The following is a 72,089-nucleotide window of genomic DNA, read 5'->3' on the forward strand; positions in this document are numbered from 1 at the left end:
ACAACGAGGACAACAGACTACTAACAGTGAGAGGTACGTTATGACAACAGACTATTAACAGTGTGAGGTACATTATGACAACGAGGACAACAGACTAACAGTGAGAGGTACGTTATGACAACGAGGACAACAGACTACTAACAGTGAGAGGTACGTTAAGACAGGGAGGACAACAGACTATTGCAGACTCTCTCCAAAATACTTGCGCCCCAAATGGCACCCTCTTCCCTATCTAGTGCACTACTTCTGACCAGATCCCTATTGGCCCTGATCAAAAGTAGTGCACTATAATGGGATTATAGGGCCCTGGTCTAAAGTAGTAGCACCCTGTTCCCTACAAAGGGAATAGGGTCCCATTTGGGACACTGATAACTTTCTCCAGGCCTACTCTACTAGCTCAATGTTTCTCTTTGAATAGTAGTTGTCCCTACACCAGGGGTGGCTGACATTATCCACAGAGAGCCAAACCAAGCAGAGATCAATTTATGCCGGGATTAAATCAAAGGCGTGATGTCGCCAAGCGCACTGCACTGTCGAAATGACCCTGTGGACCAGGTGGCCCTGAGTTGTCCCTTGACTATGGCTATGTCCTTTGTTTAGTGTGCCCGGGACGTATGACAATTCTAAAATAGAGTACAGTAGAGTAGTACTTGGGTTCTATAACAGACTACAGTAGGCCAGTGTTTGGGTTCTATAACAGACTACAGTAGGCCAGTATTTGGGTTCTATAACAGAGTACGGTAGGCCAGTATTTAGATTGTTTAACAGACTACAGTAGGCCAGTGTTTGGGATCTATAACAAATCAAATCAAAGTTTGTCTCGTGCGCCGAATACAACAGGTGTAGACCTTACAGTGAAATGCTTACTTACAAGCCCAAACCAACAGTGCAAATTTTAAGTAAAAAATAGGTATTAGGTAAACAATAGATATGTAAAGAATTATATATATTTTGAAACAGTAAAATGACAGTGAAAATAACAGTTGCGAGGCTATATACAGGTGGTACCGGTACAGAGTCAATGTTCGGGGGCACCGGTTAGTCGGGCTAATTGAGGTTATATGTACATGTAGGTATAGTTAATAAAGTGACTGTGCATAGATAATAAACAGAGAGTAGCAGCAGCGTAAAAGAGAAGAGTGGCGGGACACAATGCAAATAGCCAGGGAACCGCTTGCCATGCGGTAGTAGAGAGAACAGTCTATGACTGGGGTGGCTGGGGTCTTTGACAATTTTTAGGGCCTTCCTCTGACACCGCCTGGTGTAGAGGTCCTGGATGGCAGGCAGCTTAGCCCCAGTGATGTACTGGGCTGTACGCACTACCCTCTGTAGTGCCTTGCGGTCGGAAGCCGAGCAATTGCCGTACCAGGCAGTGATGCAACCAGTCAGGATGCTCTCGATGTTGCAGCTGTTGAACCTTTTCAGTCTCCTGAGGGGGAATAGGTTTTGTCATGCCCTCTTCACGACTGTCTTGGTGTGTTTGGACCATTCTAGTTTGTTGGTGATGTGGACACCAAGGAATTTGAAGCTCTCAACCTGCTTCACTACAGCCCCGTCGATGAGAATGGGGGCGTGCTCAGTCCTCCATTTCCTGTCTACAATCATCTCCTTTGTCTTGATTACGTTGAGGGAGAGGTTGTCATTCTGGCACCACCCGGCCAAGTCTCTGACCTCCTCCCTATAGGCTGTCTCATTGTTGTCAGTGATCAGGCCTACGACTGTTGTGTCGTCTACAAACTTCATGATGGGGTTGGAGTTGTGCCAGGCCATGCGGTCGTGGGTGAACAGGAAGGACAGGATGGGACTGAGCATGCACCCGAGGGGCTCCAGTGTTGAGGATCAGCGTGGCAGATGTGTTGCTGCCTACCCTTACCACCTGGGGGGGCGGCCCGTCAGGAAGTCCAGGATCCAGTTGCAGAGGGAGGTGTTTAGTCCCAGGATCCTTAGCTTAGTGACGAGCTTTGAGGGCACTATGGTGTTGAAGGCTGAGCTGTAGTCAATGAATAGCATTCTCACATAGGTGTTCCTTTTGTCCAGGTGGAAAGGGCAGTGTGGAGTGCAATATAGATTGAATCATCTGTGGATCTGTTTAAAGCGGTATGCAAATTGGAGTGGGTCTAGGGTTTCTGGGATAATGGTGTTAATGTGAGCCATTACCAGCCTTTCAAAGCACTTCATGGCTACGGATGTGAGTGCTATGGGTCTGTAACCATTTAGGCAGGTTACATTAGTGCTCTTGGGCACAGGGACTATGGTGGTCTGCTTGAAGCATGTTGGTATTACAGACTCAATCAGGGACATGTTGAAAATGTCAGTGCACCTGCCAGTTGGTCAGCACATGCCCGGAGCACACATCCTGGTAATCCGTCTGGCCCCGCTGCCTTGTGAATGTTGACCTGTTTAAAGGTCTTACTCACATCGGCTACGGAGAGCATGATCACACAGTCGTCCGGAACAGCTGATGCTCTCATGCATGCCTCAGTGTTGCTCGCATCGAAGCAAGCATAGAAGTTATTTAACTCATCTGGTAGGCTCGTGTCACTGGTCAGCTCGCGGCTGTGCGTTCCTTTGTAGTCTGTAATAGTTTGCAGGTCTGGTTGGCGTATGTACAGTGGCTTGTGAAAGTATTCACCCCCTTGGCATTTTTCCTATTTTGTTGCCTTACAACCTGGAATTAAAATCGTTTTTGGGGGGTTTGTATCATTTGATTTACACAACATGCCTACCCCTTTGAAGATGCAAAATATTTTTTCTTGTGAAACAAACAAGAAATAGGACAAAAAAACTGAAAACTTGAGCATGCATAACTACTCACCCCCCCCCCCCCCCCCCCCCCCCCCCCCCAAAGTCAATACTTTGTAGAGCCACCTTTTGCAGCAATTACAGCTGAAAGTCTCTTTGGGTATGTCTCTATAAGCTTGGCACATCTAGCCACTGGGACTTTTGCCCATTCTTCAAGGCAAAACTGCTCCAGCTCCTTCAAGTTGGATGGGTTCCACTGGTGTACAGCAATCTTTAAGTCATACCACAGATTCTCAATTTGATTGAGGTCTGGGCTTTGACTAGGCCATTCCAAGACATTTAAATGTTTCCCCTTAAACCACTGGAATGTTGCTTTAGCAGTATGCTTAGGGTTATTGTCCTGCTGGAAGGTGAACCTCCGTCCCAGTCTCAAATCTCTGGAAGACTGAAACAGGTTTCCCTCAAGAATTTCCATGGATTTAGCGCCATCCATCATTCCTTCAATTCTGACCAGTCCCTGCCGATGAAAAACATCCCCACAGCATGATGCTGCCACCACCATTCTTCGCTGTGGGGATGGTGTTCTCAGGGTGATGTGAGGTGTTGGGTTTGCGCCAGACGTTTTTGTTGAGGGCCAAAAAGCTCAATTTTAGTCTCATCTAACCAGAGTACCTTCTTCCATACAGTGGGGGAAAAAAGTATTTGATCCCCTGCTGATTTTGTACGTTTGCCCACTTACAAAGAAATGATCAGTCTATAATTTTAATGGTAGGTTTATTTGAACAGTGAGAGACAGAATAACAACAAAACAATCCAGAAAAACGCATGTCAAAAATGTTATAAAATTATTTGCATTTTAATAAGGGAAATAAGTATTGGACCCCTCTGCAAAACATGACTTAGTACTTGGTGGCAAAACCCTTGTTGGCAATCACAGAGGTCAGACGTTTCTTGTAGTTGGCCACCGGGTTTGCCCACATCTCATAATCCTCATAATCCTGGATTATCGGACCACCATTTTATTGCGTTTACAATTGCAACAAATAATCTGCTCAGACCCCAACCAAGGAGCATTAAAAATCAGTTAACCACCTAACCGAGGAACTCAATTTAACCTTGCGCAATACCCTAGATGCAGTTGCACCCCTAAAAATTAAAAATATCTGTCATAAGAAACTAGCTCCCTGGTATACAAAAAATACACGAGCTCTGAAGCAAGCTTCCAGAAAATTGGAACGGAAATGGCGCCACACCAAACTGGAAGTCTTCCGACTAGCTTGGAAAGACAGTACCGTGCAGTATCGAAGAGCCCTCACTGCTGCTCGATCATCCTATTTTTCCAACTTAATTGAGGAAAATAAGAACAATCCAAAATTTCTTTTTGATACTGTCGCAAAGCTAACTAAAAAGCAGCATTCGCAAATGGAGGATGGCCTTCACTTCAGCAGTAATAAATTTATGAACTTCTTTGAGGAAAAGATCATGATCATTAGAAAGCAAATTACGGACTCCTCTTTAAATCTGGGTATTCCTCCAAAGGCCCATTGTCCTGAGTCTGCACAACTCTGCCAGGACCTAGGATCAAGGGAGATACTAAAGTGTTTTAGTACTATATCTCTTGACACAATGATGAAAATAATCATGGCCTCCAAACCCTCAAGCTGCATACTGGACCCTATTCCAACTAAACTACTGAAAGAGCTGCTTCCTGTGCTTGGCCCTCCTATGTTGAACATAATAAATGGCTCTCTATCCACCGGATGTGTACCAAGCTCACTAAAAGTGGCAGTAATAAAGCCTCTCTTGAAAAAGCCAAATCTTGACCCAGAAATTATAAAAAACTATCGGCCTATATCGAATCTTCCATTCCTCTCAAAAATTTTAGAAAAAGCTGTTGCACAGCAACTCACTACCTTCCTGAAGACAAACAATGTATACGAAACGCTTCAGTCTGGTTTTAGACCCCATCATAGCACTGAGACTGCACTTGTGAAGGTGGTAAATGACCTTTTAATGACGTCAGACCGAGGCTCTGCATCTGTCCTCGTGCTCCTAGATCTTAGTGCCGCTTTTGATACCATCGATCACCACATTCTTTTGGAGAGATTGGAAACCCAAATTGGTCTACATGGACAAGTTCTGGCCTGGTTTAGATCTTATCTGTCGGAAAGATATCAGTTTGTCTCTGTGAATGGTTTGTCCTCTGACAAATCAATTGTAAATTTCGGTGTTCCTCAAGGCTCCGTTTTAGGACCACTATTGTTTTCACTATATATTTTACCTCTTGGGGATGTCATTTGAAAACATAATGTTAAATTTCACTGCTATGCGGACGACACACCGCTGTACATTTCAATGAAACATGGTGAAGCCCCAAAATTGCCCTCGCTAGAAGCCTGTGTTTCAGACATAAGGAAGTGGATGGCTGCAAACTTTCTCCTTTTAAACTCGGACAAAACAGAGATGCTTGTTCTAGGTCCCAAGAAACAAAGAGATCTTCTGTAGAATCTGACAATTAATCTGGATGGTTGTACAGTCGTCTCAAATAAAACTGTGAAGGACCTCGGCGTTAATCTGGACCCTGATCTCTCTTTTGAAGAACATATCAAGACTGTTTCAAGGACAGCTTTTTTCCATCTACGTAACATTGCAAAAATCAGAAACTTTCTGTCCAAAAATGACGCAGAAAAATTAATCCATGCTTTTGTTACTTCTAGGCTGGACTACTGCAATGCTCTACTTTCCGGCTACCCGGATAAAGCACTAAACAAACTTCAGTTAGTGCTAAATACGGCTGCTAGAATCCTGACTAGAACCAAAAAATGTGATCATATTACTCCAGTGCTAGCCTCCCTACACTGGCTTCCTGTTAAGGCAAGGGCTGATTTCAAGGTTTTACTGCTAACCTACAAAGCATTACATGGGCTTGCTCCTACCTATCTTTCCGATTTGGTCCTGCCGTACATACCTACACGTACGCTACGGTCACAAGACGCAGGCCTCCTAATTGTCCCTAGAATTTCTAAGCAAACGGCTGGAGGTAGGGCTTTCTCCTATAGAGCTCAATTTTTATGGAATGGTCTGCCTACCCATGTGAGAGACGCAGACTCAGTCTCAACCTTTAAGTCTTTACTGAAGACTGAGCTCTTCAGTAGGTCATATGATTAAGTATAGTCTGGCCCAGGAGTGTGAAGGTGAACGGCCTTGTCTTCGGACGGTAAGTTGGTGGTTGTAGACATCCCTCTAGTGGTGTGGGGGCTGTGCTTTGGCAAAGTGGGTGGGGTTATATCCTGCCTGTTTGGCCCTGTCCGGGGGTATCATCGGATGGGGCCACAGTGTCTTCTGATCCCTCCTGTCTCAGCCTCCAGTATTTATGCTGCAGTAGTTTATGTGTCGGGGGGCTAGGGTCAGTCTGTTACATCTGGAGTATTCTCTTGTCTTATCCGGTGTCCTGTGTGAATTTAAATATGCTCTCTCTAATTCTCTCATTCTCTCTTTCTTTCTTTCTCTCGGAGGACCTGAGCCCTAGGACCATGCCTCGGGACTACCTGGCATGATGACTCCTTGCTGTCCCCAGTCCACCTGGCCATGCTGCTGCTCCAGTTTCAACTGTTCTGCCTGCGGCTACGGAACCCTGACCTGTTCACCGGACGTGCTTGTTGCACCCTCGACAACTACTATGATTATTATTATTTGACCATGCTGGTCATTTATGAACATTTTAATATCTTGACCATGTTCTGTTATAATATCCACCCGGCACAGCCAGAAGAGGACTGGCCACCCCTCATAGCCTGGTTCCTCTCTAGGTTTCTTCCTAGGTTTTTGGCCTTTCTAGGGAGTTTTTCCGATGGAGTTTTTCCTAGCCACCGTGCTTCTTTCACATGCATTGCTTGCTGTTTGGGGTTTTAGGCTGGGTTTCTGTACAGCACTTTGAGATTTCAGCTGATATACGAAGGGCTATATAAATAAATTTGATTTGATCTCAGGAGGGATTTTGTCCCACTCCTCTTTGCAGATCTTCTCCAAGTCATTAAGGTTTCGAGGCTGACGTTTGGCAACTCGAACCTTCAGCTCCCTCCACAGATTTTCTATGGGATTAAGGTCTGGAGACTGGCTAGGCCACTCCAGGACCTTTAATGTGCTTCTTCTTGAGCAACTCCTTTGTTGCCTTGGCCGTGTGTTTTGGGTCATTGTCATGCTGGAATACCCATCCACGACCCATTTTCAATGCCCTGGCTGAGGGAAGGAGGTTCTCACCCAAGATTTGACAGTACATGGCCCCGTCAAATGATGCGGTGAAGTTGTCCTGTCCCCTTAGCAGAAAAACACCCCCAAAGCATAATGTTTCCACCTCCATGTTTGACGGTGGAGATGGTGTTCTTGGGGTCATAGGCAGCATTCCTCCTCCTCCAAACACGGCGAGTTGTGTTGATGTCAAAGACCTCAATTTTTGTCTCATCTGACCACAACACTTTCACCCAGTTGTCCTCTGAATCACTCAGATGTTCATTGGCAAACTTCAGACGGGCATGTATATGTATTCTTGAGCAGGGGGACCTTGCGGGCGCTGCAGGATTTCAGTCCTTCATGGCGTAGTGTGTTACCAATTGTTTTCTTGGTGACTATGTTCCCAGCTGCCTTGAGATCATTGACAAGATCTACCCGTGTAGTTCTGGGCTGATTCCTCACCGTTCTCATGATCATTGCAACTCCACAAGGTGAGATCTTGCATGGAGCCCCAGGCCGAGGGATATTGACAGTTCTTTTGTGTTTCTTCCATTTGCGAATAATCGTACCAAATGTTGTCACCTTCTCACCAAGCTGCTTGGCGATGGTCTTGTAGCCCATTCCAGCCTTGTGTAGGTCTACAATCTTGTCCCTGACATGCTTGGAGAGCTCTTTGGTCTTGGCCATGGTGGAGAGTTTGGAATCTGATTGATTGCTTCTGTGGACAGGTGTCTTTTATACAGGTAACAAGCTGTGGTTAGGAGCACTCACTTTAAGAGTGTGCTCCTAATCTCAGTTCATTACCTGTATAAAAGAGACCTGGGAGCCAGAAATCTTTCTGATTGAGAAGGGGTCAAATACTTATTTCCCTCATTAAAATGCAAATCAATTTATGACATTTTTGACATGCGTTTTTCAGGATATTTTTGTTATTCTGTATCTCACTGTTCAAATAAACCTACCATTAAAATTATAGACTGATCATTTCTTTGTCAGTGGGCAAACGTACAAAATCAGCAGGGGATCAAATACTTTTTTCCCCCACTGTATGTTTGGGGAGTCTCCCACATGCCTTTTGGCGAACACCAAACGTGATTGCTTATTTTTTTCTTTAAGCAATGGATTTTTCTGGCCACTCTTCCGTAAAGCCCAGCTCTGTGTAGTGTACGGCTTAAAGTGGTCCTATGGACAGATACTCCAATCTCCGCTGTGGAGCTTTGCAGCTCCTTCAGGGTTATCTTTGGTCCCTTTGTTGCCTCTCTGGTTAATGCCCTCCTTGCCTGGTCCATGAGTTTTGGTGGGCGGCCCTCTCTTGGTAGGTTTGTTGTGGTGCCATATTCTTTCAATTTTTTAATAATTGATTTACATGGTGCTCCATGGGATGTTCAAAGAGTGAAATATTTTTTTATAACCCAACCCTGATCTGTACTTCTCCACAACTTTGTCCCTGACCTGTTTGGAGAGCTCCTTGGTCTTCATGGTGGCGCTTGCTTGGTGGTGACGCTTGCTTAGTGGTGTTGCAGACTCTGGGGCCTTTCAGAACAGGTGTATACATACTGAGATCATGTCAGATCACACTTAAATTGCACACAGGTGGACTTTATTTAACTAATTATGTGACTTCTGAAGGTAATTGGTTGCATCAGATACAAATGCAAGCACCACTTTTACATTTTTTATTTTGTAGAATTTTTTTAAACAAGTTGTTTTTTTTCATTTCACTTCACCAATTTGGACTATTTTGTGTATGTCCATTACATGAAATCCAAATTAAAATCTACTTAAATTACAGGTTGTAATGCAACAAAATAGGAAAAATGCCAAGGGGGTGAATACTTTTGCAAGGCACTGTACGTACAGTCACTGTGGGGACGACGTCCTCAATGCACTTATTGATAAAGCCAGTGACTAATGTGGTGTACTCCTCAGTGCCATCGGAAGAATCCCGGAAAAGACTACAGTAGGCCAGTATTTGGGTTCTATAACAGACTACAGTAGACCAGTATTTGCGTTCTATAAGAGTACAGTAGGCCAGTATTTGGGTTCTATAACAGACTACAGTAGACCAGTATTTGGGTTCTATAACAGACTACAGTAGGACAGTATTTGGGTTCTATAACAGACTACAGTAGGACAGTATTTGGGTTCTATAACAGACTACAGTAGGCCAGTGTTTGGGTTCTATAACAGACTACAGTAGACCAGTATTTGGGTTCTATAACAGACTACAGTAGGACAGTATTTGGGTTCTATAACAGACTACAGTAGGCCAGTATTTGGGCTGAGTGAGTCAGTGAGTGGTGTAATATCACTAACAGTCCTGTGTTGTGCTTGGTGTAATGAAACACACTGGTGTGTTGAGTGGAGGTACTGTTACTGTAAGAGATTACACCTTTCTCTCTCTCTGTCTGTCTGCTCCCCGAGTGGCACTACAGAGGACAAAGGGCAGTCTGTGTGTGTGTGTGTGTGTGTGTGTGTGTGTGTGTGTGTGTGTGTGTGTGTGTGTGTGTGTGTGTGTGTGTGTGTGTGTGTGTGTGTGTGTGTGTGTGTGATGGCTACTACAAGAAGACAGGGACAAGTAACAAGGTGCAACATAATGATTGTTTAATGAGAGTAATGATCACATAAGTCAATGGCTGCACTTCAATAATCTATATTTAGTTAATAGATGGATCAAGTCATAAATCAATGGCTGCACTTCAATAATATTTATTTAGTTGACAGATGGATTTATTCCATTTGAAGTTTGGAAGAGGGGTATAGGGGATGAGCATTAGATTAGTGCTATTTACAATCATTTAGAAAATGCTTTTCAATATTATCACTGTACAGCTTGAAACCCTGATCACTGAGCAAGATAAACTATAATATTTGGCTACATCCCAAATGGCCTCCTATTTCCTTTCATAGTGAACTACCTTGGCCCAGAGCCTTATGGGTCCTGGTCAAATGTAGTACAACATATAGGGAATAGAGTGCCATTTGGGACAGAGCCTTTAAGACCTAGTGCTGTTACAAAGCAAAATAAAACACAAAGAAAAAAAATTACAGAAAATAAAAATACATTTAAAAAAATGTTTCAAATAGTTCTGTATGTCAATGATTAGGAGGATGGTTCTGTTTTGCTGCTTAAAGGACAACAAGTTGACTATGCCCTAAATGGCACACTATATAGTGCACTACTTTGGACCAGGGCCCTATTCCCTATATAGTGCACTACTTTGGACCAGGGCCCTTTCCCTATATAGTGCCCTACTTTGGACCAGGACCCTACATAAGTAAGTAGCCTTGTCTGAGCCAGAAAAGCCCATAAGGCAGGAGCCCATCTCCTGTTTCTTTAGCTTAAGGCAGCTTGATGTACAAGTACACCTCCCGCACTAGTCTTTCGCAGGTCCTATAGGCCTTGGTCAAAAGTATCACACTAGATCTGAAATAGGGTGTCATTTGGGACGTACTGTAGCGTCGTCAGCAAGGTGACAGTTTGAACTTCTGTCTAGGAAGCTAGCTAGTTAATGATGGTGCACACAGAGACACTAAAAACATCAATATACTGGCATCAACAGGATCTAGAGGCATCATCATGTTCTAGAGAATATTTATATTCAATATATTCTACACATATGTTACCTTAGTTTTTTTATATATATATTATTCCCATTGGAAAAATACTAAGTAAAATAAGAAACTCTTTTTACAGGTTGTTCGGTGGTGGTGGAGGGCTGGGGGGGGGCTGGTTAGGGCACATGCGTTCATTGTTGTGCAAAAAAATCTATGCCTTTATCTTTCTTTAAGTGAAGAAGAAAGAGATTTGGAAGAAAATAACACTTAATTCCAGATTGGTTATTTCCCTTGGCTTGGATTGGCAAGCAGACCCAACCCATCACAACACTAGAGGTATTCAACAGATCTGTCTGTCTTTTCATTCTTTCAGGGAAAAAGGTGGGATGAGGGAGGTGTATTCCATCTTTCTTTCTGGTGAGGAGGGACGGGGAATAAAGGAGATCTGTCTGTCTTTCTGGTGAGGAGGGACGGGGAATAAAGGAGATCTGTCTGTCTTTCTGGTGAGGAGGGACGGGGAATAAAGGAGATCTGTCTGTCTTTCTGGTGAGGAGGAAAGAGGAAGAAGGGAGATCTGTCTGTCTTTCTGGTGAGGAGGGACGGGGAATAAAGGAGATCTGTCTGTCTTTCTGGTGAGGAGGGACGGGGAATAAAGGAGATCTGTCTGTCTTTCTGGTGAGGAGGGACGGGGAATAAAGGAGATCTGTCTGTCTTTCTGGTGAGGAGGGACGGGGAATAAAGGAGATCTGTCTGTCTTTCTGGTGAGGAGGAAAGAGGAAGAAGGGAGATCTGTCTGTCTTTCTTCCCCTTGTTCAGTTTCTTTCTCGCCGTTCAGGGGAAAAGGGGGGGGGTGAGGGTTCTGACGGAGGAATGATCTAAAACACTGACCGGACAGAAAGGAGAAGAGGACCGACTGTCAAAACACAGTCAACAACATGATATTATGGCCAAATAACAACACTGTTTGTTAGTAATTGGCTAGAACCATCATGAGTGAATAATAGACTGGATCGGTCTGTCAATGCACTAGTGTAAGATTTAAGGGCATATACACAAGTGGTAGAGGGGGAGGTAAAAAGGACACAGGCATGTGTGTGTGTGTGTGTTCTAATCAGGCACGTCAATGCTTTGCTGCACTATGGGAGATACACAGCACATCTCGATAAGTGGGTGGTCAAAGGGTGTGTGGGGGGGGGGCAGGTGGGAGCGTGGGTTTATTTAGTGGTTAAGTCTGAGTGAGAGAGACCGGCCCACACACACAAACACAGTTTATGAGCAAGTGCACTGTATTGCTATGAGGAACACAGAATGTTTTGTGTGTGTGTGTGTGTGTGTGTGTGTGTGTGTGTGTGTGTGTGTGTGTGTGTGTGTGTGTGTGTGTGTGTGTGTGTGTGTGTGTGTGCAGCAGAATTCTAGAGAGTGTGTTGGTTGGATCCAAGATAGGGGTGTTGGGGATTGGGGGATGGAGGTGGGGGAGGGAGGTGGGTATTTACAGGATGACACAGCAGTTACTCTCTCCAGTTTTCTCTCTGTTCCTCTGACCTGAGAAGGAACACAACACACAGTCAAACACAGTAAGAATGTGGTCAGCACCCTGTCAAACAGTCAAACACAGTCAGGATACTGTCAGGACACGGTCAGGACACGGTCAGGACACGGTCAGGACACGGTGAGGACACGGTAAGGACACTGTTTAACTACATAGTAGCAATATTGTTGAGAAATCTACCTTTTTTCTAAAAAGAGTATCAGCTCAAATGTAGCATTGCAACAAAAACAACCATCTGTCATTATTTAAATAGTGTTGCATACGCTTACTGAAACACACGTCTTACTACACTGTATAGTACTGGTAATAGGTTAGAAATATTCATCATTGATCTTTACCTGTTCTTAAACAAACAGAAATAACTGTACTACCATCATCTACAGTAAAGGCATCATCTATTACTGTGTTTTAGTGTGAGGGGGAGGAACAAGGGATGAATTAAAAGTCTGGGAGGTGGGATAAATGAAAAGCGGGTTACCTTGGGAGTTTGGCTCAGGCAACGTCTCTCTGGCAACTAAATGCATCACTGTGGTTTTCCCCAGAGGCAGTTTGAGAGCTGAGAGAAGGGGAGGAGGAGGAGGGGAGGGAGGAGGAGGAGAGGAGGAGGGTGCGAGTGGCAGAGTAGAACAGAAAAAGAGGGAAATAAAAAGCGGTTAGTTAACGGACAAAGACTTGTTACAAAGACAATATATCATCATAACTATAATCATCTGACTGATCTAACATAGAATACACAACCAAGAGAGAGGAGAGACAGGAGCCAGACAGAGAGAGACCTGAGAGAAGAGAAAGAGAGAAAGAGAGAGAGAAAGTGGACAAAAGCAAGAGAAAGAGATCCTCAAAAAGTTCTACAGCTGCACCATCGAGAGCATCCTGACCGGTTGCATCACCGCCTGGTATGGCAACTGCTCGGCATCTGACCGTAAGGCGCTACAGAGGGTAGTGCGTACAGCCCAGTACATCACTGGGGCCAAGCTTCCTGCCATCCAGGACATATATACTAGGCAGTGTCAGAGGAAGGCCCAAAAAATTGTCAAAGACTTCAGTCACCCAAGTCATAAGACTGCTGAACAATTAATCAATTGGCAACCCGGACAATTTACATTGACACCCACCTTTGTTTTTACACTGCTGCTACTCACTGTTTATTATCTATGCATAGTCACATTACTCTTACCTACATGTACAAATGACCTCAGCTAACCTGTACCCCGCACATTGACTCGGTACCGGTACCACGTGTATATAGCCTCGTTATTGTTATTTTATTGTGTTACTTTTTTATTTTATTGTTTTTACTTTAGTTTATTTAGTAAATATTTTCTTAACTAAGCATTTTACGGTAAGGTGTATTCGGTGCATGTGACAAATACAATTTGATTTGAAAGAGGGAATGAGACGAGAGCAAGAGATACATAAACTGAGTAAACCAAACATTAAGAACACCTTCCTAATGTTGAGGTGCACCAGCCACCTTTTGCCCTCAGAACAGCCTCAATTAATCAGGGGCATGGACTCTACAAGGTGTCTAAAGCGTTCCACAGGGATGCTGGCCCATGTTGACTCCAATGCTTCCCACAGTTGTGTCAAGTTGGCTGGATGTCCTTTGGGTGGTGGACCATTCTTGATACACACAGGAAACTGCTGAGCGTGAAATATACTGCAGCGTTGCAGTTCTTGACACAAAACGGTGCGCCTGACACCTACCATACCCTATTCAAAAGCGCTAAAATCTTTTGTCTTGCCCGTTCACTCTCTGAATGGCACACATTCACAATCCATGTCTCAATTGTCTCAAGGCTTAAAAATCCTTATTTAACCTGTCTCCTCCCCTCCACTGATTTAAGTGGATTTCACAAGTGACATCAATAAGGGATCATATTTAAATTATATATTTACCAAAAGAAAAATATGGGGGATTGGAAATGATGCAGACAATTACGGAAGCCACAATCTGCAATATTAAAGCTGATCTACCTCCCCCCACCAAAAAGAAATGAAAAAGTATAATAATTATAATAATGAAGACATCATAACACATAGATTCATGTAGTAACCAAAAAAGTGGTAAAAAAAAATCTAAATATATTCTTATTTGAGATTCTTCAAAGTAGCCACCCTTTGCCTTAATGATAGCTTTGCACACTCTTGGCATTCTCTCAACCAGCTTCACCTGGAATGCTTTTCCAACAGTATTGAAGGAGTTCCCACATATGCTGAGTACTTGTTGGCTGCTTTTCCTTCACTTTGCAGTTAGGGCCTAACTAATTTATTTCAATTGATGTATTTCCTTATAAACTCAGCAAAAAAAGAAACCTCCTCTCACGTCCTCTCACAGCAAACTTAACCTGTTCTGGCTAGGGGGCAGTATTTACACGGCCGGATAAAAAACGTACCCGATTTAATCTGGTTACTAATCCTACCCAGTAACTAGAATATGCATATACTTATTATATATGGATAGAAAACACCCTAAAGTTTCTAAAACTGTTTGAATGGTGTCTGTGAGTATAACAGAACTCATTTGGCAGGCAAAAACCTGAGAGATTCCTTTACAGGAAGTGGCCTGTCTGACCATTTATTTGCTTTCTTTGACATCTCTTCCAAAAACTAAGGATCTCTGCTGTTACGTGACACTTCCCACGGCTCCAATGGGCTCTCAGAGCCCGGGAAAAACCTGAATGACGTAATTCAAAGCCCTGGCTGAAACACACGAGCGCTTTTGCTAAGTGGTCTATCAGAGGACAAAGGGCTTAGGCGTGGGCACTGGCTGCCCCCGCCTTTCTGTTTTTCCCTTTATTTACAGACAGGCAGATTCCCGGTCGGAATATTATCGCTTTTCTACGAGATAAATTGCATAAAAATTGATTTTAAACAGCGGTTGACATGCTTCGAAGTACGGTAATGGAATATTTAGATTTTTTTTGTCACGTTATGCGCCATGCGCACGACCGTGATTTACCATTGGGATAGTGTCTAGAACTCACGAACAAAACGTCGCTGATGGAACATAACGATGGATTATTTGGGACCAAACCTACATTTGTTATTGAAGTAGAAGTCCTGGGAGTGCATTCTGACGAAGAACAGGAAAGGTAAGCCCATTTTTCTTATAGAAAATATGATTTTGGTGAAGGCTAAACTTGCCGGGTGTCTAAATAGCTAGCCCGTGATGGCTGGGCTATGTACTTAGAATATTGCAAAATGTGCTTCATCCGAAAAGCTATTTTAAAATCGGACATATCGAGTGCATAGAGGAGTTCTGTATCTATAATTCTTAAAATAATTGTTATGCTTTTTGTGAACGTTTATCGTAAGTAATTTAGTAAATTGTTAGTAAATTCCCTGGAAGTTTGGGGGTATGCTTTTTCTGAACGTCACATGCTAATGTAAAAAGCTGTTTTTTGATAGAAATATGAACTTGATTGAACAGACATGCATGTATTGTATAACATAATGTCCTAGGTGTGTCATCTGATGAAGATCATCAAAGGTTAGTGCTGCATTTAGCTGTCTTCTGGGTTTTTGTGACATTATATGCTAGCTTGAAAAATGGGTGTCTGATTATTTCTGGCTGGGTACTCTGCTGACATAATCTAATGTTTTGCTTTTGTTGTAAAGCCTTTTTGAAATCGGACAGTGTGGTTAGATTAAAGAGAGTCTTGTCTTTAAATAGCTGTAAAATAGTCATATGTTTGAGAAATTGAAGTAATAGCATTTCAAAGGTTTTGAAAATCGCGCCACAGGATTCAACTGGCTGTTACGTAGGTGGGACGATTTGGTGCCACCTAGCCCAGAGAGGTTAACATGTGTAAATATTTGTATGAACATAAGATTCAACAACTGAGACATAAACTGAACAAGTTCCACAGACATGTGACTAACAGAAATTGAATAATGTGTCCCTGAACAAAGCGGGGGTCAAAATCAAAAGTAACAGTCAGTATCTGGTGTGGCCACCAGCTGCATTAAGTACTGCTGTACATCTCCTCCTCATGGACTGCACCAGATTTGCCAGTTCTTGCTATACCTCACTCTTCCACCAAGGCATATGCAAGTTCCCAGACATTTCTGTGGGGAATGGCCCTAGTCCTCACCCTCCGATCCAACAGGTCCCAGACATGCTCAATGGGATTGAGATCCAGGCTCTTTGCTGGCCATGGCAGAACACTGACATTCTTGTCTTGCAGGAAATCTGCCATACTGCTCGTTCTGTGCGTGGTGGCATTGTCATACTAGAGGGTCATGTCAGGATGAGCCTGCAGGAAGGATACCACATGAGGGAGGAGGATGTCTTCCCTGCAACGCACAGCGTTGAGATTGCCTGCAATGACAACAAGCTCAGTCCGATGGTGCTGTGACACACCGCCCCAGAACACGATGGACCCTCGACCTCCAAATCAATCCCGCTCCAGAGTACAGGCCACAGTGTAACACTTATTCCTCCGACGATAAACGTAAATCCGACCATCACCCCTGGTGAGACAAAACCGTGACTCGTCAGTGAAGAGCACTTTTTGCCAGTCCTGTCTGGTCCAGCAACGGTGGGTTTGTGCCACAGGCAACGTTGTTGCCGGTGATGTCTGGTGAGGACCTGCCTTACAGGCCTACAAGCCCTCAGTCCAGCCTCTCTCAGCCTATTGCGGACAGTGTTCCTGGTGTATCTCGGGCAGTTGCTGTTGCCATCCTGTACCGCAGGTGATGATGTTTGGATGTACCGATCCTGTGTAGGTGTTGTTACACGTGGTCTGCCACTGCGAGGATGATCAGCTGTCCGTCCTGTCTCCCTGTAGTGCTGACTTAGGCGTCTCACAGCACGGACATTGACATTTATTGCCCTGGTCACATCTACTGTCCTCATGCCTCCTTGCAGCATGCCTAAGGCACGTTCACGCAGATGAGCAGGGACCCTGGGCATCTTTCTTTTGGTGTTTTTCAGAGTCAGTAGAAAGGCCTCTTTAGTGTCCTAAGTTTTCATAACTGTGACCTTAATTGCCTACCGTCTGTAAGCTGTTAGTGTCTTAACGACCGTTCCACAGGTGCATCTTCATTAATTGTTTATGGTTCATTGAACAAGCATGGGAAACAGTGTGTCAACCCTTTACAATGAAGATCTGTTAAGTTATTTGGATTTTTACACATAATCTTTCAAAGACAGGGTCCTGAAAAGGGGACGTGAACTGTAAGGGGACGTGAACTGTCAAGGGGACGTGAACTGTAAGTCAATAAAATCGTTGAAATTTTTGCATGCTGCGTTCATATTTTTTTCAGTATATAAAAACATATGTAAAAAATAAGGGTTCATAGCTTTCACCTTGATTCCCCTGGTCAGTCTATGTCATGGAAAGAGTGTTCTTAATGTTTTGTAAACTCAATTTAATCACACATCATATATAGAAGAGGAGTGTACATAAAAGCTATAGTGATGTGATGTTAAACATTGATGGACCAGATCCCTGTCACTCTATCCATCTTAACTCCTGTTCCAATCTCTCTTCATATCCCAGGCTAGGTTAGTATTCTGTGGATTCCCAACATGGTCTCAGAGCATTTTGTATTATTCTGTACGTAAATCCGAGATGCTCCATTTAGTATGATAAGTTACATTTCGTATGGTATGTATTAATTTTCATCACCCATGTTGTATTATATGGTATGAATTACAATTCGTATTATATGTTACGAATTTGCAAAATGTTTGATATGTTACAAATTCTATCTAGGTGGCTAACGTTAGCTAGGCTAGGCGTTAGGGTTAAGTTTAAGAGTTAGGTTAAAGGGTTAAGGTTAGGGGTATGGGAAGGGTTCGCTGAAAGAGTTAAGGTTAGGGTTAGACTTAGCTAACATGCTAAGTAGATGCAAAGTAGCTAAAAAGTAGTAAGTATTTGAACATTTGCTAATTAGCTAACATGCTGAAGTTGTCTGTGATGAGATTCAAACTTGGATCCTTTGGGTTGCTGGATGCATATAACGTTTGTGTTATACCCCCACCCAAACACCCTACTTTCATTTTTGCCCTTAACTAACCATCTGGCTTACGTAACCATACCAAACGTAACATACAGATTTACTTTTACTATGTTACGTCTAGTCTATGAGACCGGGCTGGGATTCCAACAACCGCAGATCCCAGATCACCGAAATCTCTAATCCTCAACCTCTCTGAACTAAGAACGTTTATGTCAGGAATTTTGGGACATTATCCTTTCAATGGGAATATTGGCCTAAGTGTAAAAGGATTCAAAATGCATCGCAAATTCCACCCATAGTGCACTACTTTGACCAGAGCCCTATGGTACAATAGTGCACTATATAGGGTAACGTTTGGTGCCCTTTGTGTACAGGGGCTAAAGCTTTATGAGCGAGATAATGGTGAAAATGAGATACCTGTAAACGGGTTATGACTACAGCTATCCCCATTACCCAAGCACAACACTAAAACACTGTTAACTGTACTGAACAAAAATATAAACGCAACATGTAAAGTATTGGTCCCATTTTTCATGAGCTGAAATAAAAGATCCCAGAAATTTTCCATAAGCACAAAAAGATTCTCTCTCTCAAATTCTGTGCACAAATTTGTTTACATCCCAGTTAGTGAGCATTTCTCCTTTGCCAAGATAATCCATCCACCTTTATTTAACTAGGCATGTCAGTTAACAACAGATTCTTATTTTCAATGACGACCTGCCTTGTTAACTATTAACTGCAAATTTGTACCTTGTCAGCTCGGGATTCGAACTTGCAACCTTTCGATTACTAGTCGAACACTCTAACCACTAGGCTACCCTGCCACCCCACACAGGTGTGGCATATCAAGAAGCTGATTAAACAGCGTGATCATTACATAGGTGCACCTTGTGCTGGGGACAATAAAAGGCCACTCTAAAATGTGCAATTTTGTCACACAACACAATACCACAGATGTCTCAAGTTTTGAGGGAGCGTGCAATTGGCATGCTGACTGCAGGAATGTCCACCAGAGCTGTTGCCAGAGAATTTAATGTTAATTGCTCTACCATAAGCCGCCTCCAATGTTGTTTAGAGAATTTGGCAGTACGTTCAACCGGCCTCACAACCGCAGACCACATGTAAGGACCTCCACATCTGGCTTCTTCACCGGACAGCTGATGAAACCTGTGGGTGTCATGCTACTCATCCGCCGCCATCACCTCATGTACGCCAATATCCAGCAACTTCTCACAGCCATTGAAGAGGAGTGGGACAACATTCCACAGGCCACAATCAACAGCCTATGTCGTGAGGCAAATGGTGGTCACACCAGATATGGGACTGGTTTTCTGATCCAGAAAAGGTATCTGTGACCAACATATACAAATCTGTATTCCCAGTCATGTGAAATCCATTGATTAGGGCCTAATGAATTGATTTCAATTGACTGATTTTGACTGTGTGTGTGTGTGTGTGTGTGTGTGTGTGTGTGTGTGTGTGTGTGTGTGTGTGTGTGTGTGTGTGTGTGTGTGTGTGTGTGTGTGTGTGTTTCCTTTGCGTTCTCACCTCCTAGCGTGACGTTTCCATGTAGAAAGCGACCCTGGTAGATGAGCCTCAGGATGTTAGGACTGCTGACCTGTTCCTCCTCCCAGTCTGTAGAGGGATGAAGACCACTATCACCACCATCATCATCAACAACAACAACATTATCATCGCCATCATCAACATCATTATCATCGCCATCATCAACAACATTATCATCACCATCACCAGAAGGAGAGACAGATAGCGAGAAGGAAGACAGAGAAATGGGTCTGGAGGACACCATATGTCCAAACACACCCACACCTAACAAACCATGCAAGTTAACATGTTTAGGTGTGTGTGTGTGTGTGTGTGTGTGTGTGTGTGTGTGTGTGTGTATAAGATCCAGGGTCTGTGAGGGGTTCTGGCTCAAGGTCTTTATACTCATTAGGGTGTAACATGTCCCCATCATTCCCACCAGAGTTCCTCCATCTTTCCCTGTATTACTTCTTATACTCCCTAAAATGACTTCTTATACTGCATGAAGTATCATACAGTGCATTCGGGAAGTATTCAGACCCTTTGACTTTGTCCACATTTTGTTACGTTGCAGCCTTATTCTAAAGTGGATTCAAATTTTTTTTTCTCCTCAACAACCTACACACAATAACCCATAATGACAAAGCAACAACAGGTTTTTAGAAAGTTTATTATTAAAAATAAAAATTTCACATTTACATAAGTATTCAGACCCTTTACTCAGTACTTTGTTGAAGCATCTTTGGCAGCAATTACAGCCTCAAGACTTCTTGGGTATGACGTTACAAGCTTGGCACACCTGTATTTGGGGAGTTTCTCCCATTCTTCTCTGCAGATCCTCTCAAGCTCTGTCAGGTTGGATGAGGAGCATCGCTGCATAGCTATTTTAAGGTCTCTCCAGAGATTTGTGATCAGGTTCAGTCTGGGCTCTGGCTGGGCCACTCAAGGACATTCAGAGACTTGTCCCGAAGCCACTCCTGCTTTGTCTTGGCTGTGTGCTTAGGGTCGTTGTCCTGTTTGAAGGTGAACCTTCACCTCAGTCTGAGGTCCTGAGCGCTCGGGAGAAGGTTTTCATCAAGGATCTCTCTGTACTTTGCTATGTTCATATTTCGTTCAATTCTGACTAGTCTCCCAGTCCCTGCCGCTGAAAAACAACCACAGCATGATGCTGCCAACACCATGCTTCACCGTAGGGATGGTGCCAGGTTTCCTCCAGATGTGACGCTTGGCATTCAGGCCAAAGAGTTCAATCTTGGTTTCTTCAGACCAGAGAATCTTGTTTCTTATGGTCTGAGAGTCTTTAGGTGCCTTTTGGCAAAATCCAAGCGGGCTGTCATGTGCCTTTTACTGAAGACTGGCTTCCGTCTGGCCACTCTACCATAAAGGCCTGATTGGTGAAGTGCTGCAGAGATGGGAGAACCTTCCAGAAGGACAACTATCTCCACAGAGAAACTCTGGAGCTCTGTCAGAGTGACCATCAGGTTCTTGGTCACCTTCCTGACCAAGGCCCTTTTCCCCCGATTGCTCAGTTTGGACGGGCGACCAGCTCTTGGAAGAGTCTTGGTGGTTCCAAACTTCTTCCATTTAAGAATGATGGAGGCCAGTGTTCTTGGGGACCTTCAATGCTGCAGAAGTGTTTTGGTACCCTTCCCCAGATCTGTGCCTCGACACAATCCTGTCTCTGAGCTCTACGGACAATTCCGACCTCATGGCTTGGTTTTTGCTCTGACATGCACTGTCAAATGTGGGACCTTATATAGTCAGATGTTTGCCTTTCCAAATCAAATCCAATCAATTGAATTTACCACAGGTGGACTTCAATCAAGTTGTAGCAACATCTCAAGGATGATCAATGGAAACAGGAAGCACCTGAGCCAATTTCGAGTATCATAGCAAAGGGTCTGAATACTTATGTAAATAAGGTATTTCGGGGGTTTTTCTTCATAAATTTGCTAAACTTTCTTCAAACCTGTTTTCACTTTGTCATTATGGGGTATTGTGTGTAGATTGATAAGGATTTTTTTTTATTGAATACATTTGATAATAATGATGTAAAGTAACAAAATGTGGAAAAAGTCAAGGGGTCTGAATACTTTCCAAATGCACCAGTACTGGCTGGTGTCACTTTAAATCACATGACAGGCTCATTGTAATGGCTGGAATTGAATAAAATCATCCTCCCTCCACCAGCCTCCACTGATATGTATGCATTTGGTGTCACTCACCCATTGGCCAGTTGTAATGTGTGTCTGTGAGGTGTCACTCACCCATTGGCCAGTTATCGTAGACGTGTTTGGCGATGTCTGCGGCCGAGTCATTGGGAGAGAACAGGAACTCTTTCGTCTTCCCACTGACCAGGATGAGACGCAGGTTAATCTGAAACACACAAGGGGATGAGACGCAGGTTAATTTGAAACACACAAGGGGATGAGACGCAGGTTAATCTGAAACACACAAGGGGATGAGACGCAGGTTAATCTGAAACACACAAGGGGATGAGACGCAGGTTAATCTGAAACACACAAGGGGATGAGACGCAGGTTAATCTGAAACGCACAAGGGGATGAGACGCAGGTTAATCTGAAACACACAAAGGGATGAGACGCAGGTTAATCTGAAACACACAAGGGGATGAGACGCAGGTTAATCTGAAACGCACAAGGGGATGAGACGCAGGTTAATCTGAAACACACAAGGGGATGAGACGCAGGTTAATCTGAAACACACAAGGGGATGAGACGCAGGTTAATCTGAAACGCACAAGGGGATGAGACGCAGGTTAATCTGAAACACACAAGGGGATGAGACGCAGGTTAATCTGAAACACACAAGGGGATGAGACGCAGGTTAATCTGAAACGCACAAGGGGAGAGGAGGAGATCAGATGCTGATAGACACATAACAAAAAACAAGACACAGTGTCAGAAGTGGGATGGCGCCCGTGAGATCATCAGAGAGGCCATGGGGAAAAGCTCTCCCAAAGGACGGGGATAGTGTAGCGACCTTAACCCAACACCTAGCAACCGCGTCAAAAGGTTTGCATATAGTTAGGGAAAAAGAGAAGAGGGGTAAGAATGATCGATGGGAAAAAATTCTTTGAGCATATTTTGGTCAAAGCCTTCCCTTTAATGTGTGTATGAACACATCACACACACACACACACACACACACACACACACACACACACACACACACACACGGCTATATCCGTGGGGCAGGCGGGTTTAGGGTCATGAAATATTGTGTGGATGAATGGCAGGAAGGCAGATTGGTTGAATAAAGAGAGAACAACGCATAAAAAATCCATGCAAGTATAATTCTAGTGCAATTCAGTCAAACTGGTGGGAGTTTTTCCTAGCCACCGTGCTTCTACATCTACATTGCTTGCTCTTTGGGGTTTTAGGCTGGGTTTCTGTATAAGCACTTTGTGACATCTGCAGGTGTAAAAAGGGCTTTATAAATACACTGCTCAAAAAAATAAAGGGAACACTAAAATAGCACATCCTAGATCTGAATGAATGAAATAATCTTATGAAATACTTTTTTCTTTACATAGTTGAATGTGCTGACAACAAAATCACACAAAAATAATCAATGGAAATCCAATTTATCAAGCTATGGAGGTCTGGATTTGGAGTCACACTCAAAATTAAAGTGGAAAACCACACTACAGGCTGATCCAACTTTGATGTAATGTCCTTACAACAAGTCAAAATGAGGCTCAGTCGTGTGTGTGGCCTCCACGTGCCTGTATGACCTCCCTACAACGCCTGGGCATGCTCCTGATGAGGTGGCGGCTGGTCTCCTGAGGGATCTCCTCCCAGACCTGGACTAAAGCATCCGCCAACTCCTGGACAGTCTGTGGTGCAACGTGGAGTTGGTGGATGGAGCAAGACATGATGTCCCAGAGCCTGAGGGATCTCCTCCCAGACCTGGACTAAAGCATCCGCCAACTCCTGGACAGTCTGTGGTGCAACGTGGCGTTGGTGGATGGAGCAAGACATGATGTCCCAGATGTGCTCAATTGGATTCAGGTCTGGGGAACGGGCGGGCCAGTCCATAGCATGAATGCCTTCCTCTTGCAGGAACTTCTGACACACTCCAGCCACATGAGGTCTAGCATTGTCTTGCATTAGGAGGAACCCAGGGCCAACCGCACCAGCATATGGTCTCACAAGGGGTCTGAGGATCTCATCTCGGTACCTAATGGCAGTCAGGCTACCTCTGGCGAGCACATGGAGGGCTGTGCGGCCCCCCAAAGAAATGCCACCCCACACCATGACTGACCCACCGCCAAACCGGTCATGCTGGAGGATGTTGCAGGCAGCAGAACGTTCTCCACGGCGTCTCCAGACTCTGTCACGTCTGTCACATGTGCTCAGTGTGAACCTGCTTTCATCTCTGAAGAGCACAGGGCGCCAGTGGCGAATTTGCCAATCTTGGTGTTCTCTGGCAAATGCCAAACGTCCTGCACGTTGTTGGGCTGTAAGCACAACCCCCACCTGTGGACGTCGGGCCCTCATACCACCCTCATGGGGTCTGTTTCTGACCGTTTGAGCAGACACATGCACATTTGTGGCCTGCTGGAGGTCATTTTGCAGTGCTCTGGCAGTGCTCCTCCTGCTCCTCCTTGCACAAAGGCAGAGGTAGCGGTCCTGCTGCTGGGTTGTTGCCCTCCTACGGCCTCCTCCACGTCTCCTGATGTACTGGCCTGTCTCCTGGTAGCGCCTCCATGCTCTGGACACTACGCTGACAGACACAGCAAACCGTCTTGCCACAGCTCGCATTGATGTGCCATCCTGGATGAGCTGCACTACCTGAGCCACTCGTGTGGGTTGTAGACTCCGTCTCATGCTACCACTAGAGTGAAAGCACCACCAGCATTCAAAAGTGACCAAAACATCAGCCAGGAAGCATAGGAACTGAGAAGTGGTCTGTGGTCACCACCTGCATAACCACTCCTTTATTGGGGGTGTCTTGCTAATTGCCTATAATTTCCACCCGTTGTCTATTCCATTTGCACAACAGCATGTGAAATTTATTGTCAATCAGTGTTGCTTCTTAAGTGGACAGTTTGATTTCACAGAAGTGTGATTGACTTGGATTTACATTGTGTTGTTTAAGTGTTCCCTTTATTTTTTTGAGCAGTGTACATTGGATTGATTGAGTTATGAAAAAATGTCTATTTTCTATCTACCTAAAAACTCATGGACAATATGGACAGAGATATAAAACAATTTCCATTGAACATTTTACAAAAAAACATTTACTTGAAGAACAGTGCAGATGCAAAGTTTGGTAAGAGAATGATGGCGCCAACAGCACAAACACAAGTAAATGTGTTATTGTAAAGAAATGTCACTCTTTCACTTTCTTTTCTGTCTTAAGTGCACCTTCAATTACAGTGATGTCCCTACACCCCAAATGATATTGGCAACCAGTTGCAGTGGTTTGTGCCTTAATGGTGCAGATGATGCTTGGTTTTAGTAGATAACATGTGTCCTCTCTGTTTGGCCAAAGATATGACCTTGCCGGATAACTTGGATGCACGAATATCACCTTTATGTCTATGTTTTCTTCATCCACAGCATCCGCAATTCTAATCCAGTACTCATCATCATAGCAGCAAAGTAGAATAATCAAAGGCTCGCACAATCACCATTGTATGCTCATCCATAGGTTCCCCAGGACCAAGTCAAACTTAATGGCATAATGTGGGTAGTACCCAACTTCAACTGTGGCCAATTAACATGTTGATTGGTACATTCTGAATCTAAACCATATTGGTGAATTTGTATTGGACAAGCAACAGACAACCTCTTACTGGATGATAGAGTGAGCCAGTATAGCAGAAACAGCACCATCAAGTGGTCAGAGCGTGGTAACATCAAGCTTATGCCCCATCGCATAACCTAACAACTTCATTGACTATTTCTCCGAACAGGGGGAAAAAAACATCACCATTTTCACAGAGAATACATTACATAGGTTGAATAAACAATTATCTAAGACGCAGCTGTATACTACTTCTCAAACATATAGAACTGATACTGGACATTGGGGGGGCTTGATGTGGGGTTTGGGGGGTCCGTAGGTGGCTTTTGATAATTTATTTGGATTTCTACCATCTTAATCAAATCGACATTGGAGGCGGCTTACGGTAGAGCAATTAACATTAAATTCTCTGGCAACAGCTCTGGTGGACATTCCTGCAGTCAGGATGCCAATTGCATGCTCCCTCAAAACTTGAGACATCTGTGGCATTGTGTTGTGTGACAAAACTGCACATGTAACAGTGGCAATTTATTGTCCCCCGCACAAGGTGCACCTGTGTAATGATCATGCTGTTTAATCAGCTTCTTGGTATGTCACACCTGTCAGGTGGATGGATTGTCTTGGCAAAGGAGAAATGCTCACTAACAGTGATGTAAACACATTTGAGAGAAATAAGCTTTTTGTACATATGGAACATTTCTGGGATCTTTTATTTCAGCTCATGAAACATGGGACCAACACTTTACATGTTCCATTTATATTTTTGCACAGTATAGTTAAATGGGTATCAGGTAGTAGTTAATAGATAAATGGGTATCAGGTAGGAGATAATAGATAAATGAGTATCAGGTAGGATTTAATAGTTAAATGTTTTTAAGGTAGGAGATAATTGTTAAATGGATATCAGGTAGGAGTTAATAGTTAAATGGATATCAGGTAGGAGTTAATAAATACATGGATATCAGACCTTGGCCTACCTTATCACTAACTTAGTATCTTAACATGGTACAGCTAGGTTGTTTTACTTTGGTGTTGTTGTGACCAAGTTAGAGGAGCTGAACATCATATTAACTCTTAAAAACAACACTGAAGCTGTTAGAAGGAAAAGAGGGCAGGCTGGCAGCCATATGATTTAGCCAGCATAATAATAATATTCTGTGTGTCAGTAGGGTTGCAATAAATCCCAGTTGAAGAATTCGCTGGCCGTTTATTCCCTTTTGATTCCAGATATTCACCAACCAGGATTTCTGAAAAGTTTCTGGAATTTTCCAACCCTGTGATTCACACCATTAAGTTAGAAATACAGAGACCGGACACCAACCAAAGGGGAAAGGGAAATTAGGGAACATCTTCCATCTTCCCTTCTTTAATCCACTCATCCATCCATCTGTCCATTCTCTATCACCTCACACAGGAAAGTCATCTCTCATCATCATTCTCTCTCATCTCTGACAGAAAGCAGTAATTCCTTCTTCATCCTCATCCTCTGATAGCCCTCTCTCAGACACAGGCTAGTGGAGTTTAACCCTGACTGTTGACTGGGACACAAACAGGAATATCATACATCCTACTGCACTGGGACACAAACAGGAATATCATACATCCTACTGCACTGGGACACAAACAGGAATATCATACATCCTACTGCACTGGGACACAAACAGGAATATCATACATCCTACTGCACTGGGACACAAACAGGAATATCATACATCCTACTGCACTGGGACACAAACAGCTCTAGAGCAAGCATTCAAATGTCAAACACACATGTGGACTGCACTGCACACACAGAAATGAACGCACACACATCCACCCTGACACATCCACCCTCAGGCCTGTATTGATTGTGTAGCATCCATGAGGAAATGTGGTTACTAGCCTGATGGACTTACACTAAACACTACTGCTGCTCTGTTGTTCGTCAACATACTTTAATCTGAGAATGACATCATTGAAGTCGTTTGTGGTGACGAGGGGCAAAAGGCGTGTTGTTCAAAACAAAGTAATCAGCGATTGGATGATCTTTAACCAATCAGTCAGAGTATAAAAGCCAATGACAAATCTTCAAACCGCTGCTTTACCCATGTGTTCTGGCTCTGGCCAACCCAGCGGTTTCTGGACTAATCAAACAGCCCCGAATGTATTCACATCCAAACTCATTGCAGAGAAGAAACTAACATGCGTGGCGTAGCATTTGGCCGGAGAAAGGAATGATTAGGTGGCCATTGTGGTATGAAGGACATGTTGGAAATTTTGCCAGGACATCGAGGGAAACACCCCTATTCTTACGATAAGTGCCATGGGATCTTTAGTGACCACAGAGAGTCAGGACACCCGTTTAATGTCCCATCCGAAAGACAGCAACCTACAAAGGGCAATGTCCCCAATCACTGCCCTGGGGCATTGGAATAAATATAATTTTAGACCAGAGGAAATATTGCCTCCTACTAGCCCTCCAACACCACTTCCAGCAGCATCTGGTCTCCCATCCAGGGACTGACCAGGAACAACCATGCATATCTTCAGAAGTAAGCCAGCAGTGGAATGCAGGGTGGTATGCTGCTGGCTGACTTATAATTATCATTCTACACATTTTATTTAACCAGGTAGGCCAGTTGAGAACAAGTTCTCATTTACAACTGCGACCTGGCCAAGATGAAGCAAAGCAGTGCGACAAAAACAACAGTTACACATACAAACGTACAGTAAATAACACAAAATAAAACATCTATGTACAGTGTGTGCAAATGTAGAAGATTAGGGAGGTAGGCAATAAATAGGCCATAGAGGCAAAATAATTACAATTTAGTATTAACACTGGAGTGATAGATGTGCAGATGATGATGTGCAAGTAGAGATACTGGGGTGCAAAAAGAGCAAGAGGATAAGTAACAATATGGGGATGAGGTAGTTGGGTGTGCTATTTACAGATTGGCTGTGTACAGGTACTGTGATCGGTAAGCTGCTCTGACAGCTGATGCTTAAAGTTAGAGAGGGAGATATAAGACTCCAGCTTCAGTGATTTTTGCAATTCGTTCCAGTCATTAGCATCAGAGAACTGGAAGGAAAGGCGGTCAAAGGAAGTGTTGGCTATGGTGACCAGTGAAATATACCTGCTGGAGTGCGTGCTATGGTGACCAGTGAGCTGAGATAAGGTGGGGTTTTACCTAGCATAGACTTATAGATGACCTGGAGCCAGTGGGTTTGGTGACGAATATGTAGTGAGGGCCAGCCAATGAGAGCATACAGGTCGCAGTGGTGGGTAGTATATGGGGCTATGGTGACAAAACAGATGGCTCTGTGATAGACTACATCCAGTTTGCTGAGTAGAGTGTTGGAGGCTATTTTGTAAATTACATCGCCGGAGTCAACAATCGGTAGGATAGTCACTTTTACGAGGGTATGTTTGGCAGCATGAGTGAAGGAGGCTTTGTTGCGAAATAGGAAGCCGATTCTAGATTTTGGATTGGAGATGCTTAATGTGAGTCTGGCAGGAGAGATTACAGTCTAACCAGACACCTAGGTATTTGTAGTTGTCCACATATTCTAAGTCAGAACCGTCCAGAGTAGTGATGCTAGTCGGGCGGGAGGGTGCGGCCAGCGATCGGTTGAAGAGCATGCACTTAGTTTTACTAGCATTTAAGAGCAGTTGGAGGCCACAGAAGGAGTGTTGTATGGCATTGAAGCTTGTTTGGAGGTTTGTTAGCACAGTGTCCAAAGAAGGACCAGATGTATACAGAATGGTGTCGTCTGCGTAGAGGTGGATCAGAGAATCACCAGCAGCAAAATCGACATCATTGAGAATATACAGAGAAAAGAGTCGGCCTGAGAATTGAACCCTGTGGCACCCCCATAGATTGCCAGAGGTCCAGACAACAGGACCTCCGATTTGACACACTGAACTCTATCAGAGAAGTAGTTGGTGAACCAGGCGAGGCAGACATTTGAGAAGCCAAGGCTATTGAGTCTGCCGACAAGATTGCGGTGATTGACAGAGTCGAAAGCCTTGGCCAGGTCAATGAAGACGGCTGCACAGTACTGTCTTTTATCGATGATGGTTATGATATCGTTTAGGACCTTGAGCGTGGCTGAGGTGCACCCATGACCAGCTCGGAGACCAGATTGCATAGTGGAGAAGGTACAGTGGGATTCGAAATGGTCGGTGATCTGTTTGTTAACTTGGCTTTCGAAGATTTTAGAAAGGCAGGGTAGGCTAGATATAGGTCTATAACAGTTTGGGTCTAGAGTGTCTCCCCCTTTGAAGAGGGGGATGACAGCGGCAGCTTTCCAATCTTTGGGGATCTCAGATGATACAGAAGAGAGGGTGAATAGGCTAGTAATAGGGATTGCAACAATTTTGCCAGATAACTTTAGAGAGGGTCCAGATTTTCTAGTCCAGCTGATTTGTAGGGAGCCAGATTTTGTAGCTCTTTCAGAACATCAGCTGTCTGGATTTGGGTGAAGGAGAAGCAGGGGGGGGCTTGGGCAAGTTTCCGCAGGGGGTGCTGAGATGTTGGCCGGGGTAGGGGTAGCCAGGTGGAAAGCACGGCCAGCCATAGAAAAATGCTTATTGAAATGATCCATTATGTCCCAAAACTTTTTGGAATTATTGCTACAGGATGCAAATTTCTGTTTGAAAAAGCTATCCTTTGCTTTCATACCTGACTGTGTATATTGGTTCCTGACTTCCCTGAAAAGTTGCATATCGCGGGGACTATTCGATGCTAATGCAGAACGCCACAGGATGTTTTTTGTACTGGTCAAGGGCAGTCAAGTCTGGGGTGAACCAAGGGCTATATCTGTTCTTAGTTCTCCATTTTTTTGAATGGGGCATGCTTATTTAAGATGGTGAGGAAAGCACTTTTAAAGAGCAACCAGGCATCCTCTACTGACGGGATGAGGTCAATATCCTCATCCCGGGGATACCCGGGCCAGGTCGATTAGAAAGGCCTGCTCGCTGAAGTGTTTTAGGGAACGCTTGACAGTGATGAGGGGTGGTCATTATGCACACAGGCAATGAGGCAGTGATCGCTGAGATCCTAGTTGAAGACAGCAGAGGTGTATTTAGAGGGCAACTTGGTCACGGATTTAGGGTTGTACCTGGTAGGTTCATTGATAATTTATGTGAGACTGAAGGCATCTAGCTTAGATTGTAGGACGGCCAGGGTGTTAAGCATGTCCCAATTTAGGTCACCTAACAGTACGAACTCTGCCGATAGATGGGGGGCAATTAATTCACATTTGGTGTCCAGGGCACAGCTGGGGGCTGAAGGTGGTCTATAACAAGCAGCAACGGTGAGAGACTTGTTTCTGGAAAGGTGGATTTTTAAAAGTGGAAGCTCAAATTATTTGGGCACAGACGTGGATAGTAAGACAGAACTCTGCAGGCTATCTCTGCAGTAAATTGCAACTCCGCCCCCTTTGGCAGTTCTATCTTGTCGGAAAATATTATAGTTAGGGATGGAAATGTCAGGATTTTTGGTGGCCTTCCTAAGCCAGGATTCAGACACGGCTAGGACATCCGGGTTGGCGGAGTGTGCTAAAGCAGTGAATAAAACAAACTTAGGGAGGAGGCTTCTAATGTTAACATGCATGAAACCAAGGCTTTTACGGTTACAGAAGTCAACAAATGAGAGCGCCTGGGGAATGGGAGTGGTGCTGGGGGCTGCAGGGCCTGGATTAACCTCCACATCACCAGAGGAACAGAGGAGGGGTAGGATAAGGGTACGGCTAAAGGCTATAAGAACTAGTTGTCTAGTGCTTTCGGAACAGAGAGTAAAAGGAGCAGATTTCTGGGCGCGGAAGAATAGATTCAAGGCATAATGTACAGACAAGGGTATGGTAGGATGTGACTACAGTGGAGGTAAACCTAGGCATTGAGTGACGATGAGAGAGGTTTTGTCTCGGGAGGCACCATTTAAGCCAGGTGAGATCACCGCATGTGTGGGGGGGTGGAACAAAAGGGCTAGCTAAGGAATATTGAGCAGGGCTGGAGGCTCTACAGTGAAATAAGACAATAATCACTAACCAAAACAGCAACGGACAAGGCATATTGACATTAGGAGGGAGAGGCATGTGTAGCCGAGTGATCATAGGGTCCAGTGAGTAGCTAGGCGAGCTGGAGACACGGCGATTCAGACAGCTAGCGGGCCGGGGATAGCAGGCTAGCAGATGGGCCTCCAGGGGACGTCGCAACGGAAGAGCCTGTTGAAACTCCCTCGGACGGTTACGTCGGCAGACCAGTCATGATGGATCGGCGGGGCTCCGTGTGGGCAGTAAAAGGGTCCAGGTCAATTGGCAAAATAGGTATTGTAGCCCAAGAATTGGCTGAAGGACCTCTTCGGCTAGCAGGGAGATGGGCCTAGCTCGAGGTTAGCTCCAGGCTAACTGGTGCTTGCTTTGGGACAAAGCAGTTAGCCAGGAGTAGCCACTCGTATAGCAGCTAGCTAGCAGCAATCTGACCATTGTGTAGTGTAATTAATATATGTGTGCTGTATGTACATTATAATGCATAATATGTCCAGAGCACTGTATGTGCAGTGTATGGTATGTATAGTGTTTAGTATGTATAGCATATGGTATGTATAGTGTTTAGTATGTATAGCGTATGTATACTGTACATTATTTTGTATATTTTTTAAATGTAACCTTAATTTAACTAGGCAAGTCAGTTAAGAACAAATTCTTATATTGTATAGTGTACTGTATAGTATAGTGTATAGTATGTATAGTGTATACAGTATGTATAGTATAGTGTGTAGTGTATACAGTATGTTATGTATAGTGAGGTGTATAGTATATTGTATAGTATAGCGTATAGTATAGAGTATAGTGTGGTGTATAGTATAGTAAGGTGTAGTGTATAGTATAGTGTAGTGTATAGTACGTGTAGTGTATAGTGTTTAGGCTAGTGTATAGTATGTATAGTGTAGTGTATAGTGTTTAGTATAGTGTATAGTATTTATAGTATAGTATGTATAGTATAGTGTATAGTATGTATAGTGTATACAGTATGTTATGAACAGGGTATAGTATAGTGCAGTGTATAATATAGAGTATAGTATAGTGTAGTATAGTGTATAGTATAGTGTAGTGTATAGTATGTAATATAGTGTAGTGTATAGTATAGTGCACAGTATAGTATAGTGTAATGTATAGTATGGAGTATAGTATAGAGTATAGTGTGGTGTATGGTATAGTAAGGTGTAATGTATAGTGTAGTGTATAGTATGTATAGTGTAGTGTATAGTACAGAGTATTGTAGTGTATAGTACAGTGTAGTGTATAGTGTAGTGTATAGTACAGTGTAGTGTATAGTGTATTGTGTAGTGTATAGTGTATAGTATTGTATGGTGAATAGTGTAGTATATAGTATAGTATATAGTGTATAGTTTTTAGTATATAGCATTGGGTATAGTATATAGTATATAGTGTAGAATAGTATACAGTATGTAGTATATAGTATAGAATAGTGTATAGCATGTAGTATATAGTGTAGTGTATAGTATATAGTGTATAGTTTGTAGTATATAGCATTGTGTATAGTATATAGTGTATAGTACATAATTTTTTTAATGAAATGTATGCATTCACTACTGTAAGTCGCTCTGGATAAGAGCATCTGCTAAATGACTAAAATGTAAATGTATATAGTATAGAATAGTGTATAGCATGTAGTATATAGTATAGTGTATCGTATATAGGTCGTAGTATATAGCATCGTGTATAGTGTACTGTGTGAGTCAGGTATTTTTATGACACAGGAAGGAGCGCTAATGTCATTACGAGACATGAGAGCTGCCTCATAGATGACACTTTACTAATGATCTGTGGAAATTAGATTAGAGTGTGTGTGTGTGTGTGTGTGTGTGCGTGCGTAAGAGAGAAGAGGTTGACAGGAAGAAGAGAAGATAAAAAGCAATGTGGAAGAGACGAAGAGTGAGACGCTGATATTTCCGTAGTGTGTCGCCTCAGAGGCCTGTAACAGAATCATCTGTAAGAGGTTATCAACTCAGAACATCTGGGTGGTTCAGACCAGCCAGCTCAACAGAGAAAGGATGAATTCAATTCACATCACATAAAACAGATGGGTGGAGAAGAAAAGAGAGAGCAGAGGGTGATGGGATGGAGCAGAGCCACTGGAAACCATTTGCACCAGTACTTTTCAATCTGATGTGGCACCGGAAAAGAAAGCAGCCATTTCTTGTTGGACAAGTTGACATCGTACCGCCCCCAATTTCAGCCTGTTTTCCTCTGTTTTGTCTAGTGAATACAACCCTGTCCATGGGATCTTACGCGGTAACCCCCAAGCTCTCTGCAACATTTAAATTCACTTGTCAGTCACAGTGCTCTCCTAGCTACATCCCACAGAGCCTTATCAACCACACCTCTCAAAAACTACAGGACCAGTCAAAAGTTGACACACCTACTCCTTAAAGGATTTGTCTTTATTTTTACTATTTTCTACATTGTAGAATAGTGAAGACATCAAAACTATGAAATAACACACATGGAATCAAGTACTAACCAAAAAAAAGTGTTAAATCCAAATATATTGTCTTATCCGGTGTGAATTTAAGTTCTCTCTCTCTCTCGCTCTCTCTCGCTCTCTCTCTTTCTCAGCCCTAGGACCATGCCTCGGGAGTACCTGGCCTGATGACTCCTTGCTGTCCACCTGGTCGTGCTGCTGCTCCAGTTTCAACTGTTCTGCCTGCGGCAATGGAACTCTGACCTGTTAACCGGACGTGCTCCCTCTCCCAGACCAGCTGTTTTCAACTCTCTAGAGACAGCAAGAGCGGTAGAGAATGATGAATGATCGGCTATGAAAAGCCAACTGACATTTACTCCTGAGGTGGACCTGTTGCACCCTCGACAACCACTGTGATTATTATTATTTCACCCTGCTGGTCATCTATGAACATTTGAACTAGAGGTCGACCGATTATGATTTTTCAATGCCGGTACCGATTACCGGAGGACCAAAAAAAGGCCAAAACCGATTAATCGAACGATTTTTATATATATATTTGTAATAATGACAATTACACCAATACTGAATGAACAATGAACGCTTTTATTTTAACTTAATATAATACATCAATAACATCTATTTAGTCTCCAATAAATAATGAAACATGTTCAATTTGGTTTAAATAACGCAAAAACAAAGTGTTGGAGAAGAAAGTAAAAGTGCAATATGTGCCATGTAAGAAAGCTAACGTTTAAGTGCCTTGCTCAGAACATGAGAACCTATCAAAGCTGGTGGTTCCTTTTAACATGAGTCTTCAATATTCCCAGGTAAGAAGTTTTAGGTTGTTGTTATTATAGGACTATTTCTCTCTATACCATTTGTATTTCATATACCTTTGACTATTGGATGTTCTAATAGGTACTTTAGTATTGCCAGCCTAATCTCGGGAGTTGATAGGCTTGAAGTCATAAACAGCGCAATGCTTGAAGCACAGTGAAGAGCTGCTGGCAAACGTACAAAAGCGCTGTTTGAATTAATGCTTACGAGCCTGCTGCTGCCTACCACCACTCAGTCAGACTGCTCTATCAAATCATAGACTTAATTATAATATAATAACACACAGAAATACGAGCCTTGGGTCATTAATATGGTCAAATCTGGAAACTATCATTTCAAAAGCAAAACGTTTTTTCTTTCAGTGAAATACGGAACCGTTCCGTATTTCATCTAACGGGTGGCATCCCTTGCTGTTACATTGCACAACCTTCAATGTTATGTCATAAAATTCTGGCAAATTAGTTCGCAACGAGCCAGGTGGCCCAAACTGTTGCATCTACCCTGACTCTGCGTGCAATGAACGCAAGAGAAGTGACACAATTTCCCTAGTTTAATATTGCCTGCTAACATTAATTTATTTTGTTAAATCATCCCCCGTTTGGCGAAGATGGCTGTCTTTGTTAGGAATAAATCGTCTTCACACAGTTCGCAACGAGCCAAGCGGCCCAAACTGCTGCATATACCCTGACTCTGTTGCACAGAGCGCAAGAGAAGTGACACAATTTCCCTAGTTAAAAGAAATTCATGTTAGCAGGCAATATTAACTAAATACGCAGGTTTAAAAATATATACTGTGTATTGATTTTAAGAAAGGTGTTGATGTTTATGGTTAGGTACACATTGGTGCAACGACAGTGCTTTCTTCGCGAATGCGCTTGTTAACTCACCCATTTGTTGAAGTAGGCTGTGATTCAATGATAAATTAACAGGCACCGCATCGATTATATGCAATGCAGGACAAGCTAGATAAACTAGTATTATCATCAACCATGTGTGATTATGTTAAGATTGATTGTTTTTTATAAGATACGTTTAATGCTAGCTAGCACCTTACCTTGGCTCCTTGCTGCACTCGCATAACAGGTAGTCAGCCTGCCATGCAGTCTCCCCGTGGAGTGCAATGTAATCGGCCATGATCGGTGTCCAAAAATGCCGATTATCGATTGTTATGAAAACTTGAAATCGGCCCTAATTAATAGGCCATTCCGATGAATCGGTCGACCTCTAATTTGAACATCTTGGCCATGTTCTGTTATAATCTCCACCCAGCACAGCCAGAAGAGGACTGGCCACCCCTCATAGCATGGTTCCTCTCTAGGTTTCTTCCTAATTCTGGCCTTTCTAGGGAGTTTTTCCTAGTCACCGTGCTTCCACATCTGCAATGTTTGCTGTTTGGGATTTTAGGCTGGGTTTCTGTATAGCACTGTGACATCAGCTGATGTAAGAAGGGCTTAATAAATACTTTTGATTGATTGAATTGTATCTGTAATACTGCCACTGTCATTAATACTGTTTAATACTGTTTAATACAACAGTGTATCTGTAATACTGCTAACAATACTGCTACTGTCATTAATACAATAGTGTTATCTGTAATACTGCTAACAATACTACTACTGTCATTAATACAATAGTGTATCTGTAATACTGCTACTGTCATTAATACAATACTGTTATCTGCAATACTGCTTAATACAACAGTGTATCTGTAATACTGCTAACAATCCTGCTACTGCCACAGATTTTCCACAGCTGGAAAATGTCCTCTACAAGAATCAAGTCACTGACACACACTTAACCTCTAAATACCTGTAATATCACAGACAGACAGACAGACAGACAGACAGACAGACAGACAGACAGACAGACAGACAGACAGACAGACAGACAGACAGACAGACAGACAGACAAAGTTGTGGGCGGTATGTAAGGAGACCACACAGCGAGTTGATTACAGGGCTTAACCTTGCCCCCGACCCCCTCATCCCCCTGTCCCCTCCTAACTAACCACCTCATACCCCTGTCCCCTCCTCCCTTCCCACCTCATACCCCTGTCCCCTCCTCCCCTCCTCCCTTCCCACCTCATCCCCCTGTCCCCTCCTTCCTAACCTCCGACCACCTCCTCTCCCTCACCTCCTCAATCCCACAGACTACTATCCTCTCCTTCTGTATCCTTCTCTCCCTCTCTACTATTTCTGTTCTTTCCTTCTTCTCCTCTCTCCACTCTCTGTAGATAGCGTGAGAGGAGTGAGGTTTCAGATGAGACTGAAGGAATAAGGGCAGAAGCTAAGAAGAGAGACTCTAATGTATTGCCCTGCAGTCAGAGCCTGTGTGCGTGTGAGGACCAGAGATGTGAAATGCTCTCTGTCCTGGATTTACCAGATGGAAACATCCATTGGCATCCCTTCACGTACGCACACGAACACGGACAAGCCATAATGCAGTCTCTGTGCCAGACAATGTTGTCCACTATCAGACAGTGTAGTAGATGATTAAATAAACGTGCTATAAATAACTTAATTTGCTGGATTTGTCCTGTGACTGTCACACCCTCTACCCCAGGGCAGATTAGCAAAATCAACACACACAGACATCTGGCCCACACACACACATCTATAGAGACACACACACACTCTGATGTGACCCTGCCTCAGTCTGTCCCTAACACACACACACAAGCTGTCACACGTTGTTTACGTCCATACAAATGTGTCTCTGCCCTGCCCCGTCCTGCCCTGTCCTGCCCTGTCCTGCCCCGTCCTGCGCTGTCAGTTATCTGTCTGCAAATCTGTGTGTGTGTGTTAGCAGATCTAAAGAAACTGGCTATACAGCGGAAGCCATACATAAATAAGTGAAGCCATCATATTGCTTACAATCATCTTCAGCTCTGCACACACAGGACAAATGTTAGTGGTTGTCTATTAGACCAGGCTGTGGCCTACAGTAAGGAATGTCTAGACACCATGACCAGGATATCACTATCTGACCATGAGGAAGGACAGACAGGCAGGATATCACTATCTGACCATGAGGAAGGACAGACAGGCAGGATATCACTATCTGACCATGAGGAAGGACAGACAGACAGGCAGGATATCACTATTTGACCATGAGGAAGGACAGACAGGCAGGATATCACTATTTGACCATGAGGAAGGACAGACAGGCAGGATATCACTATTTGACCATGAGGAAGGACAGACAGACAGGCAGGATATCACTATCTGACCATGAGGAAGGACAGACAGGCAGGATATCACTATTTGACCATGAGGACAGACAGGCAGGATATCACTATTTGACCATGAAGACAGACATGATATAACTATTTGACCATGAAGACAGACATGATATAACTATTTGACCATGAGGACAGACAGGATATCACCATTTGATCATGAGGACAGACAGGATATCACCATTTGATCATGAGGACAGACAGGATATCACCATTTGATCATGAGGACAGACAGGATATCACCATTTGATCATGAGGACAGACAGGATATCACCATTTGACCATGAGGACAGACAGGATATCACTATTTGACCATGAGGACAGACAGGATATCACTATTTGACCATGAGGACAGACAGGATATCACTATTTGACCATGAGGACAGACAGGATATCACTATTTGACCATGAGGACAGACAGGATATCACTATTTGACCATGAGGACAGACAGGATATCACTATTTGACCATGAGGACAGACAGGATATCACTATTTGACCATGAGGACAGACAGGATATCACTATTTGACCATGAGGACAGACAGGATATCACTATTTGACCATGAGGACAGACAGGATATCACTATTTGACCATGAGGACAGACAGGATATCACTATTTGACCATGAGGACAGACAGGATATCACTATTTGACCATGAGGACAGACAGGATATCACTATTTGACCATGAGGACAGACAGGATATCACTATTTGACCATGAGGACAGACAGGATATCACTATTTGACCATGAGGACAGACAGGATATCACTATTTGACCATGAGGACAGACAGGATATCACTATTTGACCATGAGGACAGACAGGATATCACTATTTGACCATGAGGACAGACAGGATATCACTATTTGACCATGAGGACAGACAGGATATCACTATTTGACCATGAGGACAGACAGGATATCACTATTTGACCATGAGGACAGACAGGATATCACTATTTGACCATGAGGACAGACAGGATATCACTATTTGACCATGAGGACAGACAGGATATCACTATTTGACCATGAGGACAGACAGGATATCACTATTTGACCATGAGGACAGACAGGATATCACTATTTGACCATGAGGACAGACAGGATATCACTATTTGACCATGAGGACAGACAGGATATCACTATTTGACCATGAGGACAGACAGGATATCACTATTTGACCATGAGGACAGACAGGATATCACTATTTGACCATGAGGACAGACAGGATATCACTATTTGACCATGAGGACAGACAGGATATCACTATTTGACCATGAGGACAGACAGGATATCACTATTTGACCATGAGGACAGACAGGATATCACTATTTGACCATGAGGACAGACAGGATATCACTATTTGACCATGAGGACAGACAGGATATCACTATTTGACCATGAGGACAGACAGGATATCACTATTTGACCATGAGGACAGACAGGATATCACTATTTGACCATGAGGACAGACAGGATATCACTATTTGACCATGAGGACAGACAGGATATCACTATTTGACCATGAGGACAGACAGGATATCACTATTTGACCATGAGGACAGACAGGATATCACTATTTGACCATGAGGACAGACAGGATATCACTATTTGACCATGAGGACAGACAGGATATCACTATTTGACCATGAGGACAGACAGGATATCACTATTTGACCATGAGGACAGACAGGATATCACTATTTGACCATGAGGACAGACAGGATATCACTATTTGACCATGCTAGAAAGGACTGATACAAATAAGATTGTAACCACAAACCCTAGTGCTCTGATCCTTTAAGTCGAGAAGCTCTATATAAATCCAATCAATCAATTAATGAATGGATCAATCAATCAAGTAATCCTTAACCTTGCCGTGACCTACATTAAGAACATGTGCCTAGTATAGTCTGCCCTGCTGCAGTCTAGTCAGATACACTACTGGCTGAAGAAAGAGTCACACACATACACACACATCCACAGAGTGTGTATTTTCTGTTTGTGTTTCCTGTTTTGCAACACTCCATGTATAAATGATGAGATGGATTAAAAACCCTCAGTCATTTTGGTCCAAGAATGAGGAAGTGTTCACACACATGCGCACGCACACACACACACACATATGGACACATCCTGAGAATTAGTCCAAGTCTTCTCTGGTCATACACAAATACACATTATTCCCAGTTGGAGGAAGGTCGTGTAGACTTCTGCACGCGATGATGACAAATGTGTGCAAGAACGCATGAAGGCTGTCTCTACCCTCTCTCTCTACCCTCTCTCTCTACCCTCTTTCCGTCCTCTCTCTCTGTATCTCTACCTCTGCATCCCCCTCTCTCTACCTCCAACCCTGTTTGTCTTCCAACCTGTTTCTGGTTTTTTTTTTTCCTCCCTCTCTCTCCCTCTCTCTCTCTCTCTCTCTCTCTCTCTCTCTCTCTCTCTCCCTCCCTCCCTCTCTCTCCCTCCCTCCCTCTCCCCCTCCCCCTCCCCCTCCCCTCTCCTCTCCTCTCCTCTCCTTTCTTGTTTTCTTGATTCCCTCATGTCATTATAGCTCCATCTTACCTTCCCATGTTCTGTTTACCTGTATTTTCTATCAAAACCTACAGTGTACTTATAAGTAACATTCATTTACATTGACATTTGAGTCATTTAGCAGACACTCTTATCCAGAGCGACTTACAGTAGTGAGTGGACACATTTTCACATAACCAAGCCGCAATGCTACCTGAAGGTATGACTGCCTGTTAAGGGATAGAGGTCATGGGTTAGGTATAGTGGATAGTTAGGATTAAGATTACAGCTCAGGGGTTAGAGGTTGGGGTTGTATCAGTCTTGATCCTGTTTAGGAGGTTAAAGATGTCTGGCGTGAACCTTGGCTGACTGCTCTACTCACTGCTGCTACTATTCAGCCCAACTGACTGTACCAACCTCAAGGTCTTCTGTTGATCAGTGAACTGAATGACATCGGGATCTCACAGATATCTGGATTCCAATGACTGACCTCGTTAAAACGTAAGAATGCCATGTACTGTCCTTTTTAAATGGTACAGTTTATTTCATCTATACAGGACATCTTGTAACAATGTAATTCAATAAGCATCATATCGTTGTTGGTGTCTGTGTTCCGAAAGCCATGTGCATGTCTGTCTCTATGTCTACACAAGACATACAACTTTCATACAGACAGGCAGGCTTTCATACAGACAGGCAGGCTTTCATACAGACAGACAGGCAGGCTTTCATACAGACAGGCAGGCAGGCAGGCTTTCATACAGCACAGACACACAGGCTGTCTGTCTGTCTGTCTGTCTGTCTGTTGCTAATCTAATTTCCCCTTCTCTAGATCAATATCGTATTCATTTCAGAATATGATTAAATTCAATGTCATCTACTGGATTACAACATTACTGGTCTGGTCTCTAAAGCAGTGGCCATAATGATGCATTTCCCTCTCCCTCCGTCTGTCCCTCTGCCTCTCTCTCTCCCTGTCTGTCCCTCTGCCTCCCTCTCCCTCCGTCTGTCCCTCTCCCTCCGTCTGTCCCTCTGCCTCCGTCTGTCCCTCTGCCTCCGTCTGTCCCTCTGCCTCTCTCTCCCTCCGTCTGTCCCTCTGCCTCTCTCCCTCCGTCTGTCCCTCTGCCTCTCTCCCTCCGTCTGTCCCTCTGCCTCTCTCCCTCCGTCTGTCCCTCTGCCTCCCTCTCCCTCCGTCTGTCCCTCTCCCTCCGTCTGTCCCTCTGCCTCCGTCTGTCCCTCTGCCTCCGTCTGTCCCTCTGCCTCTCTCTCCCTCCGTCTGTCCCTCTGCCTCTCTCCCTCCGTCTGTCCCTCTGCCTCTCTCCCTCCGTCTGTCCCTCTGCCTCTCTCCCTCCGTCTGTCCCTCTGCCTCCCTCCATCTGTCCCTCTGCCTCTCTCCCTCCGTCTGTCCCTCTGCCTCTCTCTCCCTCCGTCTGTCCCTCTGCCTCTCTCCCTCCGTCTGTCCCTCTGCCTCTCTCTCCCTCCGTCTGTCCCTCTGCCTCTCTCTCCCTCCGTCTGTCCCTCTGCCTCTCTCCCTCCGTCTGTCCCTCTGCCTCCCTCCCTCCGTCTGTCCCTCTGCCTCCCTCTCCCTCCGTCTGTCCCTCTCCCTCCGTCTGTCCCTCTCCCTCCGTCTGTCCCTCTGCCTCCGTCTGTCCCTCTGCCTCTCTCTCCCTCCGTCTGTCCCTCTGCCTCCGTCTGTCCCTCTGCCTCTCTCTCCCTCCGTCTGTCCCTCTGCCTCCGTCTGTCCCTCTGCCTCCGTCTGTCCCTCTGCCTCCCTCTCCCTCCGTCTGTCCCTCTGCCTCCGTCTGTCCCTCTGCCTCCGTCTGTCCCTCTGCCTCCGTCTGTCCCTCTGCCTCTCTCTCCCTCCGTCTGTCCCTCTGCCTCCGTCTGTCCCTCTCCCCTCTCCCTCCTCCCTTCGTCTGTCCCTCCGCCTCTCTCTCTCCCTGTCTGTCCCTCCGCCTCTCTCTCTCCCTGTCTGTCCCTCCGCCTCTCTCTCTCCCTGTCTGTCCCTCCGCCTCTCTCTCTCCCTGTCTGTCCCTCGGCCTCTCTCTCTCCCTGTCTGTCCCTCGGCCTCTCTCTCTCCGTCTGTCCCTCCGCCTCTCTCTCTCCCTGTCTGTCCCTCCGCCTCTCTCTCTCCCTGTCTGTCCCTCCGCCTCTCTCTCTCCCTGTCTGTCCCTCCGCCTCTCTCTCTCCCTGTCTGTCCCTCCGCCTCCCTCTCTCCCTGTCTGTCCCTCCGCCTCCCTCTGTCCTTCCGCCTCCCTCTGTCCTTCCGCCTCCGTCTGTCCCTCCGCCTCCGTCTGTCCCTCCGCCTCCGTCTGTCCCCCCCTCCCCCTCTCCCCTCTCCTCTCCCTCCCTCTCCCTCCCTCTCCCCTCTCCCTCCCTCCCTCTCCCTCCCTCCCTCTCCCCTCTCCCCTCTCCCTCCTCCCTTCGTTATTCTCTGTGTATTTATTCCTCATGTCATTAATTATATGTTTTATTTTATATCTTATCTTTAACTCTGTTAACTCTTGAAAAGGCTGTAAGTCAGCATTTCACTGTTAGTCTACGAAACATGTGAAGAAAAAAAAATGTATTCGATTTTGTGGTGAATGTAATTCTCTCCCCCTCGCTCCCTCCCTCCCTCCCTCCCTCTTTTTTCAGCTGTAGTGAATGTATTCTCTCTCTCTTCCTGTCTGTCTGCCCCCCCCCTTTTTTCAGCTGTAGTGAATGTATTCTCTCTCTCTTCCTGTCTGTCTGTCTGTCTGTCGTCGTCGTCGTCGTCCCCCCCCCCCAATAGCTATAGTGGTGATGTAACCGTGCTCCTCTTTCTCTAACAGGACAGAGCTGTTGGATGGAAACTGTTCCCAGCTGAATGGTTTAAGAAATAAACCTATCCATCACTTCCTCTCTCTTTAACTCATACTATGCCAATCCCTCTCTTTGACCCCTACTATGGCAATCCCTCTCTTTGACCCCTACTATGCAATCCCTCTCTTTGACCCCTACTATGCCAATCCCTCACTCCTCTCTCTTTAACCCATACTATGCCAATCCCTCTCTTTAACCCCTACTATGCCAATCCCTCACTTCCCCCCTCTTTAACCCATACTATGCCAATCCCTCACTCCTCTCTCTTTAACCCATACTATGCCAATCCCTCTCTTTAACCCCTACTATGCCAATCCCTCACTTCCTCCCGCTTTCTAAAAACTTCCACACAAACCTTCTCAAACTCTTTCTCTCTTTAACCCAGACTACTCGAACTAAGGATGGACACTTACTTATTTTTTACTATTCAAACAATGCCAGGGGATTTTTTGGGGGTAACCAGATATCCGAGGTTGTCTCAAGGGGAGTGGGATAAGCAAAAAAAACACATTTCCCTTTCACCAAACACCTTTTGGAGGGTTAAATGTAAAGCAGTAGATCAACACATCGTTATAAAAATGGCAAAGAAGTTCACTTCATTTTGACAAAGCTTTTTTCATTATTAAAATAGCCCAGAAGAAATATCTTCAAAAATTAACACTCACTAAAGTAGTCAAATACTAACGTCCGTTCGATTAACCGTGCCCGTCCCTAATTTGCTCACATTGTATATAGTCTTATTTTTTTTCTACTGTATTTTTGACTGTATGTTGTTTACTCCATGTGTAACTCTGTGTTGTTGTATGTTGTCGAACTGCTTTGCTTTATCTTGGCCAGGTCGCAATTGTAAATGAGAACTTGTTCTCAACTTGCCTACCTGGTTAAATAAAGGTGAAATAAAATAAAATAAAAAAATGCCAACCTCTGTCCCCTACACTCCCTCTGTCCCCTACACTGCCTCTGTCCCCTACACTCCCTCTGTCCCCTACACTGCCTCTGTCCCCTACACTGCCTCTGTCCCCTACACTGCCTCTGTCCCCTACACTCCCTCTGTCCCCTACACTCCCTCTGTCCCCTACACTGCCTCTGTCCGCTACACTGCCTCTGTCCCCTACACTGCCTCTGTCCCCTACACTGCCTCTGTCCCCTACACTGCCTCTGTCCCCTCTTCTCAAATACACTGAGATTTTACTGTGGTCTGAGAGAGGTGTTAATGGGCTGACTGTGAAGGCTCTGAGAGAAACTGGGTTGAGGTCGGTGATAAATTAGTCTCTCGCTCTCTCTCTCTCTCTCTCTCTTCACCCACACGTAAAAGTGCATTCGGGAAGTATTCCGACCCCTTGACTTTTTCCACATTTTGTTACGTAACAGCCTTATTATCAAATTGATTAAATCGCTTTTTTCTCCTCATTAATCTTCACTAAAATAACCCATAATGACAAAGCAAACGACAGGTTTTTAGAAATTGTTTCAAAATATTACGAATAAAAAAACTCAAAAATCACATTTACATAAGTATTCAGACCCTTTACTCAGCACTTTGTTGAACCACATGTGGCAGCAATTACAGCCTCGAGTCACCTTGGGTATGACGCTACAAGCTTGGCACACCTGTATTTGAGGGGGTTTCTCCCATTCTTCTATGCAGATCCTCTCAAGCTTTGTCAGGTTGGATGGACAGCTACTTTAAGGTCTCTCCAGAGATGTTCGATCAGGTTCAAGTTCGAGCTCTGGCTGGTCCACTAAAGGACATTGAGACTTGTCCCGAAGCCAGTCGGAGGTCCTGCGCGCTCTGAAACAGGTTTTCATCAAGGATCTCTCTGTACGTTGTTCCGTTCATCTTTCCTTCGATCCTGACTAGTCTCCCAGTCCCTGCCGCTGAAAAAACATTCCCACTGCATGATGTTGCCACCACCATGTTTCACAGTAGGGATGCTGCCAGGTTTCCTCCAGCTGTGACCCTTGGCATTCAGGCCAAAGAGTTCAATCTTGGTTTCATCAGACCAAAGAATCTTGTTTCTCATGTTCTGAGAGTCCTTTAGGAGCCTTTTGGCAAACTCCAAGCGGGCTGTCGTGTGCCTTCTACAGAGGAGTGGCTTCTGTCTGGCCCCTCTACCATAAAGGCTTGATTGGTGAAGTGCTGCAGAGACGGTTGTCCTTCTGGAAGCATCTCCCATCTCCACAGAGGAACTCTGGAGCTCTGTCAGAGTGACCATTGGGTTCTTGGTCACCTCCCTGACCAAAGCCCTTCACCCCAATTGCTCAGTTTGGCCGGGCGGCCAGCTCTAGGAAGAGTCTTGGTGGTTCCAAACTTCTTCCATTTAATAATGATGGAGGCCAATGTGTTCTTGGGTACCTTCAATGCTGCAGAATTTTTATACTTTTCCCCAGATCTGTGCCTCGACAATCTATACAGATAATTCCTTCGACCTCCCGGCTTGGTTTTTGCTCTGACATTTATTGACAGGTGTGTGCAATTCCAAATCATGTCCAATCAATTGAATTTAAACACAGGTGGACTCCAATCAAGTTGTAGAAACATCTCAAGGATGATCAACGGAAACAGGATGCACCTGAACTCAATTTTAAGTCTCACTGCAAAAGGTCAGAATACTTATGTAAATAAGGTATTTGATTTTCCTTTTTAAACAATTTGTAGAAATGTCTAAAAACCTGTTTTCACTTATCATTATGGGGTTTTCTGTGAAGACCGATGAGGATTTTTTTTACATTTAATCTATTGTAGAATAAGGCTGTAATGTAACAAAATGTGGGAAAAGTCAAGGGGTCTGAATACTTTTCTAATGCACTGTGTATGTGTGTGTGTGTTAGCTAATCCAAGTTTATCATTTTAAAAGGCTAATTGATCATTAGAAAAACCTTTTGCAATTATGTTAGCACAGCTGAAAACTGTTGTTCTAATTAAAGAAGCAATAAAACTGGCCTTCTTTAGACTAGTTGAGAATTTGGAGCGTCAGCATTTGTGGGTTCGATTACAGGCTCAAAATGGCCAGAAACAAATAACTTTCTTCAGAAACTTGTCAGTCTATTCTTGTTCTGAGAAATTAAAGATATGCCATGCGATAAATTGACAAGAAACTGAAGATCGCGTACAACGCTGTGTAGTACTCCCTTCACAGAACAGCACAAACTGGCTCTAACCAGAACAGAGAGAGGAGTGGAAGGCACAACTGAGCAAGAGGACAAATGCATTAGAGTGTCTAGTTTGAGAAACAGACATGTCACAAGTCCTCAACTGGCAGCTTCATTAAATAGTACCCGCAAAACACCAGTCTCAACGTCAACAGTGAGGAGGCAACTCTGGGATGCTGGCCTTCTAGGCAGAGTTGCAAAGAAAAAGCCATATCTCAGACTGGCCAATAAAAAGAAAAGATTATGATGGGCAAAAGAACACAGACACTGGACAGAGGAACTCTGCCTAGAAGGCAAGCATCCTGGAGTTGCCTCTTCACTGTTGACGTTGAGACTGGTGTTTTGCGGGTACTCTAATGTCTAGTTTGAGAAACAGATGCCTCTGAAGGCTTCAACTGGCAGCTTCATTAAATGTACCCGCAAAACACCAGTCTCGACGTCAACAATGAAGAGCAGCCTCCGGGATGCTGGCCTACACCATTCCCTCTTCCCATTTCTTTGTCTATTCTCTGGAGTTAGTCCTCCCAGAGTTATACCAGAGCCTTGTCCCTTTGTGAGCCTTGTCCCTTTGAGCCTTGTCCCTTTGTGTATACCAGAGCCTTGTCCCTTTCCTTCCTCACGGTGCTGGGTCAGAGCTCCACTTCCTGGTTAGTCTCACAGTGACAGCATTCTGAACAGGTCAGACAGGTTACAGCTGGTTTCATAATACATACACCTGTTTAACACCTACCTGTCTCTCTTCTTGTCTTCCTAATGCACCTTTCTATCAGGTGAGTTAAGCTGAACAAACATGGACAAAAAGGTCTTATAACGAACTGGGTTTATTAGTAATAAAACATTTTTTATATATATATAAATTACACAGTTAAAGTCGGAAGTTTACATACACCTTAGCCAAATACATTTAATCTCAGTCTTTCACAATTCCTGACATTTAATCCTAGTAAAAATTCCCTCTCTTAGGTCAGTTAGGATCACCACTTCATTTTAAGAATGTGAAATGTCAGAATATTAGTACAGAGAACGATTCATTTCAGCTTTTATTTCTTTCATCACATTCCCAGTGGGTCAGAAGTTTACATACACTCAAATAGAATTTGGTAGCATTGCCTTTAAATTGTTTAACTTGGGTCAAACATTTCAGGTAGCCTTCCACAAGCTTCCCACAATAAGTTGGGTGAATTTTGGCCCATTCCTCCTGACAGAGCTGGTGTAACTGAGTCAGGTTTGTAGGCCTCCTTGCTCGCACACACTTTTTAAGTTCTGTCCACAAATCTTCCATAGGATTGAGGTCAGGGCTTTGTGTTGGCCACTCCAATACCTTGACTTTGTTGTCCTTAAGCCATTTTTCCACAACTTTGGAAGAATGCTTGGGATCATTGTCCATTTGGAAGACCCATTTGCGTCCAAGCTTTAACTTCCTGACTGATGTCTTGAGATGTTGCTTCAATACAGCCACATAATTTTGAAATCCTCATGATGCCATCTATTTTGTGAAGTGCACCAGTCCCTCCTGCAGCAAAGCACCCCCACAACCTGATGCTGCCACCTCCGTGCTTCACGGTTGGGATGGTGTTCTTCGGCTTGCAAGCTTCCCCCTTTTTCCTCCAAACATAACGATGGTCATTATGGCCAAACAGTTCTATTTTTGTTTCATCAGGCCAGAGGACATTTCTCCAAAAAGTACAATCTTTGTCCCCATGTGCAGTTGCAAACCATAGTCTGGCTTTTTTATGGCGGTTTTGGAGCAGTGGCTTCTTCCTTGCTGAGCGGCCTTTCAGGTTATGTCAATATTGGACTTGTTTTACTGTGGATATAGATACTTTTGTACCGGTTTCCTCCAGCATCTTCAAATGGTCCTTTGCTGTTGTTCTAGGATTGATTTGCACTTTTCGCACCAAAGTACGTTCATCTCTAGGAGACAGAACACGTCTCCTTCCTGAGGGGTATGACGGCTGCGTGGTCCCATGGTGTTTATACTTGCGTACTATTGTTTGTACAGATGAATGTGGTGCCTGCAGGCATTTGGAAATTGCTCCCAAGGATGAACCAGACTTGTGGAGGTCTACTATTTTTTTTTCTGAGGTCTTGGCTGAATTCTTTTGATTTTCCCATGATGTCAAGCAAAGAGGCACTGAGTTTGAAAGTAGGTCTTGAAATACATCCACAGATACACCTCCAATTGACTCAAATTATGTCAATTAGCCTATCAGAAGCTTCTAAAGCCATGACATCATTTTCTGGAATTTTCCAAGCTGTTTAAAGACACAGTCAACTTAGCGTATGTAAACTTCTGACCCACTGGAATTGTGATACAGTAGACAAGTGAAATATTCTGTCTGTAAACAATTGTTGGAAAAATTACTTGTCGTGCACAGAGTAGATGTCCTAACCGACTTGCCAAAACTATAGTTTGTTAACAAGTAATTTGTGGAGTTGTTGAAAAATGAGTTTTAATGACTCCAACCTAAGTGTATGTAAACTTCTGACTTCAACTGTGTGTGTGTGTGTGTGTGTGTGTGTGTGTGTGTGTGTGTGTGTGTGTGTGTGTGTGTGTGTGTGTGTGTGAATATATACATACATACATACATACATACATACATACATACATACATACATACATACATACATACATACATACATACATACATACATACATATCATACATACATATCATACATACATACATACATACATACATACATACATACATACATACATATAAACACGAGTAAAGTGTTGGCAGAACTATTCACACCCCAGCCACGTACACACACACCAGCGGTGGTCTATTCCGTAACCGTTACATAAGTGATTGATTGATTATATGTTTGTACCAATGAGCTTTATCTGGACATCTATATCTCTTAATGAACTAGCCTATTCCCCCGTAGCCCATACGGCCTTGTCTACACGTGACACGACATCAAACTGACGCAATACATCCTTTATCCTGGGAATGACATCGTCAACCTACATGCCATTTTGTAGTCATCATTTAGTCAGAGCAGCACTAGTTCTGAGACAGCTAAGGAATGACTGCAAGGCTCTTTCCCCTCCTTCTGTATGTATGTATGTATGTATGTATGTATGTATGTATGTGTGTGTGTGTGTGTGTGTGTGTGTGTCAATTCCACGGTAACTGAATTACGCTTTGACTCAGATTTCTCACTTTAAAATGTATGTCAAAAACCATTGATTTCAAAGTTTAACAAACCATACAACTCCATGCACAAAGACTAATTTGAACAATTTACACAGAACATTTCACAAAAATAAATATTAAAACACAAAGTTTGGTAACAGAATTACGGTAAACAGAATTACCATAAATCTCCCTCAGGTTTTAATCCGACCTCGTTTTCCTGTAACTCAGTTAAACATCTGCTCAGAATGAAGATTCAAATGATGTCTGCAGAAAGACTGGGGTGTCAGCTATGACTTCACACCTTGACTTTGAAAACATCTATTGTGATTATTGAACTACAGTAAGTGAAGTGGATTTACATCCGGTAACAGAATGATGATAACAGAATTAAATCCTGGGTCCCTGATTTGTACTATACAGAAATGCATAATTATCGATATGAATGTCATTCTCTTCATGGTGAAGTATCCTGAATAGGTACACAAAGGTGGAAATATGCAATATTCTTCTTTTGTATATTTGGGTATTATTCAACACAATGGCTATTATTGTAACAAGCCCCGCCCCCAAACAAGACCACATTTTGGTTGGTCAGGACCAGACCAAATCTGAACCAATCACAGACGCCTATATTTCACAAGTTTGGACATCACAGTACCGCACAGTACATTAGAGTAGAGTACAGTAGACGTTTTGAGTACAGTAAAGTACAGCACCGTTCTCTACAGCACCGTTCTCTACAGGACAGCACCGTTCTCTACAGGACAGCACCGTTCTCTACAGCAGAGCACCGTTCTCTACAGCAGAGCACCGTTCTCTACAGCAGAGCACCGTTCTCTACAGGACAGCACCGTTCTCTACAGCAGAGCACCGTTCTCTACAGCAGAGCACCGTTCTCTACAGCAGAGCACCGTTCTCTACAGCAGAGCACCGTTCTCCACTGCAGAGCACCGTTCTCTACAGGACAGCACCGTTCTCTACAGCAGAGCACCGTTCTCTACAGCAGAGCACCGTTCTCTACAGGACAGCACCGTTCTCTACAGCAGAGCACCGTTCTCTACAGCAGAGCACCGTTCTCTACAGCAGAGCACCGTTCTCTACTGCACTGTCCGAACTTGTGAAGCATAGACGTCTATGATTGGTTCAGATTTGGTCCAGCCAGGGCAGACTGACCAAAATTACAAAACTACTTTTCAACGTCCATGGACGTCCGGTGTCGGTCGGTGCTTGTTACAGTAAATGGAAAGACGGTAGGTGTCATGTTAGGTGTCTGTCGGAGCCGGGCGAGGTGACATTAAATGGAGACAGAGATGAAAGAGAGAGCGACAGAGGAAAGTGAGTGGGAGGGAGGGAGGGGTTATCCAGACTGTTTTCACAGTCTTGCTTTGACCACCACATGACAGAAAGAGAAGAAAAATTTGCTGAACATTAACAGTATGCCAGTGGAAGGGAGGACAGTAGTACTGAACATAACAGTATGTTAGTAGAAGGGAGGACAGTAGTACTGAACATAACAGTATACCAGTAGAAGGGAGGACAGTAGTACTGAACATAACAGTATGTTAGTAGAAGGGAGGACAGTAGTACTGAACATAACAGTATACCAGTAGAAGGGAGGACAGTAGTACTGAACATAACAGTATGTTAGTAGAAGGGAGGACAGTAGTAATGAACATAACAGTATGTTAGTAGAAGGGAGGACAGTAGTACTGAACATAACAGTATGTTAGTAGAAGGGAGGACAGTAGTACTGAACATAACAGTATGTTAGTAGAAGGGAGGACAGTAGTACTGAACATAACAGTATGTTAGTAGAAGGGAGGACAGTAGTACTGAACATAACAGTATGTTAGTAGAAGGGAGGACAGTAGTACTGAACATAACAGTATGCCAGTAGAAGGGAGGACAGTAGTACTGAACATAACAGTATACCAGTAGAAGGGAGGACAGTAGTACTGAACATAACAGTATGTCAGTAGAAGGGAGGACAGTAGTACTGAACATAACAGTATGTTAGTAGAAGGGAGGACAGTAGTACTGAACATAACAGCATACCAGTAGAAGGGAGGACAGTAGTACTGAACATAACAGTATGTTAGTAGAAGGGAGGACAGTAGTACTGAACATAACAGTATGTTAGTAGAAGGGAGGACAGTAGTACTGAACATAACAGTATGCCAGTAGAAGGGAGGACAGTAGTACTGAACATAACAGTATACCAGTAGAAGGGAGGACAGTAGTACTGAACATAACAGTATGTCAGTAGAAGGGAGGACAGTAGTACTGAACATAACAGTATGTTAGTAGAAGGGAGGACAGTAGTACTGAACATAACAGTATACCAGTAGAAGGGAGGACAGTAGTACTGAACATAACAGTATGTTAGTAGAAGGGAGGACAGTAGTACTGAACATAACAGTATGTTAGTAGAAGGGAGGACAGTAGTACTGAACATAACAGTATGTTAGTAGAAGGGAGGACAGTAGTACTGAACATAACAGTATGCCAGTAGAAGGGAGGACAGTAGTACTGAACATAACAGTATGCCAGTAGAAGGGAGAACAGTAGTACTGAACATAACAGTATGTTAGTAGAAGGGAGGACAGTAGTACTGAACATAACAGTATACCAGTAGAAGGGAGGACAGTAGTACTGAACATAACAGTATGTTAGTAGAAGGGAGGACAGTAGTACTGAACATAACAGTATGTTAGTAGAAGGGAGGACAGTAGTACTGAACATAACAGTATACCAGTAGAAGGGAGGACAGTAGTACTGAACATAACAGTATGTTAGTAGAAGGGAGGACAGTAGTACTGAACATAACAGTATACCAGTGGAAGGGAGGACAGTAGTACTGAACATAACAGTATACCAGTAGAAGGGAGGACAGTAGTACTGAACATAACAGCATGCCAGTAGAAGGGAGGACTGTAGTACTGAACATAACAGTATGTTAGTAGAAGGGAGGACAGTAGTACTGAACATAACAGTATGTTAGTAGAAGGGAGGACAGTAGTACTGAACATAACAGTATGTTAGTAGAAGGGAGGACAGTAGTACTGAACATAACAGTATGTTAGTAGAAGGGAGGACAGTAGTACTGAACATAACAGTATGTTAGTAGAAGGGAGGACAGTAGTACTGAACATAACAGTATGTTAGTAGAAGGGAGGACAGTAGTACTGAACATAACAGTATGTTAGTAGAAGGGAGGACAGTAGTACTGAACATAACAGTATGTTAGTAGAAGGGAGGACAGTAGTACTGAACATAACAGTATGCCAGTGGAAGGGAGGACAGTAGTACTGAACATAACAGTATACCAGTAGAAGGGAGGACAGTAGTACTGAACATAACAGTATGTCAGTAGAAGGGAGGACTGTAGTACTGAACATAACAGTATGTCAGTAGAAGGGAGGACAGTAGTACTGAACATAACAGTATACCAGTGGAAGGGAGGACAGTAGTACTGAGCATAACAGTATACCAGTGGAATGGAGGACTGTAGTACTGAACATAACAGTATACCAGTAGAAGGGAGGACAGTAGTACTGAACATAACAGTATACCAGTAGAAGGGAGGACAGTAGTACTGAACATAACAGTATACCAGTGGAATGGAGGACTGTAGTACTGAACATAACAGTATACCAGTAGAAGGGAGGACAGTAGTACTGAACATAACAGTATACCAGTGGAATGGAGGACTGTAGTACTGAACATAACAGTATACCAGTAGAAGGGAGGACAGTAGTACTGAACATAACAGTATACCAGTGGAATGGAGGACTGTAGTACTGAACATAACAGTATACCAGTAGAAGGGAGGACAGTAGTGCTGAACATAACAGTATACCAGTAGAAGGGAGGACAGTAGTACTGAACATAACAGTATACCAGTGGAATGGATGACTGTAGTACTGAACATAACAGTATACCAGTAGAAGGGAGGACAGTAGTGCTGAACATAACAGTATACCAGTAGAAGGGAGGACAGTAGTACTGAACATAACAGTATACCAGTGGAATGGATGACTGTAGTACTGAACATAACAGTATACCAGTAGAAGGGAGGACAGTAGTGCTGAACATAACAGTATACCAGTAGAAGGGAGGACAGTAGTACTGAACATAACAGTATACCAGTGGAATGGAGGACTGTAGTACTGAACATAACAGTATACCAGTAGAAGGGAGGACAGTAGTGCTGAACATAACAGTATACCAGTGGAAGGGAGGACAGTAGTACTGAACATAACAGTATGCCAGTGGAAGGGAGGACAGTAGTACTGAACATAACAGTATGTTAGTAGAAGGGAGGACAGTAGTACTGAACATAACAGTATGTTAGTAGAAGGGAGGACAGTAGCAGGTGACCCAACTGTGGTTTGTGACTACTATGATTTTCCCATTGTAGCCAATTCAAAATATCAATAATTGCGTTACTGATTTTGGTAACAGAATGAGTTTTAATCACTTAATAATTCATAAACAAAGTTGATATAACTTAAAAAATAATATAATTAATTGATAGGTCTACCATAACTTGTTACTTCTGTGAACTTTCATTATCCTCTCTCCTCATGAGGGAGAGAAATTAGAAAAATATCTTCAAGATATGTGGTAACAGAATTACAACGCACAAGGCAATGTTTTTTAAACTTACGGAAGGCAAATCATTTCAGCAAAACTAAATATAAGTGTTGATATTAGTGTACAGGGGTCTTTACTTCAACATTACTGTTTTGATGTATTCCTAAAACTGTTTAAGACTTGTTCTGGTAGATGTTTTCTAAGACCCCTTTTCCATCTGTTTGACTAGAAATCAAAGCTTATTATATGAAAGGTGATACAGGATGGGCTTTTCAACCACAAGGAACCCACTCCATCCCTCCTTCCTCTCTCTCTCTCTTTCACCCCCAGCCCACACACACCTCTGACCTTTAACCCCTGCTACATTCAACTGTGTGTGCTAGCTAGAACAGAAGGGTATTCAACCTTTTGTGGAGTACGGAATGACCCAGTCCATTACGACCATTCTAATTGATTCTACTTAATAACCTCACAATGGGCTCCTAAACTCAGTCCTTCTAGAACCTTAGAACACTGGAACAGAACACTGAGACACACACACACACACACTTCCATTGTTATGACGTTCCTGCCCCACACCTCCACACTTCACAGGTGAGGACCACACAGTGATGAGACACCTTCTTGATTCCTCTGTGTGTTTATTTCCCCTCCTCTGTTCCTCCGTCCCTCTTCCTCTCTTTTAATAACCAAAAATATCCTTCTCTCTGGTTAAAAAAAGTGGATATATTCATAGGCTTTATTCTACAGCTCCGTCTTCACCTCCAACTCTGACCCTCTCTCTCATCCAGCTGAACACTTATCGCTGCCACACACACACACACACACACACACACACACACTTGCCCATCAGACATTTTCTTTACTATGACTGAATTACAGTACTGTCGCAGGGAGAGAGAGTGATAGAGCGCGAGAAAGATTGTGAGAGTTCCTAGGGTAGTCAGCGTATTATAATTACTAGCCTATGGCAGACCTCCAAGCCCTGGGCATTCATACCTCGTCTATGGTTGGACAGGTTATAGCAGTCCTCATGTGGTATGAGGAAGAACACAAACAAACACACACACAACCCCTCAGAGTTAGGCCACAGTCAGACACAATCCCAACTGAACTCATTATCCCAACATTATTACAACGTTAGCCTACCATGGCATTCGTGGAATAGTCCAGGAATCTAATGGACCAGCGACTCTCCCCATCCAACCTGACAGAGCTTGAGAGGATCTGTAGATAAGAATGGGAGAAACTCCCCAAATACAGGTGTGCCAAGCTTGTAGCATCATACCCAAGGTGACTCGAGGCTGTAATCACTGCCAAAGGGTCTGAATAGTTTCGCAAATGTGTTTTGTCAGTATGGGGTATTGGAATGAATGGAATTCTACAGTAATTCAATTCAATGTTTCAATGATAAAATTACATTTTTTTTTGTTGTAGTTGGGACAGCAACATTAGTAAAAAAAAATTAAAATATACACTACCAGTCAAAAGTTTTAGAACACCTACTCATTCAAGGGTTTTCTTTATTTTTACTATTTTCTACATTGTAGAATAACAGTGACGGCATCAAAACGATGAAATAACACATATGGAATCATGTAGTAACCAAAAAATGTGTTAAACAAATCTAAATATATTTGAGATTTGAGATTCTTCAAAATAGCCACCCTTTGTCTTGATGACAGCACTAACCCCCCCCCCCTAACTCTGACTCTACTGATAGCTACTTCATTGGGGAAAAATATACTTTCCATGCCTGTGATATGTGGTTGTCCCACCTAGCGATCTTAAGATGAATGCACTAACTGTACGTGGCTCTGGATAAGAGCATCTGCTAAATTACTCACTAACTGTACGTGGCTCTGGATAAGAGCGTCTGCTAAATGACTCACTAACTGTACGTGGCTCTGGATAAGAGCGTCTGCTAAATTACTCACTAACTGTACGTGGCTCTGGATAAGAGCATCTGCTAAATTACTCACTAACTGTACGTGGCTCTGGATAAGAGCGTCTGCTAAATGACTCACTAACTGTACGTGGCTCTGGATAAGAGCGTCTGCTAAATGACTCACTAACTGTACGTGGCTCTGGATAAGAGCATCTGCTAAATGACTCACTAACTGTAAATGGCTCTGGATAAGAGCGTCTGCTAAATGACTCACTAACTGTAAATGGCTCTGGATAAGAGCATCTGCTAAATGACTCACTAACTGTAAATGGCTCTGGATAAGAGCGTCTGCTAAATTACTCACTAACTGTACGTGGCTCTGGATAAGAGCATCTGCTAAATGTCTCACTAACTGTACGTGGCTCTGGATAAGAGCGTCTGCTAAATGACTCACTAACTGTAAATGGCTCTGGATAAGAGCATCTGCTAAATGACTCACTAACTGTAAATGGCTCTGGATAAGAGCGTCTGCTAAATGACTCACTAACTGTACGTGGCTCTGGATAAGAGCGTCTGCTAAATGACTCACTAACTGTACGTGGCTCTGGATAAGAGCATCTGCTAAATGACTCACTAACTGTACGTGGCTCTGGATAAGAGCATCTGCTAAATGACTCACTAACTGTACGTGGCTCTGCATAAGTGCGTCTGCTAAATGACTCACTAACTGTACGTGGCTCTGGATAAGAGCGTCTTCTAAATGACTCACTAACTGTAAGTGTCTCTGGATAAGAGCGTCTGCTAAATGACTCACTAACTGTAAATGACTCACTAACTGTACGTGTCTCTGGATAAGAGCGTCTGCTAAATGACTCACTAACTGTAAATGGCTCTGGATAAGAGCGTCTGCTAAATGACTCACTAACTGTACATGGCTCTGGATAAGAGCGTCTGCTAAATGACTCACTAACTGTAAATGGCTCTGGATAAGAGCATCTGCTAAATGACTCACTAACTGTAAATGGCTCTGGATAAGAGCATCTGCTAAATGACTCACTAACTGTACGTGGCTCTGGATAAGAGCATCTGCTAAATGACTCACTAACTGTACGTGGCTCTGGATAAGAGCGTCTGCTAAATGACTCACATGTCAATGTCATATGATCGTGGCAGGGATCAAAGACAGGCAATCGAAAGAGTGAGATTGCACCGCCCATGTTGAGGCGAGGCAAGGAAAGGAGGAACTGGTCAATCCGTGAGAATGTGTGTTATAAGACACTATCAGTTCAACTCCTCATCTTTGCTGACTGTAGCCCAAGTGCTCGAAGAAAACAGTTGTTGCCATCATTGTGATTTAATTTGGCAGGGGTCAGAGACAGTCAGTAGAGAGGAGGGGTGTGAACGTTTAAATGTTAAAACATTTAAACGAGGTTGGAATCTTTAACATTCAGAAAAATCCCTAACCGAAACACTGTTTTTTCTTTGCTTTTTCACCACTTAATTAAAATCACAGTGCAGTTATCACAAAACACAGCATTTTCGGTGTTATAGTCGATAGGCTATAAAGGCCTGGGAAAGTTGTGTAATTCAAATAAAACCAGAGAGGAAGAGGTGAACTTTAGACTACTTTGGTGAATTTGCAATGCATGCAAGACAAGACATTGCGAGATGCAGATTACCAGAACGTGGCCTGCCTGCTCTGTCTCTTGGCTAATGATTCAAGTGTGTTTTCAGTCTTCGGTCTGTTGCGTGTAGAATATCCTAGTCTACTCATGGCACTGATGTCACCAGGATACAGAGGTATCTTCGGGCCAGTCTTGCGAGCACGGGGTAGCCTACTCTTCATTTTAGCCTCATAATATGAAATTACAGTAGGCTACCAGCCTTTATCCATTATCCTTTTCAGACATAATGGAATGTGGCCCCTTGAAAGCGCCTCGGCATGTTTGTTTGTCTGTTTGTTAGGGTAGGCTTACACAAGACATGTTTAAATGCCAACACGAAACCTTCTCTGGAGATATGAATGGGCATTTTACTTGTCTGAAAAGGAATGAGGCTTCTGAAGCAGGACTAAAGTCCATCACTAGGCAACCAGAACTGTCAATCAAATGACCATCTCTCCTTAAAAAAAAGTACTTTAAAGTTTGTTAAATACCGTGATTTACCAAAACATTTAGTAGAAATAAAACATCTAGCTACCATACCATAAAAACACAGTATAAAAAACAACAGCAGTACATCAAATCAGCAACATTTATTGTTTTTAGGGAAAAAAATACAGAACATGCTGGAGCAGAATTCTACAGTCACTTTTTTTTTTTTGTCTGAAAAAGTTACTAATTTTTGCAATCTACATGTTACTGTAGCTGTGTTCTGTCTGTAAAGGGTTCTCTGTCTGTAAAGGGTTCTCTGCCTGTAAAGGGTTCTCTGCCTGTAAAGGGTTCTCTGTCTGTAAAGGGTTCTCTGCCTGTAAAGGGTTCTCTGCCTGTAAAGGGTTCTCTGCCTGTAAAGGGTTCTCTGCCTGTAAAGGGTGCTCTGTCTGTGAAGGGTTCTCTGTCTGTGAAGGGTTCTCTGCCTGTAAAGGGTTCTCTGCCTGTAAAGGGTTCTCTGTCTGTGAAGGGTTCTCTGTCTGTGAAAGGTTCTCTGCCTGTAAAGGGTTCTCTGCCTGTAAAGGGTTCTCTGCCTGTAAAGGGTTCTCTGCCTGTAAAGGGTTCTCTGTCTGTGAAGGGTTCTCTGTCTGTGAAGGGTTCTCTGTCTGTGAAGGGTTGTGGTAGATCATACATACATAATATGACCATTATTCTGCATTGTAAATTGGTGTGAAATTGTATGATTTTTCTGATAATTTTAACAGAAAAACTTTAAGCAGAATTGACCATTTCTTACATCCCTAGTAGAAAGAGCACTGCCCATGTGGAGGCAGGGAGAGGACCAACAGATCATCAGGTGAGAATTTGGGTGTATTTTCCCTTAAAAATTCACCAGAAACAACCATTTCACAGCTATTTTTTATTTTATTATTCTCCTGGGGGGGAGCCCGGAACACCGGAACCCATTAACCCTGACCCCCCGCAAAGTTACGCCTTTGCCTATATGACTGAGGACTGCAAGGGCACCCCACACAGACAGCAGCTAAATGTAAACAGTAGCCCCACTGTGCCAAATGTTGTACCTACTGCTGCTATCTGTGCTTCTCGTCCTTTTCATTATTTAATATCAAATATCGCTTAATCATTATCATTTTATTTCATACAAAAATAAATGATAGCAATCTGACCAGCCAAAATAACATTATTTGATTGATTAATGTCGTTATCTAGTCATCTTCAAGTTGGTCTATTCTTCAGCCTGTAGACAGAGTTTGTTCACACTAATAAGATCATTTATTATAGACCTATTCACAATATGAATTTGACGTTGGAGGGCACCGAACTGGTAACATTTTTCTTCTGAAACATTTGGCACAATTTCTCACCATGTCTGCCGGGGTAGAGCCCGTCATCTTTGGAATCCGCTCACCGTAGGGCTTCAAGGAAGGAAATTATAGTATTTCCCCTATCGTCGTCTTTAAAATCTCGTAGACGGCAAATGATGAGTCTTTGATAATCAATTAAACGTCCAAAACACCAATTAAATCCCGTTAGTGTCGATAGTCATCCTTTCAGAGTCACGAACGAATGTTGGAATGTGTTTTTCTTCTATTTCACACAAATTAGACATTTACTCGTGTATTTTTTCGGTTAAAAAACAGCTTTTTAAAAACAGACTAGATGTGCTTATAGATTCGACCGGAGGCGCCCCTCCGACCCCCCAAATATGTAAAAAGATCTGCCTTTATAAAAAGGTGCCTACGCCATAGGAAAATAAAATATATCGCGCTGTAACATCCGGACACGCCGATTTCGCTGTAAAACAGAACTGCTCTTCGGTTTCAATTTTTTTTAAACGGAAAACTTCCACCTTTCTAAACGTTCAGTGGCGTTAAAATATGTGGCTCATTCTCCGAAAAGCTGAGTTAAACCGCGGTTTTAGTCACAGACTGTGTCCCTGTCTCTCTTCCTCCCGTCTGACTGTCATACTGGCTCAGAAGAACATGGCGGCAGTTCACTTCACAGTAGGAGAAAAAAAGCGCTGAACTGAAAAGAGAGAGAGAGGGAGGAGGGGGAGACTACTGTTGCGAGTTGGAAAGATAAAACGGTCTCGGTGTCGTTTGGTGGGGGAAAGCTTGCTTGCATAGGCCTCCGTGTCGGGGGGGGGGTCTTTTCACGTGAATGAACACAGACAGACACACACACTCCCAAGGGGTTCGAGTCAAAGTGACCCGAGACACACCAAGGTGGCCAGTCTATAAAAAGACTAAAGATATCTACATGATTAAACAGAAGGTCATTCTTCACTGTGGCACTAAACTATGATTCATGCTTTACTAATAGGTTTATTCTAATTTGAATTAGATTAATCAGGATGTTTAGGCAGCACCCATATTTTATAACCTATTATATGAGTAATTGTTAATTGGGTTAATTGTTATTAAATCACTGTAGTTGCCTGAATACTTGCTTGGTACATTATAAATAATATAGTATTAATAATTGATATATTCATAAACCTATGTTTTTTTGTTTGGAACATTAAAAAAAGGAAATGCACAGGAAAAGAAATGTATGAAATTAAATGTATGCATTCACTACTGTAAGTCACTCTGGATAAGAGCGTCTGCTAAATGACAAAAAATATATATATATTAATAATATTCTAGCCCTATAATGCATGTCTGACGCTTTGGTCAGTGAGAGGTCTAGAAAATCTGAAAGATGTATCATTCCAGATAGAGTACAGTGGTTCTCCACCGATGGTTGAGGTCCTGACTGGGGGAGAGCAGATCTGGGCCCGTATCTCTGGTTCTGAGAGCAGCCGGTGACTGGGACTGTAAGAGAGGGGAGTGCCTGGGTTTAGGGGTTCATCTTGGAACAAGGGTGAAAATAGTAAGTCAAGTACGTAAAACCTTCAGACAGGGCCTGCCTGTGAGTGTGTGAGTGTGAGAGGGGCCCTCTGAACTCTTTAGCCTGTAAACCAAGACTCTCAATACATCACCAGATCAACTCTGTCAATTCAATTCAAAGGGGCTGAGATATGATGGATGTGTGTGTGTGTGTGTGTGTGTGTGTGTGTGTGTGTGTGTGTGTGTGTGTGTGTGTGTGTGTGTGTGTGTGTGTGTGTGTGTGTGTGTGTTTGTGTTTTCCCTAATCTGTGCAATGGAAGTGTTTCAGTTTGTCCGTTGTCTTGCTACCCAGAGCCAAAGTCCAAGACACTCTAAGAATCTTAATTTGGAGGTCTTTGAAACACACACACGCACACACACACACACACACACACACACACACACACACACACACACACACACAGACACAGACACAGACACAAACACACACACACACACACTGACACACACATACAGACACAAACACACACACATACACACACACACACTGACACATACACACTGACACACACTCTGACACACACATACAACATACACACAAACACTGACACACACAAACAAACACACAGGTCGTTGATGCACACACACGCACAAAAACACATATGCAGACACACAGACACACACACACACAGAGAGAGGGTGTGTCCAACTGGCCAGTGTCTTCACTGACATTTTCAACGTCTCCCTGTCTGAGTCTATAATACCAACATATTTCAAGCAGACCACCATAGTCCCTGTGCCCAAGAACACTAAGGTAACCTGCCTAAATGACTACAGACCCGTAGCACTCACGTCTGTAGCCATGAAGTGCTTTGAATGGCTGGTCATGGCTCACATCAACACCATTATCCCAGAAACCCTAGACCCACTCCAATTTGCATACTGCCCTAACAGATCCACAGATGATGCAATCTCTATTGCACTCCACATTGCCCTTTCCTACCTGGACAAAAGGAACACCTATGTGAGAATGCTATTCATTGACTACAGCTCAGTGTTCAACACCATAGTGCCCTCAAAGCTCATCAATAAATTAAGGACCCTGGGACTAAACACCTCCCTCTGCAACTGGTTCTTGTACTTTCTGACGGGTCACCCCCAGGTGGTAAGGGTAGGTAGCAACACATCTGCCACGCTGATCCTCAACACAGGGGCCCCTCAGGAGTGCATGCTCAGTCCCCTCCTGTACTTCCTGTTCACTCATGACTGCACGGCCTGGCACGACTCCAACACCATCATTAAGTTTGCCGAAGACACAACAATGGTAGGCCTGATCACCGACAACGATGAGACAGCCTTTAGGGAGGAGGTCAGAGACCTGGCCGTGTGGTTCCAGGACAACAACTTCTCCCTCAATGTGATCAAGACAAAGGAGATAATTGTGGACTACAGGAAAAGGAGGACTGAGCACGCCCCCATTCTCATCGACGGGGTTGTAGTTGAGCATGTTGAGAGCTTCAAGTTCCTTGGTTTCCACATCACCGTCAAACTAACATGGTCCAAGCACACCAAGACATTTGTAAAGAGTGCACGACAAAACCTATTCCCCCTCATGAGACTGAAAAGATTTGGCATGGGTCTCCAGATCCTCAAAAGGTTCAACAGCTGCACCATCGAGAGCATCCTGACTGGTTGCATCACTGCCTGGTATGGCAACTGCTCGGCCTCCGAAAGCAAGGCACTACAGAGGGTAGTGCTTACGGCCCAGTACATCACTGGGGCCAAGCTTCCTGCCATCCAGCACCTCTACACCAGGCGGTGTCAGAGGAAGGCCCTAAAAATGATCAAAGACTCCAGCCACCTTAGTCATAGACTGTTCTCTCTGCTACCGCACGGCAAGTGGTACCAGAGCGTCAAGTTTAGGTCCAAAAGGCTTCTAAACATATTTTACCCCAAGCCATAAGACTCCTGAACATCTAATCAAATGGCTACCCAGACTATTTGCATTGTTCCCCCACCCCCTCTTTTACGCCACTGCTACTCTCTGTTATTATCTATGCATAGTCACTTTAATAACTCTACCTACATGTACATATTACCTCAATTACCTTGACTAACCAGTGCCCCCGCACATTGACTCTGTACCGGTACACCCTGTATATAGTCTTGCTATTGTTATTTTACAGCTGCTCTTTAATTACTTGTTCCTTTTATTGCTTATTCTTATTCATATTTTTTCAACTGCATTGTTGGTTAGGGGTAAGTAAGGGGTAAGTAAGAATTTCACTATAAGGTGAACATCTGTTGTAAGGTGAACAGCCTGTTGTATCTGGCGCATGTGACTAATAACATTTGATTTGATTTGATATGAGCAGGACTAGTGTTTAAGAGGTTCACAGAGAGAGCTAGTGATTGTGATTGGGTGATTGAGTCTGTTTAGCTCATAGACTGTAAGGTTTAGCTAGCTAGCCGGCTTGAGAAGTGCGGGTCAGTGCAAACCTTAAACTCTACCCTTAACCTAACCCTTACCTTCACCGTTACCTTAACCATTTTACATCCAAACTTCAATGGGGTAGGGATGTCCCAAAATTTCAGATAGGCGTTACCCAGCAGCTTGATAACCAAATATATTTAAATTGAGTTGAGTGAAATCTACTTGCCAAAATAAGCTAGCTAATTACTTATTAGCCGGCAACGTTCGTCTGTAAAACCAAAAGCAGACAGTCAGCTCTAGCAAACACCATATTGGAAGCCGATATTTAGGGTATTAAACCCGAGGACACACACACAGAGAGAGAGAGACAGAGAGAGAGAGAGAGAGAGAGACAGAGCGCGATAGAGAGAGAGAGAGAGCCAGAGAGACAGAGAGACAGAGAGAGCGATAGAGAAACAGAGAGAGAGAGACAGACAGATAGAGAGAAACAGAGAGAGACAGAGAGAGAGAGAAACAGAGAGAGAGAAACAGAGAGAGAGAGACAGAGAGAGAGAGACAGAGAGAGAGAGAGAGAGAGAGAGAGAGAGGGAAAGAGAGAGAGACAGACAGAGAGAAACAGAGAGAGAGAGAGACAGAGAGAAACAGAGAGAGAGAGAAACAGAGAGACAGAGAGACAGAGAAAGAACAGAGAGACAGAGAGAGAGAACAGAGAGAGACAGAGAGAGAGAGAGAGAAACAGAGAGAGAGAGACAGAGAGAGAGAGAGAGAAACAGAGAGAGAGAGAGACAGAGAGACAGAGAGAGAGAGAGAGAAACAGAGAGAGAGAGAGACAGAGAGAGAGAGAGAGAGAGAGAGAGAAAGAGAGAGAGACAGAGACAGAGAGAGAGAGAAACAGAGAGAGAGAGACAGAGAGAGAGAGAGAGAGAGAGAAACAGAGAGAGAGAGACAGAGACAGAGAGAGAGAGAGAGAGAGAGAGAGAGAGAAACAGAGAGAGAGAGAAAGAGAGAGAAACAGAGAGAGAGAGAGAGAGAGAGCATATGGGGATTTAGGATTACATGAAGACATAAAGGGGAGAAACTAATACCTGCTACCGTTCATCCAGTACATAACCAGTCCCAAATAATAGAATGTAAACTGACATGATAAACCAGCTAAACTCAAGTTAACGTTGTCAAACTCAATATACAGACGATAAACAAAATATACAGACAAGACATGCACAATTTCTCCAGACCACAATATAAACACTATAAACTATTTAGACTAAACTATGAACACTATAAACTATATAGACTACACCATGAACACTATAAACTATATAGACTACACTATGAACATTATAAACTAAAAACTATGTAGATTTACACTATGAACACTATAAGCTAAAAACGATATAGACAACACAATGAACACTATCAACTATATAGACTACACTATGAACACTATAAACTACAAACTATATAGACTACACTATAAACACTATAAACTAAAAACTGTAGACTACACAATGAAGTAAAAACTATAAAGACTGCACTATGAACATTATAAACTATATGGACTACACTATGAACACTATAAACTATATAGACTACACTATGAACACTATAAACTATATAGACTACACTATGAATGTAAAACTATATAGACTACACTATGAATGTAAAACTATATAGACTACACTATGAATTTAAAACTATATAGACTACACTATGAATGTAAAACTATATAGACTACACTATGAATTTAAAACTATATAGACTACACTATGAACACTATAAACTATATAGACTAAACTATGAACACTAAAAACTATATAGACTACACTATGAACACTATAAACTATATAGACTACACTATGAACAATATAAACTATATAGACTACACTATGAACACTATAAACTAAAAACTATATAGACTACACTATGAACACTATAAACTAAAAACTATATAGACTACACTATGAACACTATAAACTATATTGTCACGCCCTGACCTGAGAGAGACGGTTTGTTTCTCTATGTGGTTAGGTCAGGGTGGGGGGTGGGCATTCTATGGAGTCTATTTCCTTGTGTTGAGCCGAGTATGGTTCCTAATCAGAGGCAGCTGTCTATCGTTGTCTCTGATTAGGAATCATACTTAGGTAGCCTTTCCCCACCTGTAGTTGTGGGATCTTTTGTACTGCTTGTTAAGCCTGCAAGACGTTACGGTCGTTATCATTGTTTATAATTTTGTTTTTAGTGTTCTGATTTAAAATAAATACAACGATGAACACTTACCACACTGCACTTTGGTCTAATCCGTTTGATGATAGTGACATATATAGACTAAACTATGAACACTATAAACTATATAGACTACACTATGAACACTATAAACGATATAGACTACACTATGAACACTATAAACTATATAGAATACACTATGAACACTATAAACGATATAGACTACACTATGAACATTGTAAACTAAAAATTATATAGACTACACTATGAACACTATAAACTATATAGACTACACTATGAATTCAAAACTATATAGACTACACTATGAACACTATAAACTATATAGACTAAACTATGAACACTAAAAACTATATAGACTACACTATGAACACTATAAACTATATAGACTACACTATGAACAATATAAACTATATAGACTACACTATGAACACTATAAACTAAAAACTATATAGACTACACTATGAACACTATAAGCTAAAAACGATATAGACAACACAATGAACACTATCAACTATATAGACTACACTATGAACACTATAAACTACAAACTATATAGACTACACTATGAACACTATAAACTAAAAACTGTAGACTACACAATGAAGTAAAAACTATAAAGACTGCACTATGAACATTATAAACTATATAGACTACACTATGAACACTATAAACTATATAGACTACACTATGAACACTATAAACTATATAGACTACACTATGAACACTATAAACGATATAGACTACACTATGAACACTATAAACTATATAGAATACACTATGAACACTATAAACGATATAGACTACACTATGAACATTGTAAACTAAAAATTATATAGACTACACTATGAACACTATAAACTATATAGACTACACTATGAATTCAAAACTATATAGACTACACTATGAACACTATAAACTATAAACTATATAGACTAAACTATGAACATTATAAACTATAAACTATATAGACTACACTATGAACATTTTAAACTATATAGACTACACTATGAACATTACAAACTATATAGACTACACTATGAACACTATAAACTATATAGACTACACTATGAACACTATAAACTATATAGACTACACTATGAAAACTATAAACTATATAGACTACACTATGAACATTATAAACTATATAGACTACACTATGAACAACATAAACTATACAGACTACACTATGAACACTATAAGCTAAAAACTATATAGACTACACTATGAAGTTAAAACTATATAGACTACACTATCAATTTAAAACTATATAAATAACACTATTAATTAAAATCTTTATAGACTACACATTATTAACTCCAATTTGGACTACACTGAATTAAAAAGTATATAGACTACACTATGAAGTATAAACTATATAGACTACACTATGAATTTAAAACTATATAGACAACACTATTAATTAAAATCTATATAGACTACACTATGAACACTAAAAACAACATAGACTACACTATGAACACTATATTGACTACACTATGAACAATATAAACTATATAGACTACACTATGAACACTATAAACTATAAACTATATAGACTACACGATGAACATTATAAACCATATAGACTACACTATGAACATTATAAACTATATAGACTACACTATGAACACTATAAACGAAAAACTATGTAGACTACACTACAAACACTATAAACTAAAAACTATATAGACCACACAATGAACACAATAAGCTAAAAACTATATAGACTACACTATGAACACTGTAAACTATATTGACTACACTATGAACACTATAAACGATATAGACTACACTATGAACACTATAAACTATATAGAATACACTATGAACACTATAAACGATATAGACTACACTATGAACATTGTAAACTAAAAATTATATAGACTACACTATGAACACTATAAACTATATAGACTACACTATGAATTCAAAACTATATAGACTACACTATGAACACTATAAACTAAAAACTATATAGACTACACTATGAATACTATAAACTATATAGACTAAACTATGAACATTATAAACTATATAGACTACATTATGAACACTATAAACTATATAGACTACACTATGAACACTATAAACTATATAGACTACACTATGAACACTGTAAACAAAAAACTATATAGACTACACTGTGAACACTGTAAACTACACAGACTACACTATGAACACTATGAACTAAAAACTATATTGACTACACTATGAACACTAAAACTATATAGACTACACAATGAACACTATAAACTAAAAACTATAGACTGCACTATAAACCATCTAGACTAAACTATGAACATTATAAACTATATAGACTACATTATGAACACTATAAACTATATAGACTACACTATGAACACTGTAAACTACACAGACTACACTATGAACACTATGAACTAAAAACTATATTGACTACACTATGAACACTAAAACTATATAGACTACACAATGAACACTATAAACTAAAAACTATTGACTGCACTATAAACTATCTAGACTACACTATGAACACTATAAACTAAAAACTATATAGACTACACTGTGAACATTATAAACTATATCGACTACACTATGAACACTATAAACTAAAAACTGTATAGACTACACTGTGAACACTATGAACTAAAAACTATATAGACTACACTATGAACACTATTGTCACGTACGTGTGTGGCAACGGATCAAAGCGCGGCGTGGGTATCGTTCCACATCATATATTTTAATTTGAAACTATGCAAGACATAAAAATAAACCATAAACAAAACAACAAACCGTGACGAAGAGGTGCTACATGCACTAACTCAAAATAATTTCCCACAAAACAAAGGTGGGAAAAACAACTACTTAAAAATGATCCCCAATTAGAGACAATGATGACCAGCTGCCACTAATTGGGGATCATCCAAAAACCCCAACATAGAAAAACAGAAACTAGAACCAAACAAAATAGAAAAATGTAACTAGAATAAACCCCTCAGTCACACCCTGACCTACTCTACCATAGAGAATAAGAGCACTCAATAGTCAGGACGTCACAACTATGAACAAAAACTATATAGACTACACTATGAACACTAAAAACTACATTATAAATGATTCCTGTAAGAGATGTGCATAGAGTCCAAAGAGCAATGTGCAGTTCTGGGATGAATAGTGCAGAGGGCCTAGTCTGTGGATGAATAGTGCAGAGGGCCTAGTCTGTGGATGAATAGTGCAGAGGGCCTAGTCTGTGGATGAATAGTGCAGAGTGCCTAGTCTGTGGATGAATAGTGCAGAGTGCCTAGTCTGTGGATGAATAGTGCAGAGTGCCTAGTCTGTGGATGAATAGTGTAGAGTGCCTAGTCTGTGGATGAATAGTGCAGAGTGCCTAGTCTGTGGATGAATAGTGCAGAGTGCCTAGTCTGTGGATGAATAGTGCAGAGTGCCTAGTCTGTGGATGAATAGTGTAGAGTGCCTAGTCTGTGGATGAATAGTGCAAAGGGCCTAGTCTGTGGATGAATAGTGCAGAGTGCCTAGTCTGTGGATGAATAGTGCAGAGTGCCTAGTCTGTGGATGAATAGTGCAGAGTGCCTAGTCTGTGGATGAATAGTGTAGAGTGCCTAGTCTGTGGATGAATAGTGCAGAGGGCCTAGTCTGTGGATGAATAGTGCAGAGTGCCTAGTCTGTGGATGAATAGTGCAGAGTGCCTAGTCTGTGGATGAATAGTGCAGAGTGCCTAGTCTGTGGATGAATAGTGTAGAGTGCCTAGTCTGTGGATGAATAGTGTAGAGTGCCTAGTCTGTGGATGAATAGTGTCGAGTGCAATGTCCATGGATGAGGGGATCATCTTGGACGAGGTGACTGGTTGGCTGTTGATGGCCAAGGAACAGTTCAGGTGGCTGGAGGTTTTGGTCATGATTTACCTGAACCATTTGCTAGAGGGGAGTCTTTGAAAGAGTGGGTGGGATGTGTCAGCGATGATTTTTCCTGCACGTTTCCTTGCCCCAGAGTTGTGCAGGACCTCGATGGAAGGCAGGTGGAAGCCAAGGACCTGCTCTCAGCAGAGCAGACAATCCATTGCAGGGATGGAGGAGTCTCGTTTAGAACTGAATCAGTACACACACAGCATTCAAAGGAGGAGTGAGGACAAAACAACACCATGCACTCTCCAAACATTGCACTGAGGAATACAGATTTGTGTTATAGTCAATAGCGGATTTAGATATAGGGGACATGGGCAGCCACCCAGAGCAGCATCTTGCCGAGGGCGGTACGGGGCACCCACACAAACAAAATTGGAATGGTGACATTTGCGCAATTGGTTTTCTATCTCTCATTTGCAAGTCACATCAATGATATCATATCACCGTGTGGGACTGTGGGTCAATTAACCTTGTCAGAGTGGGCGTCCTGATTCTAGTTTGTGAGCTAGGCAGGCCACTGCCTGTGAAGGTCTCTCCCTCAGAAGTACGATTTGGGGAGGGGGGCGGGGGTAGGTTGACCTCAGGTCTCCCCACTGGAAGCCCGAGGTAGGAGGAGCGGGGAAATCTATCAAATAGTGCACCTCTAACTTTGTACAGTACTAATGCAATTAGTAAAATCAGTCAAACTACGAAATGCTGCCAAATAAACCACAATTCATTCATAATACAACATATTGTTGCATTTTATTCTGGTTTGTGTGAAATGGTTAAGAATAATATAAAACCAGTCTGCACACCACCAAGGTGAATTGGTTTAATCTGGACTCTTGGTTGACGGTGTTGGGGGATGGGTAATGTAGTCTGGACTCTTGGTTGACGGTGTTGGGGGATGGGTAATGTAGTCTTGACTCTTGGTTTTTGTAGGGGGGGTGGGTGTTGAAGGGGGGGTTCGCCCAGGGAGCCATACTACCTAGAACCGCCACTGGTTATAGCAATTGTCTGATTGGGAACTACCATCGTCTATCAATTACAGAATCTCAAATAATTTCCATTTGGCATTGGAAGTTTTATTGAATACAGTCAATAATACGGGAGTCAAATCATACAGGGGGCTCTATTTTCGGCTGGCGTTAAGGCGGCGCTAGCGTCAAACACACGTTTTAGTTTGCAATTTTACGTCATGTAAAAACTGCTGCACTGGCATTTTCCAGCCCTAACGTAAGGTTCGGCAATTTACCTGTCTAACACTAGCACGCTCGCGCTCAGATGAGTGGATATATTTGAGGTGTGTGCTTAAAAACATGATCCAAAGTGCTAATTTCAGGCAGTTAGAGATATTTAAGACCAACCAAAAGCTTGTTTTAGCGGTAATGCAGTTGGTTATGGCATTAATTTTGACAGCGGAAACGCAGTCTATCCAGCCGTGACGCACACTGTCCAAATGCGCATGGGACAAGATGTGTTTTTGGTGCCTGTATACTTTGTATTTAGAAACATAAAACACTAATATTTTTTTATTTATTTGATTTTAAAAAAGCATAGCCTCCCCTCCTCTCAATGAAGGTAATTTTCTTTTTGTCCTGCCCAATTTAATTAAGTAGGCTAGTCAAGACCATCATTAAAAGTATTTGGCTCGTGAGACTGCCTGGAAATAAATCTTAATATTCACCAAAGCTTTATAAAAAAAAATCTAGTTTGAGAAGAGATAAACAGCGAGCTCACATTCCCTTTGTATCTATGTATTGTAAGCAGGCCTACATTAGATCCCCTCCATGATGTAGGCCACGTGTGTCCGTGACCGTCAAGAAACGAGAGATGAAAACCTCAGTGAATACCAGTGAAACTGGTATGTAGAAGTAGTTTTCCTGTAATAATTGTTTGTTTTCCGTTTCATATTTTTAATGCCCAAGCCCTCCTTAGGCTACCCTTACCCTAGGCTTACTATAAAAAAAGAGGTTTCAGCAACAATGCCTTGTGTATTTTTTTTATGCTGCCAATTTTATAGTATCATTAAATTTTACATGTATTTGTTGTATAACTTATTACAATGCTTCACTGTCCTGTTTTATGGTGAAAACATCTGTAGCGCGCATGTAACGTAACTTCTGGAGTGTGAATACGATCTGTAGGATGGTTCCAATATGTACTGTATATAAAACATTATATTTGGGAACACTATAACTGTGGACATTCTCCCTTTCTCTTTATACCGGATCTTTGTCCAGCTACTGTTTAAAATTTGGATGTGCGTAAAACCTTCAATAGTCTGTGTTATATGCCCATGGGAGTTTAAAATGCAAATCATTTTATAACATTTTTGACATGCGTTTTTCTGGATTTTTTTGTTGTTATTCTGTCTCTCACTGTTCAAATAAACCTACCATTAAAATTGTAGACTGATCATTTCTTTGTAAGTGGGCAAACGTACAAAATCAGCAGGGGATCAAATACTTTTTCCCCCACTGTAGATTAACAAGAATTTAACCTTTCTGCCCATATCAAATA

The 72,089-nt window shown here is 42.7% G+C and overlaps 1 protein-coding gene across 1 annotated transcript; it reads right to left on the reverse strand.

The window, feature by feature from the left end:
• Positions 1 to 9,554: 9,554 nt before the first annotated feature.
• On the reverse strand, positions 9,555 to 60,218 carry ubl3a (ubiquitin-like 3a). The gene is made up of 5 exons (XM_029770262.1): positions 59,535 to 60,218; positions 21,862 to 21,970; positions 19,598 to 19,684; positions 12,558 to 12,635; positions 9,555 to 12,072 (listed from the first exon to the last, which is right to left on the reverse strand). Exons 1-5 carry the CDS (start codon positions 59,559 to 59,561, stop codon positions 12,020 to 12,022), a joined length of 354 nt encoding a protein of 117 aa, XP_029626122.1. The 5' UTR covers positions 59,562 to 60,218; the 3' UTR covers positions 9,555 to 12,019.
• Positions 60,219 to 72,089: the final 11,871 nt, after the last annotated feature.

Source organism: Salmo trutta, chromosome 12 (genome assembly GCF_901001165.1).
Source record: "Salmo trutta chromosome 12, fSalTru1.1, whole genome shotgun sequence".
Classification (NCBI taxonomy): domain Eukaryota; kingdom Metazoa; phylum Chordata; class Actinopteri; order Salmoniformes; family Salmonidae; genus Salmo; species Salmo trutta.

Coding starts and splice junctions, on each gene's coding strand:
- ubl3a (XM_029770262.1), bottom strand. CDS start 59,561: ATGACGGGCTCTACCCCGGCAGACATG. Junction 19,685..21,861: donor CTACGATAACTGGCCAATGG/GTGAGTGACACC, acceptor ATCCCTCTACAG/ACTGGGAGGAGGAACAGGTC. Junction 12,636..19,597: donor TGGAAACGTCACGCTAGGAG/GTGAGAACGCAA, acceptor CCCTTCTCTCAG/CTCTCAAACTGCCTCTGGGG.